The sequence below is a fragment of the Camponotus vicinus genome, unplaced genomic scaffold, assembly GCF_025532165.1.
Source record: "Camponotus vicinus isolate PSW18456_S1 unplaced genomic scaffold, iyCamVici1.0 SCAF_9, whole genome shotgun sequence".
Taxonomy (NCBI): domain Eukaryota; kingdom Metazoa; phylum Arthropoda; class Insecta; order Hymenoptera; family Formicidae; genus Camponotus; species Camponotus vicinus.
Genome location: NW_028141981.1, coordinates 4,544,449 through 4,616,537, shown reverse-complemented (window position 1 = coordinate 4,616,537; position 72,089 = coordinate 4,544,449). Strand labels below are relative to the sequence as shown.

The 72,089-nt window shown below is 31.5% G+C and overlaps 6 protein-coding genes across 15 annotated transcripts in view; 2 read left to right on the top strand and 4 right to left on the bottom strand.

Moving 5' to 3' along the window:
- The window catches only part of Sano (CABIT domain-containing protein serrano), a 129,067-nt gene extending 101,434 nt beyond the window's left edge, over positions 1-27,633 (bottom strand). For 5 of the 8 annotated variants that reach the window (XM_083107982.1, XM_083107980.1, XM_083107978.1 and 2 more), the window contains exon 1: positions 27,170-27,633. The gene's annotated coding sequence lies outside the window, so the exon portion shown is untranslated. Of the gene's footprint in view, positions 1-27,165 lie in introns of all 8 variants that reach the window. The other 3 variants (XM_083107983.1, XM_083107979.1, XM_083107985.1) reach the window with 1 other exon arrangement.
- A 16,493-nt stretch (positions 27,634-44,126) lies between these two features.
- On the top strand, positions 44,127-45,827 carry Rps11 (ribosomal protein S11). The gene is made up of 5 exons (XM_083107988.1): positions 44,127-44,220; positions 44,487-44,612; positions 45,009-45,214; positions 45,425-45,567; positions 45,762-45,827. Exons 1-4 carry the CDS (start codon positions 44,161-44,163, stop codon positions 45,546-45,548), a joined length of 516 nt encoding a protein of 171 aa, XP_082964114.1. The 5' UTR covers positions 44,127-44,160; the 3' UTR covers positions 45,549-45,567; positions 45,762-45,827.
- A 531-nt stretch (positions 45,828-46,358) lies between these two features.
- On the bottom strand, positions 46,359-48,656 carry LOC145976682 (lysM and putative peptidoglycan-binding domain-containing protein 3). Its single transcript, XM_083107987.1, has 3 exons — positions 48,368-48,656; positions 47,934-48,135; positions 46,359-47,847 (listed from the first exon to the last, which is right to left on the bottom strand). Exons 1-3 carry the CDS (start codon positions 48,415-48,417, stop codon positions 47,347-47,349), a joined length of 753 nt encoding a protein of 250 aa, XP_082964113.1. The 5' UTR covers positions 48,418-48,656; the 3' UTR covers positions 46,359-47,346.
- A 346-nt stretch (positions 48,657-49,002) lies between these two features.
- LOC145976724 (uncharacterized) lies at positions 49,003-53,027 on the top strand. 2 transcript variants are annotated; one of them, XM_083108053.1, is made up of 5 exons: positions 49,003-49,135; positions 50,155-50,603; positions 50,954-51,661; positions 51,748-52,000; positions 52,081-53,025. In XM_083108053.1, exons 2-5 carry the CDS (start codon positions 50,163-50,165, stop codon positions 52,197-52,199), a joined length of 1,521 nt encoding a protein of 506 aa, XP_082964179.1. In that variant the 5' UTR covers positions 49,003-49,135; positions 50,155-50,162; the 3' UTR covers positions 52,200-53,025. The 2 variants fall into 2 exon arrangements, with proteins under 2 accessions (XP_082964179.1, XP_082964181.1); XM_083108055.1 differs by lacking the exon at positions 49,003-49,135 and adding an exon at positions 49,402-49,542 and having other exon boundaries at positions 52,081-53,027.
- A 1,381-nt stretch (positions 53,028-54,408) lies between these two features.
- Positions 54,409-58,682, bottom strand: Tes (testin LIM domain protein). Its single transcript, XM_083108050.1, has 5 exons — positions 58,157-58,682; positions 57,841-58,042; positions 57,386-57,678; positions 55,284-56,810; positions 54,409-54,801 (listed from the first exon to the last, which is right to left on the bottom strand). Exons 1-5 carry the CDS (start codon positions 58,217-58,219, stop codon positions 54,448-54,450), a joined length of 2,439 nt encoding a protein of 812 aa, XP_082964176.1. The 5' UTR covers positions 58,220-58,682; the 3' UTR covers positions 54,409-54,447.
- Positions 58,683-58,823: 141 nt separating this feature from the next.
- On the bottom strand, positions 58,824-61,687 carry LOC145976723 (putative ATP-dependent RNA helicase DDX55 homolog). Of its 2 annotated transcripts, XM_083108051.1 has the most exons (7): positions 61,401-61,687; positions 61,182-61,289; positions 60,808-61,080; positions 60,369-60,727; positions 59,873-60,070; positions 59,090-59,783; positions 58,824-58,986 (listed from the first exon to the last, which is right to left on the bottom strand). In XM_083108051.1, exons 1-7 carry the CDS (start codon positions 61,497-61,499, stop codon positions 58,948-58,950), a joined length of 1,770 nt encoding a protein of 589 aa, XP_082964177.1. In that variant the 5' UTR covers positions 61,500-61,687; the 3' UTR covers positions 58,824-58,947. The 2 variants fall into 2 exon arrangements, with proteins under 2 accessions (XP_082964177.1, XP_082964178.1); XM_083108052.1 differs by lacking the exon at positions 61,401-61,687 and having other exon boundaries at positions 60,808-61,101.
- Between the last annotated feature and the right edge of the window lie 10,402 nt (positions 61,688-72,089).

Sequence of the window (72,089 nt, the reverse complement as noted above, 5' to 3'; positions counted from 1 at the left end):
AAGGATAGGAAGGGCGTGCGCAAGCGAGATCCGCGGAGAGAAAAGAAAGAGAAAGGAAAAGACTGCAACCTCACGAACGCCTACTCATTTCTATCTCGTCTTTTTCATCCTCGACGAAACAAATGACGTCCATAAGTCTATCGATCCCTTTAGATTACCCTTCTTAATTTCCCTTTTTCAGGTCACGCTAGAAATGCGGATACATTTAAGTAGACAGTTGCTCTTCTTGGACTCTCATCGTTTAAGTAAAAACAGCCACTTTATGCGGACAATATAAGTGCACTTGCACTATATATTTGCAGCTTTTAATAATATCATAATCTTTCTTATGCTTGTCGATACATACAAATTACTATAAATATAAGATAATATATTCATAGAAATTCTATAATATAATAGTATTCATAATTAATATTGCTATTTAAATATTCAGATTTATTATGGGGATGTTGACATTTTCTGACAAATATTTTTATCTGGATATAAATTTATCGATATTTTTTATACAAAGTTAACTAAAATTAGAATAAAAAGCTGCTAATTAAGATACACGAATGTGCTTTAAAGTATTATTTACGAATAAATGCATGTATATACGATAAATATTTACAGTACAGTTCGCACAGTTGTATGTATAATAGCGAAAGCAGTGGAGTAACCGCTAAGTTCATCACTGGTAATGCGCGAATCCAGTACGGTGAATAAGCATGCGTACCTCACTGACACATTAAGATCACGAATCAAGATAGAGGCTGTGCTCAACTCGAGTCATAAAAGATACTTTGCTCCACTCATTTGTTCCACATTAGTAAGTTGCATGAAGATCTCCTTGTCTCTCTTGCATTATTTTTTTCCATCGCAATATGTCTATTATATATATCCCTTTTTCATATAGTAAATTCTTAATAACTAATAAAAATTTTAAACAGAATGCAATTGAACAAATTATATCAATATTATGTTAAATAATTTAAATAATTAAAAAAAACCGATCCTAGAAATCTAAAAAAGATCAGTTTGATTGTATCTTAACAGAATAAAAAATTTATGCTAAAAGTTCGTCTGAAAAGTTTTAGTTAGTGAATGTTGCTTTGCATTTGATTTCAATCAGTTCGATTAAATCGAGCGCATCATTTATGAAAACAATAAAAGATTATACTCAAGTGTATACTGGAATTCTCTCGAAAGTTGAAATTTTATAAAATTCATGATGCACATTGATGCATTAATGCGGACTAATCGCCACGTTGGTCATACATACAGGCTCTCTCGACAATTATAAAAGCTACATGCGCATCGTACTCGGGGTGCATCGTTCGTTCCAGATTCAGCGAGTTAGGATCACCTACTTCCTTCTTTCTCCTCCGGCCGTGGAAAGAAACCGTATAATAGCGGCGAGCAAAATAAACACGGGAGAGAGACAGACCTCGAGCGAGTCGTGAGCGACTTTTACGAATGTCGTAACTCCCACGATTACTCAACTGTCGGGATACCGTATCGATAGACGATAATGCAAAGATTGCTGGTTTTAAATAATAAACGATATATAGGTACTGAACGACGTAACTCGCCATCCGAGCTGCTCATCTATGGGGCTTTACGTACGTTTTAAAGCGAAAATACTTGACATAAGTTACATAAGTCGGATCGTGGTGAGCGCAGCTTTTGCACGCGCGAGCTTGACTTTTTATTACCGCAAAGATTACCGCAAAACTTTGCCCGCTCATCTCGTTCTCGCGGTAGAAAGTTAATATTCCATACCCTTAGAAAACGGAAATTGCTCGCAAACGGCTTTAACGTAACGCCGGATTACGTAACGTCAACTTCTTAGTACTATTAGCTGAAATATCCCGCGCGTTTATTAAAGTGCTTGTGATTATAAATTCTTTATCTTTTCTATTATATCTCCTTTTAGTATAGCTCTTATAAGTTATTATATAAATATATTCATTCGTAAAATTTCATTTAAAGTGCACTCGCATCTGTCTCTCGATAAGAATGATATATAAAGAGATAAAAGCCATGAGTTTAGAAAATAATGTTTCAATAAGTATGACGTTAATTAACTCCTGAAAGAAATTTTGAATGTGAGTTAATTATAAGATACCGTATCGCGTGCTGCTCTGAAGAACCAACGAGAGCAATTACGTTATATCAGTATTACAGGGGGAAGTGCGTGACCTACTGCATATACGCCTTTCGAAGTAATTTAATGACAGAATTCCTCATCTTTGCTCATTTTCTTATACCTTGCGTTCTCAATTTTACAACCATACCAATAAATTCATTAATACATTTAAGCGCCATGCTAAATATTAAATTAATTTTTGTGCGTGTGTGTATGAAATTTTTTTTCTTTTAGTTAAAGAGATTAGGGAGGATTAGAAATATTATTTACACATTTTTAAGAATTCAAGAGGAAAAAATATGCAATAAATCTTTCAACTTATTTCACGAAGAATTTTGCTAAAAAATATTCTACAAAATATTTAAATTTAAAATTATTGGTATTACATATTTTCAATAAACGTTTGATTAATATTTTATTGGCGTGCAATATATTTTCTCTTTTACTCGAGTTTATGATATTATCATAAGTAAAATAAATAAAATAATCGCATAAATAAATATTTCATAAATAAAATAATTGCATAAATCAAAGTAAATATTTAAAAGTAGTATTAAAGGATTGACCGAGAAAGAGAGAGCTTTGATACATCCGAGAAACTGCCATACGGTCACGCATGCACGATCACGTGCATAAAAGAAGGTAAACGTGAATAGGAAAGTGTGACATCGCTGGAAGTGATTAAGAGTCGTTGATCACCAAGTAGTATCCTGTCTCGGACGCAGTCGACCGTAAAGGTAAACAGGAAAAGAATATCAGGCGATGCGATTCAATACAACTCGAGGGATGCATAAACGTGTAAGGAAAAGCATGGGAAAAAGTAATGCGTGATCACATGTATGATGGTATACGTGTAAATTACACGTATTTTCTCGGCAACGGGTCATTTTTTCAGAAGCTAAAAGATGCATACAAGTCATAAAGATAATAAAGATTAGTATTTAACATTCGTATATGTAATTATACACGTAAATTATGCATAATTCGATTTTGATAAATTAATTTGTAATAAGATTTTCATCATCTTGACGCGTATGTTGATAGATATATAAACACATGTGCTATTTTTCTTTCGTCATTACGGAAATTATGCTACATTAAAATTGATCTTGACGTAAGCAACACAATAGGTGCTTTCCATTTACATCAAAACTCAGATAAATCTCACTTCTGTCTTTCTTCAACATTCATGTTAAAGAAAGACAGAAGTGAGATTTATCTGAGTTTTGATGTAAATGGAAAGCACCTAATATCTCAATTTATCAATGAAGGTTATATCTAATTTCTTATTTATTTACACATTATTATATGCATGTGATAATGATAAATTAAACGCAATATTTTGTACATATACATATATAATCTCTTGTTAATATCCTATTTTCTTCCATCACTGGCAGATTTCATGAAAGTAAACAGATTCGAGAAAAACGGTACTCCATACTACGTAATTTTCATGTACACGATGATTGATTATTTACCGACTAAATATTTCCTCGAGCAAAGAATACTTTGCGTGATTAAACCGTTTAAATAGAATGTAACAAATATTTGCAAAACGAGATCCTCGCATAATTTGACAAGATATTCATAAGAATGCTCGTTACACGAATTTTAAAAATGCTAATCATAATTGAATATTGACTCGACGTAAAAATCAAATATATTTCTTGTGCAACCGAGAATAATGATATACGAGAGAGAAAGAATCGCTGTAATATTTGGCAATACATAAATATTGCGCATCACGAAAAATACGATGTCTTCAGGGTTATAAAACAAAGAACATATTGTATAAATAAATATACATATATATATGTATATATGGATAAATTGGAATGTATATTTATCCATTTAGTTATATCGAATTGCGCGTTTTAAAATTTCAAGGATATTGTATGCAAAATATAATCTCTCTCCCTATTGAATGCACGCGGATATAAATAACAATTGATATTTTCTGTTTGCGTCATAACATTTACGTGTTCGTCTCCGATGGATTGATTGATTAACACACGTCCAATCGATTGCTGACAGAGCCAACGTACGACGAATGCAACATCTTACCTTCGGCTGTCTAAAATACTAATCATTATTAGTTATTGCTTCGATCAGCGCAAACAACGGATTCTTCGCGATGAGCAACGAAAAAAAAGCAAGCCAAGTACGAGTCAAGGCGAAGGGAGAAAGGCAGATGATCTAACGCAACAAAAAAATGGCGCACGCGGCCCCTCATCTCTCCGTCGCAATTACATCAACGTTATATGCCTGATTGCGCGTTAAATTACTTAAGTAAGAAAAAAGAGTCGACCTCCTTTGCTTTTCACTCTTTCCCCATCCCAAAGAAAATTCTGTGGTTCACTGATCTCATCCGAAATAAAGATTAACGAACGAGCTTTATTTCTCTCTCTCCCTCTCTTTTTTTCTAGGATTCAGAAATCAGGTTAAATTAAACCGATTTACACAATGCATGCAATATAAATTTACAGTAAAATCAACTCTGTCTTATTAATAAAAAAATATATTTGCATGAATATCGAAATATGTCCAAGATAAAGTATATTTTTCATTAACTACAGATGCTTTAATAATTGATTCATCTTACTCGCAATTCGATTTTCATGTCATATACTTGATTTATGTATTTGATTCATGCTATGAGAATAAAGAAGTTCGTCGCATTTCATCGGGAAAAATGTCTAATTAATATCGGCGAACAAAATAGTAGATAGATGCGCGCGCGGAGACTCACGTGTTTATAAATAATTACAAGTACAAAATGAGTATCATCAATGTGTGTGTATGTGTGTGCTGTGCGACCGGGACCATTCGGCGTGTCTTGTAATTTTATTCGCGATATAGAATGCAATTGCGCCGATGACGCCAACACGATGAAGCGACCTTCAAGGATACGCATCGTTCTTTCTTCCATAGCTCGCGCTCCCTCCCTCCTCCCAGCATCCCTCGTTCCTCCTCTGCATCTCTATCTCGTTCTCCTAGCGCGGTACGCTATTGCTCGTGTAACAGTAACTCGCTTAAGCGTGTAATTTGTATCCGTTGGGATATAGATGATACGGCGATGAGGAGAACTTTATTTTTGCAATTAAGATGCCGCTGTTTGCACCACAGAAAGACAAAGAGAGAGAAAGAGAGAAGCGTTCGCGCTTGTAAATGCACGCTTCGCGAAGAAAAGTACCGTAACGAAGCGTCAAGGTTGCGGCTGATCGGATCGTGTTTGCATAATTCTATTTTGTTTGCAGTTAACGCGGAAAGTCTCTCCTTCTCTCGTGTTACGCTCGCGAATACGTATTGTTCTTTATATATCGCGAGTAACGATGACGTTGTTGAACGCGTACGCAAGGAATATACGAGCGATTGAAACACAAGATCTAACAAATATAAGAGTTCGCGTGTATCGATCGAATTGCTGGATAAAAATCTGTATAATGTTTACATTGAAATATTTTTCGACCAATTAAATCGCGGTGTCTCGAGTTATTTAGTGGTTATTTATCTCGGGAAGGGAACTCGGATCCCGAAAAAGGGACGAGGCGATCGATCGCGGCGCGTATAACGAGTTTAATTAATTTCAACGCTGGCGCTATGCATCAAGAGTAGTCAGCGGTAGCGCGTTGATCGGATTACTTCTTGGCCGCAATAAAATTAGCATAAATCTTACGTTACCGGTCGCATTTGACGCTAATTAAGCTTACAAAGTTGCTAAGTGCTTCGACTAATCCGAGATTTACTCGTTTTTCACGCGCGATTCGCGATATGTTTACCGGAAGGATAAGCAAGCATGATCAATCTCTCTTTCTCTCTCTTTTGTGTGAGATACGCGTTTAATTAATTTAAACGCTGTCACGTACTGTTTGCAAATCGTTATTATTATAAGTACACATCCGACGATTGTAATAAAATCTACATAAACCCTGTGCTAATTGCTACTGCGTTTCATCCAATTAAACGGTCGTAAACATATTCGCAGTTAGACTAATCCACCCTTTAGTTTCCTCTTCTTACCGCGAAACGAGCGTTCTGTGCGGACTTTTAACCTTTTGGAATATATATTTCGAGCTATCAGAGTCAATTCGGAGAGCTTTTACCATAATACGCAACGGTATGCGGGAAATGTTCAACGAGAGATTTTCCTACCTTTATTTTGCCATATTAAGTCGAGCAAACAGAACCAAAGCAAATTCTAGCCGCAGATTATATAAATGTAGAAAATTATTACTTTTAACATATCGAAAAATATTTGTTTTTTAAAATACATATCCTGCATTTCATATAGTAAATGAATCAATTGAAAGAGTACATGCATAAATATGATTTAGAGTCTTTTCGCACTTATTTTGAGCTTTAGCTTTTTATTTACGATTATAACGTCAATAGAAAACTATTAATACTATCTACGCTTTCATAATATACATATGAAACACGCCTGTCAAAATCGCACCGTCAAGACCGTTAATTACGAGACGTAATAAATCCACTCTCGGTATGATGCTTCCACGTTACTGCGAGCGAAGACTGAAATAGGCTGACCGGCGAAACTAGTTTTTACCGTAAATCCGCGATGCAGCGTAGTCGGAAAAGTTGTCGTCCGATGGCGAAAACAACCAAGTAGGCGACCTTCGGTGACAAAGAGACATTTCGGAGTAAGAAACTGGTTCCTCGATCGCAATCTTTTTTTTTTTTTTTTTACAAAAGTTCGAATCACACGGTTGTATTATGAAACATTTGATTCTTTTGTTTTATGTCATATCAAGCTTTTTTATTTCTTGCTGTTAACAGACAATCTGTAGATCATTTTTGTTCTTTCTAAAATTTATTAAAATAAATTTTAAAAAATTAGGAACTGTTAAGAAAATACCTACATGTTGTCAATAAAAATTCAATAAATTTCACATTTTTGCATTTTTGTATTATCTATCTAAATATATTGTATTATCTATCAAATAACAAATGCAAAACCTGTAAAATTAATTTTTTAAATTAATAATTGTATTAAATATCCCCATTTTTTAAATAATACGAATAATATAAAAAATTATTAAATTATTAATAAAAGTTACAATAAAATATTATGAAATACATTCATCTATTTTTTATTAAAATTGGCATTTTTATAATCCTCATAAAGTTAGATTTTTCATCTCATGGTAAATATAGTGAATCGTACAATTCACATCATCTAAATCTTTAACGAAGATTGTGTAGAAAGTAACACGAGTAAACGATAAATTGTAGATTAAATTCGCAGATATACATACATGTAATACTGTCGCCATCGCGTTAGTTCGCGAAGAGAGATCCGCGTCCGATACGCATCCCATCCCATAACCGTGCAAAGAACGGCGGACACATATAGATGCGCGGATATGTGTGGTTGCTCGATGATAAAAAGGCAGAAGGTAATCACGACCAAGCCCGAATATAGGCGAGTAAGGTCAGGGTGCGAATGCAGCTGAGAACGAGGAATGCCATTACGCATGTTTCGAAGTCGCCGTCGCGGTCGGGCCGCCCCTTTCTCGCCTGCCCTCCTCCTCGCCCTCCTACCTCGTCCACCCGCACCAAGCATGCACCGAGGAACGTGCGCGAAAAGATCGTCCATATATACGTATATTCGTACACGTGTGTTCGATCATCACAAAAAGTTGAAACATTTCTGCCATTCATCAGCGACTTTGGAAAAGATGCTATAGCGTTGTTTGTAAATATTATAGTAAATTACATATACAATATTATAAAAAATTTATAATAAATATTAAAATAATATAAATATAAATAGTTAAAATTTACATTTTACATTATATATAAATATAATATATTTTTATTACTTAATAAAATTTAGAAGAATTATATACAGAATATTTATACAGAAATGGAAGATTTTCTGTCAAAAAAAGCTCGAGATTATACTTGAGTAGGAAAACAAACGAAACGAAAGATTGATCGTGCATTGTGCATTATCATGAACAAATTAGAGAGATGCAGTTGCAATATCAGAAGTCATTGAAATTACACTGCTTTTAAAGAGTGTCTCGAGTTTCTCCGTTTTCAATCCAACGATCGCCGTTAGTCGATCATCGAGAGTATTTGACGATCGACGGATATCGCGACTGGATATCCCGTCACTGTATTACGTACATCCGGGGTTCGTCGAGCATTAAAAGCAGCCGAGGGTCCAATATGCTGGATATCGCGTTTCGACCGAAGAGTGCAACGGGCCGAGCTTGCGCTCGCTCGCGCGTTGTGCATCACAATGCGATGCAGGCAGCATAAAACAAGCTGCCATACATGGGGCGACCGTCAGCCAACTCCGGGTTATAGCAGGACCGGCCGGCTCTCGGCTTCAAACACCGGAGAAAGACGGAACGAGAACACGGGGCGAGAGGCGAGGAGGCAGGAGAAACGGAAAAGGACGTCAAGACAACGATCAAGAGTGTGTGAGAGAGAGAGAGAGAGAGAGAGAGAGAGAGAAGGGGGAGATAGCGAGAGAGGGACTTGTACAGCGTGTTATCTGCGCGCGCGTGTGCGCATGAGACTGTGTTGTTCATGGAGAGGCAGAGGCCCTCTCCTCCTCGAGATAAGTTTGAACTCTCTCGCTTCTTACGGGCAGTCGCGCATGAAAAGATCTCGCGTCAGAGGTCCTCGACACTTTCCTCTGTTAAAAACGCATCCTCGTAAAGTACGAAAACACCTCTACATATGACGTTGAGCGACCTGAGCGATGAGGTGAAATAGGATGTTGTTGGTATTTTATATCTAGCTTTAAGTGAGCAGTTTTCCAAGTTGCCATAATTGATCTTACGCAAACAAAATAATTGGTCTTACGTAAACAAAAAATTCTAAATTAAAATAAAAATAAAAAATTGGTTGAAATAAAAATAAAAAATTGGTTCAAATGATAACAATAATTAAAAAATTCTAAGAATTATTCTTAACAAAACAACAATATTTGTAAAATTTTCTATCTCTTTAAAAGTCTAGATTTCTGGAATTTCTCGATTCAATTCCATTTAATTCAATATGCATATATAAATTCCTTTGTAATAAAAAACATGACAATCTGAAACGAGTTTGTTGATAACACACACACATACACATTGAGCGGGACTCTGTGATCACGCGCGCGTCACATTGTAATCAATAATGTGCGATTAATTAAACTGGAAGCAAATATACTAACAAAATAGAGCGCTGCAAGATGTTCCTACTCGATTGTTAGCCGTCAATTAAGATCAATTAGACGTACGCGAACATATCCGACCGCAAAATCATCGCTTTATTCGCTCGAAAAATTGATTTCTCCTGTAAGCCGATTATAATCTCGAGGTACTCTGAAAAATTCCAAGAGATGAAGAGAGAGAAAAAGAAAGACAGAAAGAGAATGTTTAATAGCTGCACAGTAAGTCTTACGCGATTGTCCCGTTACATTCCCTATCGTCCATTAAATCGCAATTAATTAAATACGAAAATTATTCATCTCTCGGCCGAGCTCGGTCCGAGTGTAAAGCTCGCATCGTACGAAGGTATATGCAAACACATCTACACGTTGCCATTCACATGACAACGATCGCGAAAGAGAAGGTGCCGATGATTAATTCCAGGCGCAACGTTCTCCGTAACGTCGTCTCGCACGTCGTGTACCTCTAACACGCAGCGACGAAGATCGAATTCCTATCTAACCTTGTAAAGCGGCGGCTTACACGCCGTTACACATATCGCAGAAGGTGTCGAAGGCGCGCGGCAACACCTACACGAGACGTCAAACTGGACAGATTAGACAGATACATACGTTCATTGGCCTTAAAGAAACGAGTTATTTTTTATATCTCTTTCTATCTCTTTCTCTCGCAATTATCTAGTTTTTCATATCGCAGAAATCTTGGCAAGAGAAGTTTTCTCTTACAAATCAAAAGAGGCATATATGCATATCTCAATTAATGCAATTTCATTTTGTAAACAAACATCTTATGCTTATTAAGATTCATTTAATTGAAAATACCGTGATTTCATTCCTTTTTATTTGTACTGAAAGACTCGGGATTCTCTAACCTTGATCCTTCATACACCCCAGGCATGTTTCATATAATAATATAAACGATATACTAAGCGAATCGCGAAAGCGTTGCCACGACCTTGACACTTCGCGCGTGCGATGCACGGATGCATTTGCGGAATTTCCCGTTCATGCCTATTCGCATTCGGTTTTCGTGACGAGATATCCCAGAGGAAAAGGGCGGCGCATTAATTACATTACAAATTAATGCGACAACAGGTATATTATTCTGAATGTAAACGATGCGTACGAGTTATTAATGAACTATCTAATTGAGAAAACATTCAATTACCTATATTGCATATATTCCTATTAAATAATGAATTTTAGCAATACTATTTTAACGTTAAGTAATAATTTAGATAATATCTTTAGATAATTCCTTGTGTCCCTTGAAATTTAAATTGCAAAAGTAATATCTTGATGCGTAATGCCTTTATAAGCAATGCCTTAAGCAATTCAGCGGTTTCTTCGGCAACTATCTCGACGCTTTTCGACAAAATCGCCGACTCCTCTGTAGTATTCATTATAAATATACAATATATCCTTTTCTTATAATTTTGACGTTAACATTGACGGAAACGCAATAAAAACCTCCTCCTAAAAGTATATGACACGATATTACGAATGCACAAGAAAGAACCTCGGCGTTAATGGCCATAATTAGATGGAAGAGTCCACTTCGCGTATCAATGAGACGAGCATTGAACTTCGTGCAATTATCCCGATATCGTTCTCTCATTGAAGGTATAAATAGCCGTGTGTTCATTCGTGTGTCAGCGTGGCATTACGGAATTATGCATCGCAATCATGTTGGGAGAAAACGGCATCATTATCAACTACGAATTTCAAGCATAGAAACAACGTGACTCAGGATGCAAATATAGAGACGAGCATGGAAAATGCAAGCCTCTACGTGTGGGACAAGTATATGTCGTTTATGCATCGAAATTATACCTTGGTCAGATGACAAGTACCGATAACAATACGAGTATAAGAGATTTGACATTTGCTCGTGCGATATTTTCTTGACAACTCGCAAGACAAATGTACATAGTAGTTGTGACTTGATATATTTTTAAAACATAATAAAAATTACCGATGCATCCTGTATAGTAAATATTTTATATTAATTTTTTATATTAATCGCATTCGTTTAATTCGCTAGACGCTATGTCAAGATTTTTGTATTAAAATTGAATAATTTCTAAAACAAATATTTCTGTAGATTCATGATTATTGACTGAAATATGTTTAATTTAGTGGAAATTTATCGGAATAACGCTAGGGAGAACGATAAACCAAAGAATACTCGACTTATCCTTTAAGTATGAAGGAGCGCATTCGAAACGCCTTTGCAAAAGAGCACAAAGAAACATTTCGAAGGGAGAAGACGCTCACGTATCTGCCTCGTAAAAAGCAATCTCTTACGCGAAGCGTAGAGAAATCGCCTGTTCACTTTTCTACATTCTACGTATAAAATGATAAGCCAGCGATATATCGTCTACATAAGTTATATTCTCTCGCAACACACGTCTCCGCGTCTTTTTCTGCAATCCGCATGAAAGGGAGAGAAGAAGGAAGGAAGCGGAGAGAGAGACGAAGGGAGAGAAAGAGGAGGACGAACCTCTTCGGTAAAACGATGATCGGTCGTAGCAGCCTTGAAACCTGTCTCCTCAGGCTCGACAAGTGCACAATTAAGGGGTCCTCGATTTACACGGCGCCAGATCAGCAACGGAGAAATGCACATGTCGCGCGGTACAATCTTTTTATTAATGGACAGAGAGCCGCTTCGACGAAGGTCGCGCCCGCCAATGTTCTACATTAAACGACGATGAGCCCCGGACGCGGTGTAATAAGCGGAGAAAAACGCGTGACGTTTTAGTGATATTAAAGCTCCGGTACATAATAATATAAGGGTGATTTATTCCGAGAGGCTGTGTACGAACAATCTCTCAGATCACATGCAATCGAGATTACGTAATAACTTTAGAGCGCTAAAATTTTGAAACGCGACACAAAGAAGAGAAAGCCGTAGAGAAAAATATATTTCCAGGTATAACAATAAACTTGATTTATCGCGCGCATTCGTCTTTCACATCCGTATAATTTTGGACTTTTGTCCAAATTTCGTCCGTATAACTTTATAGCATTTGCATCCCTCTGCTTCCCCGACATGCAAAAATCTTGCGAAACGAGATGTGTATTTTTATCTGCGTTATTGTATCCGAGCGATCTCTTTTCGTATCTTATTATGTCCCGATAGTCCATTGGCCAATGCGTCTTAAACGTCGTCCACAGGAATGACAAAAGTCGGCCCCGATCCAGTTGAACACATACGCGGCCTTATTGTTATTTACGAGCCGCGATATATAAGGTATTAAATAACGCTACTTTCACTGTCGCCTACACGGTCGTTAAATTCCTGGCCGCTGTGGTTCGAAAAGTTTCGACCGATCGCGAACAACAAAGCGTCTCGCGCCCGATCTATCCGCCGAAATTAATGGCAGCGATCGATTGCGAAATTTTACGGGACCGCTAGACGATCGATCTGGCGTATCTCTTCCGCGAAATTGAGATATTTTACGCGTACGACGCAGTGCATTCACGCACGTGCGTTTACAGCATTTTGCACACGGTTATGAATAACTATGTCCAGCGTAGCAAAGAAGTAATAAATCGCGTCGACCGAATAGTGGTCGTAAATATTAGCCAACGAGATATCAAATAAGCCTGTACAATTAGATGTGAAACGAAGATATCGAGTAAGGCTCGCCGCTAAATGGCTAATTCCAAGCTTCCTTTATGTCGGCATCTTTAATAACGGCTAACGTGGAAAAAGGCACGTAGCGATAAAACCGATCGCGTACGAATAAGAATTGATATCTACTCCGCTTCCGCCTTCATAAATTTCATATCGATTCTCCATCGAAGCTCGCGCTCGATTATCTCGCGAATTAAGTTTCAGAGGCACGTGCGTAACAAAATCTTGTCTCGCATTCAATCTCCAATTGATTTTACTTAAGAGAATTTTTATTCAATTATATTAAAATATTTAATGTTGATGAATTGTGAAAAAAAAATAAAAAAATGAATTTAATCGTATCTTTATTAAATTATGACAATTAGTACATTGATGAGAAATTCTGGGAAGAGAAAAAGCAATGAGGATTCGCGCTGCAACGGCAAGCAGACCGACAATAAGTAACCTTGAATTTAGCAGAGCGGAAACTATGCCTATGCTCCCTCTCCGCCTCTCTAATTACTTTCTCCGCGGCCTAGTCTATCGCCAGGATCTGGGCGAATATGGACGCGAAACTATCCGGCGACTCCGTGAGCATACCGCGCATGACGTAATAGTAACCTACTTCCGCTCGGTGCTCATTCATGTGCTATAAAAGAAGTGGCGAAGGAGAAAAAGAAAAAAAAGGAAGAGATAGAGTCGATATCTTTCTCTATGATTTTTTTCTTCTATTTCCCTCTCTAAACATTTGTCTATGTATCGCAGTTATCGCTTGATCTCCTTCCTGGTTCTTGAATAATCAAAGACTGAGTTCATATTTCTCTAATATATGGAGGGAACTTTTTATCGAAAAAAACTGACAATTGAAAAAATTCATCCTATCAAATCACACGCAACTTTAATTTCAATGAATAATTTAATACATCGCTAAAATATGCATCTATATTAAATGTAAAATGGAATATTTTCACAAACGTGACTCAACTGCGTAAAGAGATGCGAAATTGCGTACCGTACGCGAGGACAAAGCGCGAAAGCAAGAGATTGCGCGAAATTGATCGTGAACTCTCCCCGGCTTTCGTTGGACCTTAAGTAATACCGATGATTATGCGCATATAAGAAGCATTCTCCACGGACAATTTCGAAGCGCAGTCCTACGTAAATTGCGAGAACGCGACCGCGCTGCATGCAGTGAAACGCTCGGCATGAAGGCACCCATGCGTGCGCGCGTGCATAAAGGTCGATATACATAGTTGCTCGCACGGTCCAGGGTACCCTGAGAAGCGCACGAAACGCGCGCTGGACCATTCGCGGCAGATCGCGTTTCTGTTCCGCACGTAACACAAACCTGCCTAACGATCGACGCTAATGATCTCCAACAGAGAGGAGGATGTTAAACTTAATATTGCGCGGGAGGAACGAGCTCACTTTCGTCGTCGAGTCACGAGACGACTTCGCGTGAAAGCTTTTGCATGTTGCATCGAGTGAGTCGTCGCTAAAATTGAAATTCTGTAGATTCAGGATGAGATACTCTCTTTAAGACTCTTGATCTTTAAAACTGCAGTCTCTCATTGTAACCGTAGTAAATTATAAAGTAGAAGCGAGTGAAGTAAATCGTATGAATTTCTTCTTGCGCAAGATACGTCAAATTAAATTTAGTTTTCTGAGTGTAATCACTCATTTAATTAATATATTATATTAATAAATTTTTTAATAATAAAATTTTTCGTTGAAAATGTAAAGATTGAATTAGACACTTAAGTATTTGTTAATTTCGAATAAAAAAAATAGTTTTGTTATTAAATACAAGTAATGACTAGTAAAAAACTAATTTCTTTCGACGTATTTCGCAAGAAAAAAATCGTGTGATTTCTCGTTTGTATAATTATAATGTAATTACATTGAGAAAAGAAACAGGAAAACTCAAAAATTAAAATTTTTATAAACATTTAAAATAGTTTTGAGATAATTCCATTACCTCCTCGATAATAAAATAAATTAGATACAGATATTTATGCATATATAGGGAAAAAATACATATTTGGATGCTTTATATTACTGCTCGATTAATCCGGAGATTTACTAAATGTTACGAGTCATGCCTAAATACGGATATTCTTAACACTTCGCAGAGACGCGTTTCAGGATATGATTTGGCAAGCGAACAATGGGAAATCACGTGGCGAACGTTGAACACAAATGTTCTACCTCGCCAATCGCTCTTGCAAAATGTGATTGACATTTCTTCGGCAAGTAGAGCGTGTTGCTCGCTTCGAGTCTAACGCGTCGCATCACATCGGTCGCTGTTCGCGCTGAGTCACATACACACACACACACACACACACATACACACATACACACATACACACATACACACATACATACACCGAATCCGCGCAAGAGACCAAGTCACGTTGCAGTCAACATATCGGAAGTTGAAAATAAACGAGCCATTTTTGCCATTTCATTGGAAGTCATTTCGTCGCGCGCGCTCGAGCGCGTAACGACGCCGATAACGCGATCTTCACGAATGTACGAGTGTCTTTTTTACCTCGGGGAGGAGTCCTCGTCTCGTCGTTCGCTTCCCCCCCGCAGGAGACGAGATGAGAATCTAATCAGATTTCTTCACTCGTGTGTGTGTGTGTGGGGCTGCGCTTCTCGGTACGAACGCGTCGAGAAAGATAGATTGGGATAATGACTGGACGACACAAGTAAAAGAATTCCGTGTCGAAGAATACAAAGTCTACGCTGTCATAAAAAGTCACCGCAAATTTATACAAAGGAAGAAATTGTAAAATTTTGAAGTAGCACGGAATAAAGAAGCTTCACTCTCTATCGCGCAGTCTGACGGGGAATATCTTCAGGCTAATTTATCTCTAGCTTATTCGTTTTTAAAAAAAATTTTTCGAAATATAGAAAATCATATTTTCCCCCTGTTTGTTTACACCGAAAGGTACACGACTTCACAGAAAATTATGATAATGAAAAAGGCGTGGTTGCGTGAAAGAGGGTGAATAATGTTCGCGATGCTCCAAGAGAGAGCTTCGCTCGTAACGATATGCTCAGCGAAGCGACTTAACGCACTGCTTCGCAATGTTGCAATGTGCGCTCGTTTACAGCTGTCAATCTCGCTCGCAGCAATGTTATTAAATCCATTTACGTGCGGTGTATAAACGTATACTCGGCAGACAAGATCCTTCACGGGTTCCTCCACCCGAGTCGGATGCGCGCGATCGAAACATCTTGATTATTGACCGCAGACACGATTCGCGCTTCTCGTGATCCGAGATGCCTAACACGCGGCGAATAATTAGCGTAATCAAAAGTTCGTTAGTAAAAACCATCGTTGGTAGCTGGCTGCTAACATTGGCTGCGTTCAGCAGAAAAAGCTGCTTTGCAACTGTTGTAAAATTCGTGAGCCTGATTGGTGTATGCTCTTAATTTTGACTGAATCTAAGAGCATACACCAATCAGATTCACGAATTTTACAACAGTTGCAAAGCAGCTTTTCCTGCTGAACGTAGCCATTATCAGCGGATATTTAAGTAAGATGCAAAAATTAAAATATACATATGCGCTGCCGCGCAATTGCCTCGTTATTGTTTAATGGCAGATTCACTGACGAGTTCCTGACGAGTTTCCTTAGCAAAAAGCGGATATAAACCGATTTAATATTTTGTCACATTTAACGTCGCAGAAATTAAACATATTATACTGATAATGTATCGATATAAATTGCGATAAAATTAATTAAAAAATGAGTTTCTGTCGTCTAGTTGCGCTTCTAAAACCTCGCCAAAATCTTTTAATATTAAATAATCTTAGTATTCGAATAGATCAACACACACTTTTAAACTTATTTTCTGCTTGTCAGAAAGATACAAATACCCATCTCACTCAAATCATTCTGTTTATGAATAAAGAAATCTATCGAATTTACGATACCATACGTACGTATAACATGTGTACATGTATGCATACCATCATAATATCAAAGAAAGAAATATTTAAAAACGAGAAGACGTTTTCGTGGATCATGACTGCTATGTCGAAATGATGGATAGTTCGATTGCATGTCCGACGCTTGAAACTCGTTCGATAAAGAGTTATTAATTACGCAAGAGACGCGTACTGAATTTAAGGACATCGTTCGAGGTTGGTAAAAAAATGTAATAAGAATCCCGACGACTAATTGTATGTGGCTTGTATGAAGCGTTTTCTTAGACTATATGATAGTCGAAAAACATAGTTTTATGCAAACTTGCGGACGTTATCTGATCCATTCATTTCGAACTATTCATCTGCGGCAGCTAGCAAAGGCTGATCCGAAAGGATGACAGTCTTTCGTATACAGACTCTGCTAAAAAGCGTTGCACAAATCATAATATAATACAATAAAGCGATATACAATCATTCGAATTGGTGACTGTAAAGTAATCGACCGAGGCGAAAGAAGGTGTTTCATAACGCGGTTAATTGCAGACGGTGCAAAAAAATGGCGATTATTAACTCGCTTTCCTATACGACAATGATTTATGATCTTGCACAAGGTATAAGGACTATTTTAATACGATATTACGCGAGCTTCGAAAAAAGTGATTGCGGCGAGAAACCGATTTTTCGATAATTACTTCACGGATGAAACCGATCGTAGATTGACCTTGAGTATTTTAAGGTAATTTACCTAGTGAACGTGTTGATACCGTAGTTGAGCTTCCGGCCAGACCGCGTGAAAGTGTGTCACATTCGTCACAATGTGAGAGATCTAACCGATTGCGTAAGATGCGTAAATTTCTATAACGGTATTCGTGTTATTTAAAGAGAGGACGTCCTAATTCGAATCTGTTTCCATGCATTTGATGGCCATTAGTATGCTATAATATTGTATATAATAGTATCTTTTTTTCTTTAAAAAAGGGTAATATTTCTTCTAAAAAATATAATATATCGTATTTATATTGTATGATATAAATACGTATTCCATTTTATTACATATACATATGTATGTGTATATATACATTTTATGCGTGGATCACATTCTATCGGTACCAATCGATACATTTATCTCTGACATACAAGACTTTTCGAGCAGTTTATCTTCGTCGTAGAACGTCAAGCGTGACAAATGTGATTCGCAGGAGTCCTTTGTTCGTCGCTTTTCCAAGAAGATCGCGCGTGGATCTAAAGGTTCCATCACCCCCGTGTCGCACAGATCAAGAAGATCCATTAGATTATTTCCGATCGGGATCCGACCAACCTTCCCTGCGGCTAAACCTTCGTCTCTCGTACATGTCCTTTTCTGCGCGCGAATAGAAAAGATCCACACGTTCCCTTCCCTTCGGGTTCTTCCTTCCCCAGGCATTCAGTCATAATCAACAAATCGTAGCCGCGGCAGATCTATTCGCTTCGATTGAAGCTAATTTGTAGCATAATATAAAAGGAGAAGATCCCTGCTAACCCACACCCTTCGTGGCAAATTGGTTCCTTTAGTTTCTAAGAAATGGAAGGTTACGTCTTTGAGGGCAAACCGGATCGCGTATATACATATATATGTATATCGTATACGTATTATAGTATATGAGAGCTAGCTAGATTAAGCCGACCGTTTCTCTGAACCACCAGCGACTAAATTAGTAGATTATGTATTGTTTTTCAACCTCAATTCTTTTTTGATATCGTAGATTAGAGGCGTGAACGCCAAAATAAAAATCGAACAGAATCGTAGAATGTATAATAACGGGAAATAGGAATTCTGATCCCATTAGAAATATGACGCTAGATTAGATAGATTTCAACTAGAAATTTGCGTTACTTGAAAAAAAAAATATTTCCGATATTCCATTTATATTTATTATCAAAAGTTCTCTATTTCTTGAAAATAATTGTCTAAAAATAAATACAGATGGATATCTATTATTTTCTGTCTCTTGAAGGTTGAAAATAACTTTCTAAAAATAGATACAGATGGATATTCGTTGAAAGAAATATATCTGACGATAGTGCGGAGAATAAAAAAGAACAAAGGGACATTCCTCGCGAGGGGCTGTAATGGTCCGTTAACGTAAATAAATGTATATTGCATTATGCGCGACTATAGCGTATACGTATGAATTAATTTCACCGTGGAATAATAATAGCCGGTTGCACTTAGTAATCATGCGCATGCGGGTAGCTAAAAGTACGAACATATGCCGCGCGATTCGCCGTGTGCTCTTATGCGCTCGTCGTGAAACGTGGGTATTATTCGCGAAGGTCGTCCCACGAAGGCTGCACTGTGTCAAACAGATAGAATTGCCCGACGAACGACGTGAAAATGAAATGAGGGCAATGCGAGCGAGACGCGCGTGCGTAGCCTCGTGTTCCTTCGAACCGAGAAAGAATGCATCCATTGTCTTTCCACGGGATCCTCAACCGACGAACTCTGCGACCGCACGTGCAACATCCGTGAAGGTAACGTATGTGGCTCTTGGAAACTTAATTTAATTTAATTTTTCATGAGATACACTTCCATCGCATTCTCAAATAAAATGGAAAATAATTAAATTATAACAGTCACGAAAAAATTAGAGCTAATATCCGCCAATTCGAAATTTTTCCCAACGATCCTGTCGACGAGAACCATGTCAAGGTAAATTTTCTTTTCCCAGAAGCTCTTATACGTAGACTTGCCTAGAGGGATGGTTTGAAAGAAGAGAAAGAAGAAGGTCGCATACGCATAAAGACGCATGTGCGGCCGCGTGTAGAGAAAAGGGGGCGACCGTACGCATTTAAAGTACACGCGGCGCGTTTCTCAGTAACAAAGCAGCGAAAAAATGCCGGGGGAGGAGGGAAGGGACTGTTTCCCGGGGCATATAACGACCATAATAGGAAGGTAGAGGAATCTTATCCCCAGAACCGAGTTACGTTTGTCCGCTGTTGCGCCGGATGGTTTCAACCACCGCGTCTGGGTGATCCGCGGGATCTGGGTGAGATCGAGCGAGAGTAAGAAAGAGACGCCAAGATCGCGAAGAAGATAGACGGAACGAGAAGGAATAAGGTACATAATGAGAGAGGCGAGAAGACGAAGAAAAAGAGATAGAGACGAGCAGAACTCGGTGCTCTCTCTGCTTCTTCGTTCCGCGCGCCAACCTCTCGAAGAGGTAAGAAAAGAGGCGAGTAATACAAAACGTACGTCGGACTACCCGTGCATCGAGGAAACGGAACAAACTGGAGGAGCTCGTGCGTGTCGAGCGACTTCGAAATGGAAAAGCGAGCATTCGATAACATCCTATCTCGCGTTCAACTAAAGCGCATCGAAAATATCCGAGATTTTTATAATATATATTAATAACTGATATATTCAGAGAGCTTATCTCTCGTTATAATCAAAAAGTAATTTGAGCATAGTGATACTAATGATAATAATAATAAGGGGTATGAAAATGCAATCTATTAACGAGAGGACTTCTGCATGAATCGATATTTTCCGGTTATTTTCGATGAAGAGAATAACTGGTTTGCACATGGATATTAATTTAAAAATTTAGCTTGATTTACTCATTAAAAAGTTGATTTGATGTTATATAAATTAGATTTAATATTATATTTTTTTCCTTAGAAATTATATTGCATTTATCGCATGCAAATGTCAAATAATATTTATATTATTTTTGAGTACTTCGAGATTCTAATTATATGTTGATAAATACAATTATGATAATAAATACATATATGTATACTTATAAAAGAGATTAAATTTATACTTATAAAAGGGATTAAATTTATGATCTATGGATTAAAACTTGCACGATATATGTTTAAATTTCGCAAGAATTTTTATTCTCGATGGAGTTTCTATTGTAAATTAAAACAGAACTATCACCAGTAGCTATCGCAGATAGTCTCTTGGATTTATTACGCGAAGACAGGCCATCGTACCTGCAGCTGACACTTATGGTCACACGGATATGCCTATTCTCTCTCGCGCGCGCGCGCGGCATGGCAGGTGCACTCTCCGGAGTAATATCTAATCCGCGTTAACGACGACCGAGTTTCAGCACAGTTAAAGTCTTAAGCGACTTTCGACCTGGTTATTAAATCTCACATCCTGCGTAACGATTTCTCTCGTTGTAGCAAACGCATCGCGCTCTCGTGCGAGGAACGACAACGTACGATATTAATTTGTAATGAAATGTCGTATCATTCATTCACAGAAATACCCATTATCGTAAAATAAAATAGAAATTAAAGTAATTTGTTCCAAGAGTACTGATCATATTATATTATTTAGTCATATATATTTGCAGAGAACAAAATTTTCTTTAATTTTTCTTCAATTTTGGAAACAATCGTTATTCTTTAAAGGACTAAGTATATTTTAACGGTTATTATTCACCATTAAATTATTTTTCAATAACTACATTTTTCGAAAATTATCACGAAATGATTTTAAATTTCCGTATTAAACCGAAGATTTAAGCGATCGGATATTACTGATAAATGTTAGGCGAACATTATTAGCGAGCTTAAGAGAACACGTTTAATGGATGGATCGGAGATGCGTTTATTAAAGGAGGCGAGAGGTATTTATTAAAAAGAAGCGAATCTCCATGAATTGGCACCGTTGGTTGATGGAAACTATGAGAGCTGAAAACCTAAAGAAGATACGCGATGTCATTTATTAGAGAAAATGCTAACTGGAATCGACCACGCCCGGTGGCTAATCACTATCTCGAGTACATCCCGGAATATTAATTAGAAACGTGATTAATAATAAGGGAGGAGTTCCGAGGGCTGGTTAAATGCGGATAAAAGTAACGCCGGGCAACGCGCGACTAGGCGCCACAGTTATCGTAATTATTGTAATTGGCCTTTACGAAGGCCATAGAAACTCCTCTCCTTATTCCCTTCCTCGAGAGCACCGGACCGAAGAGGCGACTCGATCTTCCGGTTCTACGATCGAAAGTAAATGCAGAAGCGACAGGCAGACAGGCAAGTAAACAAGCGGACCTCCCGCTGATCTGCTGTTTCGATAATTTAAGTTCAGAAGAAAAAAGATTCTCTTTAATATTTTAATAGTATATTCCTCCCTTAAACATGACTTCTTATAATATCCCTTTTAAACGGATCTTTGGAAGCATCTGAGAAATGTGCGTAAATCCAGATATCAATCGAATAAAAATATCGATAAACATTGTTAAAAAAACACAAAAATTACACTCCGATTTAAATAATATCGACGAATTTCTAGAACGCGACTCTAAAATTACACGATGTACGATATATTGATGATATTAATAAATACATTCATTCTCGATAATTTATCAGATTCCCTCCAAGGACGAGGGAAAATTGTGCAAATTGTATCGAAATGTTTTCTCTTTCTATATCGTAGCTTAAAAACTCTTTCTACTTACATAAAACTATAATATTATATGTGATTGTTTATTTTATATTCTTATTTTTAAAAGAATATCTATATCTTAAAAGAGTATCTATCGTACAGAGATATAATAGAAAAGACATCGTAATCTATCATATCTTTCATCACGTTCACCGATAATGGTTCGATACGATGGAATTAGGACCGTGCTCGGATAAGCCGCGCGCAAACAATAGTGCACTTCCGCAAATTACGTTTTATTCGAGCGCATTCTCGCTGCCGCGGGCTGACGTTGCAACTGAAGTTGAAATGAAAACCGGTCAAGAGCATCGCGTTCGCGAGAGCCTTCGTTTTAATCCTTCGGCTATTTGCAATTTTTTTTTCTTAAAGGACTTTCTGGATTTAATAATTCTCAAGAACAAATAAACATTCGTATAATGGGTTATTGAAAAACGAAAGAGAATTTCGCTGATGATCTCTAATAATCAGGTCATAGATTGAAATGCAAAACAGCAGCAAATACGAAACATTAGTTTTGATCTACTTTATGATAAAGATATATATTTGCTTCTTTAATAAATATGTATATAAAATACATATTTAATAAAATGTATTACGATAAAACATGTATAACATGTTATACATGTTTTATCGTAATAAAATCGTAGCAAAAGTATATTTATTTAATGATCTAAAAAATCGAATGACAAGTTCTCGCGTTTAACTATATTTAGATTACTTTTCTTTATTATTACTCATGTTCATTAATTGATTAAAAATCAAGATGATTTCCTTTTTTAAGATTCTCTTAACTTAAACATGAAATTTTACGATCTAACCATAAGTTATTAATTAATAACTATAAGTTCATATACATTAATATGTACATGATATTGAGAAAAAAAAGTTTCGTAGGAATTGCAGTAGCATTTAGATAACCGTGATGTATAACATTATATTCTCACGTGAATTTTCTTACAAATCGCAGTTATGGCACTCGATAATTATACGTCGTTTGGCTCGAAGGTGAGAGCAAAGTCTAATTATGATAGCTTCTCTACAAAGTTCAATCTTATCATACAATATATCGACAATGTTCAAATATCATCGATTCTCTGTGGGACAGCGTAAAAAGATGGTTCTAAGCATGCTCTCGTTATCGGTTATGTGTTTTTATCATTACAACCGCTATGCACTAAAATCAGATGCAATCAAATGCACAGATCTACACTTTGCGTGCATACGATGCAAGTATCAAGCAACCATCAAAGTCTTAAATTTGTTGTCATTATCTAAAAGTGACCGATTAATATTTACTTTTAAGCTATAAACTAATTTCTTATCAGAAAAATATAGTTAATTCTCGTAAACTCTTTGGTTATCTTTTTTACAAAACGGAGAATACAAATTATATTATATTTTCTTAAATTAAATCAGATTATATACATTAAATTAAATAGAATTTTTTTAGTCATAAATTTAAAAAAATATAAACCTATATATATATATATATATATATATATATATATATATATATATGATATATATACACATATATAGGTTTATATTTTTAAATTTATGACTTTAAAAAAATTCTATTTAATTTATATATAAATATATATGTTTATATAATCTTTTAAATTTATATTATGATTAAAAAAAATATATATAAATTATATGATTTGACCGTCATTTAATTTGCTTTCTCCTTTTTGCGATTAAAATTCACATTATATATAAAAGTAAAATATTGCTATTAATTATATCAAATTTAGCTGAAACTTATAACTTCGTTTTTCAAAAATGAGATCTTGTCGATTGCCAAGGCGTAATGCATTTCCATACCTATCTCATCTTCGAGAAGCCGACCTCAATTCAAATAGGTATCCGAGATCACTCTCGCCGGATACATTAATTTGTCAAGAAAAATAACACGTGTGTAGAAAAATACCGTACGATAACGGAACATTCGAGGATAGCGAGGATCGAAGTCGTCACGTTCGTTCACGCGGTCGTGGGAGAAGAGCAAACGTCTCACCGTTGGTCAGCAGTCATAATCGACATGCTCGTGTAATTTCACTCCTGACACGGCCTCGTTAGCATGCTCTCGTTTGCGAGGACCACGCGCGAGCTCTCGGTGATGCCGGGGAATCCGCGTACTCTCCCTAACAATGTTTGTTATAGCAGACGTACGTCGAGGAATGTGCGCATTATATCATTACGCACTATTACCCATTACATACCTCGTTACATCGTATATATCGTATATTATCCTAGATACGCCGGAGGAAAAAGTGAGGATCCTCTCCTTCCTCATCTCGCTCCCGCATTATGTCTCTCCGTCTCTCTCTCTCGCTCCGTATGCCACTGATGAGACCCTCGGACCATTACCATGCACGTCCGCGCGGCGCATGCATCTCGCGCGCGCGAGCGCGCACACGCGTTCGTAACATCGCCGTACGTGCACATCGTAATACTTGGCGCGGGCTATCTAATTGTATAGTAAATAACCTTCGTAAATTACGCATATAATGCTTAATGCCGCGCGCGCGCGCGCGTCATGCGGCCGCGCATCGCATTGTGCTGCGCGCCTCTATCGCGTTATGACATTCAATTGCGACGTGTCAAGCAATCACGGCCGCCTTACAGACTCCGACACTTTATGGCGCGCGGTGATATTGCACGTGGAGAAGCGTGGTCACCCGCCGAGAAGGATAAAGGGAGAGGAAGAAAAATGAAAAAAAAAACAAGAAGAAGAAGGGAAAGAGTCTCGAGGCGACGCGTCGCCGTCGTCCCGATAAATTGAGTTTATTCGCGCGAGAATAACTACGAATTAATGAACGTTATCGTCGCGATGGCGACGTCGATAGCCTATAATTGTTTTATATTTATATCGTGTCGGGGGACGCGCGCGTCGTGCTTTGACCGGCGACGGATAATTAACGAGAGAGATAAAACTGCCGGGGATCTTTTTTTCGCTGTGCGCTAATAGCCGCTCTGTTCCGAGTTCCCCATCCGGTAAAGGGGGGAAAAAAATTCGCGTTTTTATTTATCTCGTAATTAGCGGTAACGTAAACCTGCACGTTTGATTGATACTTCCGGCGCGCGTATAATTTATTTATGAGACTGCAAATATATATAAAACGCTAAGCGAGATGAAAGAATCCACCTTGATATAAGATAAAAAACAATTACGGTACACTTAACTATTTAATTATTAATTTGATTTACAATTCACAGAACAAAATCTAACCTTTTAAATAGTATGATAAGCAAAATTACCAATATAATAAGTTATATATTAAATTATACGAGAGAGAGATGCTTTATTTACGTCACGTAAATCACTCTCCTCTTCTCTCTTTTTAAAAATTGCAAATATTTTCTTTCAATAAAATGCAAGTTTCGCGAGATAGGGATTCGCCACGCGACGTATTCATTTACCTTGGATCCGACCTCCATGACACACAGTGAGCAGAGAAGACAATGTCTGGTCGGTCGTACTTTCTCTATAACCGGATAATCGCTGAACAATGTCATAACGGGCTTTATATCGCATGCGATTGCGTAAGTGTACGAAACCTTCCCAGTAACATTGACTTTTTCAAGTTTAATTGGCGCTTGTGCACCGATTACTAATTACCGCTACCGTGGTGAACGTGACACACATTCGATTTTAGCCTCGATGCAGCTGATTTGCACACTGTATTCGCACCTCAAGTTCGCGTATTCAAAAGTACGTCGAGAGAGTAAAAGAAAAAATATATATATATATATTCCTAATTTAATAAATACCTATTAAATCCGTTATAGAGCGCATACACAAAACTCATTGTCAGTAAATTTAATAGAAAATTATACTGGATATATAATAAAACATGTGTATATTCTATTATATATTATAATATATCCAGTAACATTATATGTATTTTTTTAACATTAAATATATATATGTATGTATGTATGTAAATGTTAAAAAATCCTATGTAATTTTTGCTTCACATAGAAAATATATTTTTTTTATGTATTAATGTATTAATTATCCACATGAAAATATTTTAATAAAAAATTATTTTAGATATATATTTTTTTATATATAATTTTGTTATAAATAATTAATACATTAATATATTTTTTATATGTAGAATAAAATGTATTAAATTAGATAGGTAAATATTTATATGAAATAAGTGATGAAAAATCGACTTCTTATTTTGCGAACGCGATAAATGTTTATCTTATGTTAATAAATGTATGTAAATAAAAATTAGAATTTATAAAATTTTAAAATAAATTATTTAAAAAAATATACTAAAGTTGTTTTATATAATAGGCATTCTCTATACACTGAAGCCATCGTATATATTAAAGCACTCTAATTTTTACGAAGAAGCGCATTATTATTCTACATTTTCCAAATTTAAGTAATTCTTAGCAAATTTTGCTTTTACTTTACACGATTATAAAAAGTCGATTCGAAGCTCGAAGCATTGAATATACGCAACTGTATGTAAAATTGAATTAATTCTTAAAAAACCTAGGTTATATACGCAATTGAGTTTACAATTTAAAATTCTCTATTATAAACACTAATTTGTTATCATTATTTCACCGCACGTAACATCGTTTTTACGTGTCCATCAAAATAAATCTATAACAATTTCAAAAAAAATACAACCGCCTACGTGACTCCGAAAGCGCAGGTTTACCACCATTACATTATGATACATGCGTATATTCGATACGCGAGCTTGGTGTTGCGATTACGATCGCGTCAAAAAAAAAAAACACGATTATACATTATATTGCGCGTATATGCGCAAAATTGTACAGTGTTAAGGATTGCACGTAAAAAAGCTACGTACTTACTTGGCGATGCTGGATTATCCGATGTCGGCGTCGGTGGTTGTCGACGGTGGTGGATGACGGTCGTCGTGAGGCACGGCCGCTTGTAAAGGTTAATTTTTGTGCTCCTTCTCCACTGGTAACAACTCCACACTGTGGCACTCTCTCTACCTCTCTTCCTCTCTCTGTTATCGTGTACGTGTATCTCGCGAGTACCGGAGAAGAGAGGACCCGGGAAAGAGACCGGGAGATCGGGGTACACCCGATCTCGGACGGATCGCGCGACGAAACGAATACGACGATATCGCGACGAGAGGAAAGCGAGGTGAAAAGAATAGAGAGAGAGAAAGAAGGACAGGCGGAAAGGGACGCGCGTGTAAAACAGGAAGAGAAAAGGAGAGTGACGGACGCGGGGACTGAGTGGCCCTGCTCTAACACAGATCACTGACCAACTTCACTTCGAGACTGACGCGATACTGACTCAGGGGAGCGCGACACAACCGGCTTCGCGACGTTCGGCCGTTTCCGCCGCTCTTCGGGGGCGCTCGGCTCTTCGCTCGCCTCCCCACCACCTGCGCATAGGAAATATACGCAAAGGTATATTAATATTACACGTATATACAACGCGCGCGTACGTGCGTACGTACGTATCGCGCTTGTGTGCGAATGTATACATATTGAAATAATGGTCAAGATAACGTGTATGTATAAAGGTACGCCCACACAATTTGGATCTCCGATGATAATGAAGAATTCGCCTATACCTTACGCGACCACGTCGATACGTAGTATCGCGGAGATATTTTTTTCGTATAAAATTCTTATCTATATATTAGAAAATTGTATATTTATTTAAGCAATATTTGTACTTGATTTTTCTTTAATGAACAATTTTAGAATGTTATCCTTCTTGTATATATATTTTTTTAATTATATATTTCGATATGTAGTTAAGAAAAAAAATCAAAATATGACATTTTTCTTTTTAGAATAAAATATAATTTTATTTATAAAGAGAAAACAATTTTTTCAAGAACTTTAAACGTTGTTTATTGTACTAAATTTTATAAGAGTGCCTTGAATAATTTATATTTATTATAATTAATTTATAATAATAATAATAATAATATATTAATAATATAATTTAATATAATTTATATATATATATATATATATATATATATATATATTGTACGCAACATGAAATCGGTGATTACGAAACGCCAGATTTATGAATTTGATAATGATAAATTGTGAGCGGGCGCATTATATTACGAGCATTACGGAATTATACAGCATTACAAGCTGTTCCGACGTTAAGTACGATATTCAAGGATATAATAGAATGCGAAGAACATGGAGAAACCCAAGTTAATGTTCGTAAAACTGCTATAAAATAAGGATTAAACGCGCTCGACAAAAATATGATGTATATAAAGTGTGATCTCTATCCCCTTGTATTCTTACAATTTCATATCTCCCTATTATGAAGATCTTATGTGTGTGGGGGGAGAGGGGGTTAGCTATTATTTAATAATTCTACAAATACTTTAGATTATTTTGCAACAAGCAAAGAACGTCAAAGTATCTTTGAAGGACAAACGACCTTTACTAACTTTGACAGAGTATACATACATGTATACATTGCCTGGCAAAATAATTTATTCGTACAAAGGCAAGGGTATTATATTTCACAAAAATATATTATACATTTAAAATATATTGAAACTATTGTTTTGTTTACTTTTGAGGTTTCATAATTTTTCGCGACGATGAGCGGAACTGTTATTCCGATCGATCAACGATCAAACCGATTCGATTGTTCACGAGATAGAAATCCAGAGGAGCACGTGATTACCGTTTACAGAAACATTCACACGAAACGGAATGTCCCGGCGTAGAATCAGGCCGAGCGTTTTCTACTGAGGTGATCCGTGCGATCGTGAGATAATTATGGAAATGAATTTCGATCGTTATGGAGGCGTAGAGATCTCGACTCTTCCGTGACATGACCCGGCCTCGACAACGATGATCCCGCCCAGCACCATAATTTTCCTCACAATTTTCGTGCCTGCGTGTAAACATCCAACGGTACGTTACTACGAAGCACGGTGTAACATATACATATGATATCGCTATAATCACAGACGCAAAGTACTCTTTTACATCCGTAATTGCGAATTCGCGCGACATCACTGAAAAGATGACCTTATAAAGGGTATCTCCGCGAATCCAAATAATATTCCATTTTTCTATTTCTTTTTTCCGTTTTATCTAAATCTTAGTCGATAAAATTTTTCTGTATACTTCCTAAAGACCTCTTTTTACAGTATCGCGATTAATAATAGTATAAGCTCCTATAACGATCCCAGATTCTAAGTTTGAAGAAGCTATTCTAACAGTTTCGCATGACGTACGTCATGAATGGAACGAGTTATCAGTCAAATAGTAACGTCAGTATACGAGATTCTTAACACTCGACTCTCCCTTAAATTAGTCTCGCAGCAGTGCTATTCAGAGATATGAAAGGATCGCGAGGTGACGGAAGCCAAAGAGACGTTTGTATAGGCGATGTCTCTCGCTGCGGCAACGTTTTACAGAAAGAAAGGAGGAGAAAGAATAACGCGCGCGGGGGAGGATAAAAGGGTACGTGTGAGAGAAATTGGACAAGGACACGAGCGAGGGGACCGATTCTAAGCGCGCATTAACCCCTCTTGTAGAGAGCGTACACGGCTCGTATTTAACGGTGCGCGCCCGACGCGGCCACGATTCATGCATAATTTATCTGAAAGCACGGAGAAAAATAGTTTTTTGACCTCCAGGGGGCCACAGGCCGGGAAAGGCGTTCGTCAGCCACGCACTGCGGCTGCCACCGCTATTGTCAGCATAGAAAGTGGCTGCCCTCGCTTGCGTTATGCGAGGGTGTGTTAAACTGGTCCAGCAGAATTGCAGTTCGATTGGCTAAGGTTGCTGTTAAGACCCGGTTCCCGGTGTTAATGGCATTGCCAAGTTTGCTCGACGATCAAACATGTAAGTAAATGCGATTCGTCAAAATATTCTGTTAAAATATGTGGCGAAAAAATTGTTAATATTTAGAGACATATTATCAATCATTATAAAATTGCGATGATTATAAAAAATTTAATAAGAGAAATAGATTTGTCATCATTCATGAGAAAACTCATGAGTGACGATGTTGAGAAAATGAAATCTTTCGATGTCAAAATGATTTTCACTGATTCAATTTTTTTATTTCTTAGGAATATTATAATACGCGATTTTTCCAATTTAGTTATACGCATATACGCGCTGTTTTAAACGTTTATAAGATGTATCGTCACGGTTTTAAGCGGTTCCGCGTAACTCGGTAGCATCCTCGATAGGATCTTCTCAAGCCGTGTTATCACCTGCCATAGGAACTTGGTACCGCTCGCTTCAATGGCTTCTTAACGCAATACAACGCTATGGAGAAACCTGTTTGTCATGTATCTCGCTCTCGAGATATATTTTACAGCATTCTGTTGCTTATGTGCAATGTCTGGTACCCAAAGGAAATCATATTTCTTGCTCTCTTTCGCTTACGTTGCGCGTCGACAATGAGACTTCCTGTCCCATCGTATAAAATATACACAGTTTGAAATCATCGCGAAAAATCGGTCTGATGCGTAGCAACTAGCGTATCGTCGTGTATCATCTATTTTTTTAATTAGCGATATTAAAGCGTGCGACAAAACGTTTCTTGAACATTCATTCATGGCCCAATTATATATATACTATAAAACTTTTTCTTTCATTTCGCTCTTTATAAAAATAATTGCTATTATCTTTCGGAATCATTAATTAAAATACCTTGATTAAAAGATTAATATGTAGAAGCATGCCTTTAAGAATTTTCATTGAGATAAGGAATATAGAAATATATAGTCATGGCATGAAATATATAGTCCACAATATTTTGAACTAAAATATTATTATGCCTTGTCTTAAAGTTTTCACGTTTTGAGCACATTTCTAATCAAGAGAGGAAGAAAAAGGAAAGAGAGGAAAATTTATACTTCTCGCCAATAATATTATATGCAATAATGATTAATAGAACATGCGTAAGCTTTAGCTTATAATTAATAGCGTTTCTAGCAAGCATTGACATTACCATATACTCGTTGTCACTGACATTCTCACTGCTCGTACATAGCCGGTATCCATTCCCGCATAATTTTAACCACAAGATATACGGATATATATTACCTCGAGGTTAAAGTACCCGCATCCGAGTCATAGACAATATTACCTGGACGAAATTATTCCGGTGATTCGCCGATAATTTCGGAAAGAGAAAAAGAAGAGATGTATGCGCGAATCTACAAACGATTCATTTTCGTATCGTTAGCCTGTGACAGTTTTGAATTCTTCGCGATTCAAATCGCATACAATGTACAATAATAATTAATGACGGATTTATATCTTATTTATTTATGTGAATTCTTGAGGCAAAGTTCGCGAGCATCATTCATTCATGGGATAATTCTTCATTATTGTCTATTAATTTATGGATACATTTGAATTGATATCATCAGAATTTCAAGAATTAGCTTTAATAATAACAACACAGAATTAAGAAAAAAAGTATTGATATGATATCGACTAGCGTATCGCAAAAAAAAATCAGATTATCGTCGTCCTATCGATTTTATTCTCTCTTTCCTCTTCCTCTTCTTTTATCTATAAGTAGATATCATGTCGTTGCTATTCTTGACGCATCTGTTGCTATTAATTACAGGCTTCGACAGAAATCAAGCTCCGGAAGCGAGCATTCCCGTTCTCTCCGCCTTTAATATCCCTTTGCAAGGGCACAATACAGTCGAGTCATCGATTCACGGAAGAACTTTTCGTCATCGTTGTCAAGTGTGGACAATATCGTCGAAAATTAAATTTCCTGCGTGATACGGAGACGCACGATGCTTCGAAGGAAGTGAAAGAAGCGGATTCCCTCGCGAAAAGAGAGCATCTCGTACAAAACGACGTGGTGTAGCCCGCGTGTCACGTTTGCACGTATAGCTCGTAATTCCGCTTGCGGAAGACGTACCGCCTCCTCCGTGACGTAAGACCGGTTACACGGACGAGCACGAAAAAGATGAGCGATCGTGTAACGGAGCGTATGATGAGTCTGCGGACGCATTTTTCCCGCGGCGAGCCGCCGGTCTCCGGTAGCCTCGGAAACGAAATGAGAGCACGTACGTGTCGATAATAATTATTTCTTGTTACTTGACCGCGAACGGTGGGGTGCTTTACGTACGTTACGCTATATCGACGCAAAAGCGTATTTTCCTTAGAATCCATTACTCGATCTACGTAATATCCATTATTTTGGTCTTAATTGAAATGGGATGAAGTAATAAAGGCCGTTAGAGCTAGAATTACCTTGCGCGAGATCAGAGGTTCAAATTTTAAATTAATCGACCGAAAACTATCAATTTTATAAATTTAATAATTAACCTTTCAGCTTTTTAAAACAAGAGAGCATAACATTAATAATAGTATTAATGAAATTGATCACATAAATCGTGTTCGGCGCAAAAGTGCTCGCTTCGTTTCCACGATAGCATGTTGACAGTTCAGCGCGTTTTAAAATGAGAGTTGTCGCGTTATGTAGTGTAACCATAAAGATTTCTGCAGTTATGCGAGGCATTAATTATCGCGAAGATTGATTGAACACGTCAACTATCAAAGACGACGACGGCAGTGATGGCCGACCGTACAGATGAATCCGGAGTGGTTGATGTATCCCTTTCACATTTAGATATTAGAAACGAAATATCGATCGTTAAAGTTAAAAGGCGTTTATTTATTTCACAGTTCAAGGCATGTCAAAATTCCTCGATAGCGCAGTACAGAGATTTATTTAATTAGATATGCTCTTAAGTGCCTCATAAAAACCTGCTTTCCTTAACGATTGATCCGCGACGAATTTTTTTTTTTATATTTTATAGACACTATAACTTATATATAACTATAATCAACTGTGTCTCTCTCTTTCTTATCATAGCGTGGAGAATAAAAAAGACGAGTTTTTTAATTTTAGAGAAATTATCTTCGAATTTTCACGACTGCATAAAATCCCTGACTCACGCTTATCGTGATCGCTGTTAAATAAAATAAACACAATCTCACGTACACATGAGAGATGAATAACTTCAGCGCGATGCTCAATGAGCAATGAAAGTTCAATCACAGTTAATTACAGGTGATCTTGAGAACGAGATGTTTCTTCCTGCGCTCGCAGATCATCCATTGGTAAGTGACGGCAATGACGGATTCGCGTTACGACCTCGTGGATCTTTAATTACCGTGCGCGATATTAGTTATCGCGAGACATGAATCATTGCTATCAATGAAATAGAACGGGCCGTGCACTTAACGATTGTTGAAAAATCGTAAGAATGTTAATAACTTCTTGCTATTACTTAACCGCGCGCCTTATAAAGGCGAAATTAGTTCCTAATCGAAAGTGTTTGTTAATCATACGCGCGATCCTCAACGTCAAGACTTGAACGTTAGATTAATTAGCTATGATAGGCACGACTTTGCGTAATGTTAGAATGCTTTTCTCAAGCGTCAAAGAGAACTAGACGATCTAATCTATATCTGTATTTTAAATCAAATAAAAAAAATAAAACATAATTTTTATAACTTGTTCAAAGAGTATATAATGAGAACAAAAATCTATTAATTGATAAAGAAAGTTTATATATTTAAATGAAAAAACTAAGAGAAAAAAAATCTTATCTATAAACGTACTGACAAAAATTTACTATTTTTCTAGTTTAACAAATGATTATAAATAATTATAGATATAATATATTAGTTTAGAAGATGTATATTGGTTTCGATATCCATATATTTTTGCTAAATGTTTTATATTAAATTCACCTTTATTTCAAAAATGAATTATGGTTGTATAAGAAAGATAAAAAAGGCGAAAAAATCTATTATTCAATTCTTTCGACTCTTTTTTTCTTTTCTTATTATTATTCTTATTATTTTTATTATACTTTTTTATCTAGTTTCTCTTATTCTCAATAAAAAGCTAATCATTTTTCGCGAATGTATCGAATATTCTGTCAAAAAAATAGATTTCCTTTTTACAAGCATATTAACAAAACATGGCGTATCACGTTTATATTTTAAAAGAATGTAACGGTGAAAGAATAGATTTAATTGAAGAATATTATACCTAATTATACGTCAAAAAATTTAATGTTTTTTATAACGAGTATTTATCACGACAACCGTTCTGTTGACACTTACGCGGCGAGAATCAAGAAAGTAGCAGCGCAAGCTATATGTCGTCGTATTATTCTTTCGACACATAATCGGGAGAAGTATCAAAAAATTAGACTATATTCGTTATAATTATTTATATATATAAAAATTATCAGTATGTGCGATTAATTAATAATAGCGATAAGACTACTGTTTATCTCACGGCGGCAATTATCAAAATATATATATTTCGTATAATATACATATTTATTTAAAATACGAATTGAATTAAATAGGAATTATATAAATTATTTTATTACGATAATTACTGCGGAAATATTATATCTGTAAATGTTTAAAATCGAATATATTTTATATCTCAAGATATAAATTTTTTGCCTATCTAAATATGATATGCCATATATGATCGTTATATTAAAGGAGAGAATAATATATAAATCGTCAAATCTCTCGAGTAATTGTAACAAAGAAAAATATGTGATATCTCAATTAATTAATAATAATAATAAGTATATCTCACAAAATTTAAATTTGCATACTTTACATAATTTATTCAATCAAGGTCTATCATACGAGTCAAAAAAATGACGACATATTTTCATATATATTACATTCTGTAAAATTTAATTCTAACTCATAAAGATATTCTTTATTTATAATATAAAATAGTATATAATATATAATAGTTATAATTAATTATAATATAGTATGCAAATTAAATAAGTGTAATAATAATCCAAAATAATAAAAGCACATATTACTTATTAACAACAAATATAAATTAATAACATATAATGCATATTTTTTAATCTGTTATCGTTGTTTCATAAAATATATTCCTGATACATTTTTTAGAGATATAGAATTTTGCAAATCACTTGTTATTTTCTCTAGAGAATTGTTTTGATTTATATACGAACAATAAATATTGATGCACTTATTTCGTTATCGCGCAAGTAATGAAATCTTAATTGAAGCAAAAACGCAGCGGCAAAGTAATGCGTGTTCTTCGTGGGAAAGGATGGCAAAAGAATCTTAACGGACGCGGATTATATCTGAAGAAGGACGTTGTTAGTAACAATTAAATCGCGTACGCACGGATGTGGTTTATAACCGAATATTGTCGGACTTTATAGATCCTGAGAGTATATAGTCTCCGCGAGATCTCTTGTAGAAAATGCCCCTTGGGCGCTGTTGACTCGTTCACGCAATTACTCCAATAATAATCGCACAATAATTGCTCTTAAGAATCTCGTGGCTTAATCTGACAGTGACCGGTGTGCACTTGCGAGATACAGCTACGATAATTTAGTTTGCGTTTCGCCATACAGCTACTATACAAACTAGATCGTTTTCGATATTTTTTAATTTTTATTGCGAAGTGACGTACGATTTTGTATACTCGTTCTTCTATCGATCACTATCTTTCACGATTATTATCAATATTATCTATTATTATCAATACTAATCACAAAAATACTTATTACAAAATATACACGATAAACGACATTGCTGAATCATATAGATAAAAAAAAGAGTGTATATAAGCTCTTTTGCTTTTATTTTAAATATAAGTGTCATAAAAATATAAATATTAATAGTAAGATATAGATAAATTAATATGAATGCATTTGTTTGTTTAATGTATCTCTTGATTTAAAATTTAGGCACAACTGCTTACTTTCTCCTTAAACATAAAATAAAAAAGGCACAGATACGGAGTCACAAATACAGAGATATTGTTTTTTGTTGAATTTCACATTTATCATGAAAATTAAATATGAAAGAATATATATATAATAATATATCCACAAATATATATAAAACATTACGTTAGCAATCTTACTTGTACGTAGCTATATGGCGATGCCTGCGCGTTTTACATAGATAATATGACAAAAACTTGTATGCGGTATAGGCAGCAATATTTTCGCACTTGTCACGTCGAAAGATCGTAAAAGCTGAAATTATCTACGCCTGGCGCGGGCAACCGCAGAACAATACAACCGCAATGTATTGCTCTTCAGCCAGCCAGGGTTATTTCGTTACAAGTCACTCGTATTCTTTCCTGCAGACGCAATTTGAATCTGATTATTTGCAAGAGCAGATTTATATACTGCGTCAATGCAATAAACGTAAATAGGAGCGTTTTATCGATTTAACTTTACGAAAACAATTTTCTATTGACGTATAATAATATGATTACGAAATAATTTTCGATGAATTGTTATAAATTAAAGTTACGTATTATCATGCTCTTTTTCTCTATTCTCTATTTTTTTTCTTTTTTTTCTATATTGAAGGTTTTACTCTTATCTTTGTATTTTTTTTAAGTCTATTAAAAATATTATCAAATATTATCGAATAATTAATATAAATATATTTCTTAATAATTATATAAAATTTTTATGAATGAAAATTTATAATAAATTTTGTGTAAAAAATTCATTTTTCAACAGCAACAAGCACCAAAAATACAAAACGAGATTCCAATTTATTTAATCAACATGTTGACTTCAAGATTCTTTTCGGCATTACATACAAAATAATGTCATTAATTCAAAATTTAATTGTCTCTGCGTAGTAATTATTTAAATCAATTTAAACCAATTTTACATATGCCGTTTAGAAATCAATTATTTTGATATAATAATTACTTGAAATGACTTTATGTTTCAATTTTTAATCAAAAATTTAATCAAATTTTTATTAAAAAAGGAATTTTAAAAAGTATTAAAAAATAATTTTTTAAAGTAGATTTTTTTAATTATTAAATGAGGAACTAAATATAGTTTTGCACAGCTTTATTAGCACATTTTTTCAAAAAAATTAATAATTTAACTTTAATAAATTACATAAATTACATTACGAATTATTTACATAAACAATGTATTTGTTTATTCACATAAACAAATATAGTAGACAGAAGAAAAGATGAAAAAAGATAGAAAAGAAGATGAAAAAAAACGTTATACATGCGAAACTTATAACATTCATCGAAGATACTTAAAAAAATTTAAATCAGTCATCGTTTGTGTCAACAAAACAAAACTCTAGAGTTATATTATTGAATACAAACAACTACTACTATATCCTTAATAGAAAAGAGCCATAATTTCTGATAATTTAATTAACAAATTTTTAAAAGAAACATAAATTGTGCTTACTTCATATACTTCTGCACGGTAAGCAAAGAATATAAAGATTATAAATAACAAAATTCCTTAATACATAATATATATTATGCTAATAAAATATCTCATATTTAATAATATATAGTATAATAATGTGCTTTATTTACTTTTTTAAGAAATTTGTGTTTCCACAATCAAGTACAAGCAAGCATTTATTAAATCAATAAAACTGTAATAATTACAATATTTCTTTCTAAGGCGAAATTAAGTTCAATTATTCTAATAATAATAAATGTTATCAAGATATCTACTCTGTCTCAATTTCTTTTTGTTTGCTATCAATAAATGTGTTTTTCAATCTCATCGAGCTATTTTAATATATTTTAACGTATTTCTATAGATTTTAATAGCAGAAATCAATTATTAGATAATTATTAATAGTTAAATAATTATATTATAATTATTTAATTTTAATAACATATATGCAAACCTCAAAAAAATTATTTAATCGAAATAAATTAACTTTTTTTACTATTAAATTTCAACTTATTTTTACGTAATTATTAATCACAAATTTCAAGCGATCATGTATATATTTTAGATAACTGCAAATGGAGCGTGTGCAAATGTGCATTTACTTTATTTCTATTACCTGTCCCTATTGTAAATCTGTATCAAGAAACACTGTAGTGTAAGTTATTCGTATAATTGCCAACGAATTATATAAAAGTTATGATTAAATAAATAAATTTTTATTAAAATTGACAGAAATATATGTGTGTGTGATTATCCGTTTTATATATTATCTGGTTTATATATTTTTAGGCATTATCCGAATCAACATCTTCTACATATGAAATGCGAAATCTGTTGTTTAAGTCTTCGAATTACGGCATCGTCAAATGAAGAAGAAGCTTTAATACAGTTCAGAAGAACTGTTACGCAACTTTTAGATTGTACATGAAAGAAAAAATGAAAAGAAACACAATGCATGGAAATATTTCATTTTCAAAAAAAATTAATTTGTTTTAGAGTTTATATTGAAATATATGATGGATTGTACTTCAAATATATTATATATATGTATATATAATTTATTTATATTTTATAATGTGCATATATATTTGCATTTTATAATGTGCATATGCAATATTTTTAACATAAGTGCGTCACACTTTTTAACTTGTATGACTAATTAATAGCATATTTTTAAACAAACAATCTTTCCCAATTGGCATGGAACAATTACAGAACATTCTACAACTTTCCTGAAAATATTGGGATATTTTAGGAATATATTTGAAAATATCTGGTATTTTTCTATGCCAATTGTGGATTATATGTACTCATTTTGAGAGCTAGAAAGAAGAATATGATTTTCTAATCATGTGTAAGTTTTATTTCCACTTCATTTTAGTTTGAGATCAGCGAACGCGATTGATTCTGTGTATGCAGAAATTGATTCTCGAATGACTATATTGGAATACAATTGTATACTATATTTAATGCGACGATTTGCGACGGACACTTTTGCGAGAACTTCTCGTGCAAGATTGACTTTGTAACGATAACAATCCCGAGAAATAGATGATTCAATTGCGACTTTTCATTTTCACCGCGACATGATTAATTTGCGATTCGAAAAAACAATGCTGTAATTTTTGAAATATCGAAATGAGCCAATTCTAAATTTGAAAATAAATACAAAAAGTGCAACAGCATAAATCAAATAGTGCTATTATTTAACATAGAAGTTAAATTTGAAAAATTGTAAATATTGTGATACCAAACAAATTAATTACTATACTATTGTGATCGTGTGTAATTAATTACTGAACGACAATATATACCTGCACTACCTGCACTATAATCGTGCAGCATTGCATTATGCTTCTATAAAAAAATATATTAAATATAGTTTTGCACAAAATAAATAAAATAAAAAAATAAATATAAAATAAATAAAAAAATAAATATATGTTTTTAAATGTAGATTTTTAATTATTAAACAGGAATTTAAACAAGGAATTTAATATAGTTTTGATCTCTATTAGCATGTTTTTTCTTCAAAAAAATTAATAATTTAATTTTAATATAAATTGTACAATTATATTAAAGAATTATTTACATTAATTATGTAATATCTTTAATAAAATTTAAAAAATAAAAGTAAATTAAACAAATATAGAAGACAGGAAAGAAGAAAAGATGAAAAAAAGAATACATGCGAAACTTATCATAACACTCGTCGAAGATAGTTAAAAAACTTAAATTAGTCATCGTTTGTGTCAGCAAAACAAAACTCTAGAGTTATATTATTAGAAACAAACAATCACTACTGTAGTCCTTAATAGAAAAGAGTTACAATTTCGGATAATATAATCAATAAATTTTTAAACGAAACATAGATTGTGTGTGCTTACTTCATATACTTCTACACGGTAAGCAAAGAATATTATAAATAACAAAATTCTTTAACTTACATAATATATATTATGCTATTGTGCTATAAAATATCTCATATTTAATAATATATAGTACAATGATAAGCTTTAATTACTTTTCTAAGAAATTTGTGTTTCCAATCAAGTACAAGTAAGCATTTATTGAATCAATAAAACTGTAATTACAATATTTCTTTCTAAGGCGAAATTAAGTTCAATTATTCTAATAATAATAAATGTTATCAAGATATCTACTCTGTCTTAATTTCTTTTTGTTTGCTATCGATAAATGTGTATTTCAATCTCATCGAGCTATTATAATATATTTTAACGTACTTCTACAGATTTTAATAGGAGAAATTGATTGTTAGATAATTATTAATAGCTAAATAATTAAATTATAATTATTTATAGTAATTATTTAATTTTATTAACATATATCCAAACGTCAAAAAATTATTTAATCGCAATAAATTAACTTTTTTTACTATTAAATTAAAACTTATTTTTGAGTAATTAATAATCATAAATTTCAAGCGATCATCTATATATATTTTAGATAACTGTGCAAATGGAGTATCTGCAAATGTACTCTATTAATATTAAATGCCCCTATTGTGTAAATTTGAACGGATCAATACTGTAGTGTAAGTTATTCGTATAATTGCCAATGAATTAAATAAAAGTTATGATTAAATAAATAAATTTTTATTAAATTCGACAGAAATATGTGATCGATTTTGTATATTATCTGGTTCATATATTTTTAGACATTATCCGTATATAGATCTCCTAAGTATGAAATGCAAAATCTGTTATTTAAGTCTTCAAATTGAGGCATCGTCAAATAAAGCTGAAGCTTTAATACAGCTCAGAAGAACTGTAGAGAAACTTTTAGATTGTACAAAGTAGAAGAAATTGAAAGAAACACATTGCATAGAAAAGTTTCATTTCCAAAAAAATTTAATTTGTTTTAGAATTTATATTGAAATATATGATGAATTGTATTTCAAATATATTATATATATGTATATATAATTTATTTATATATGTTTGCATTTTATAATGTGTATACGTTGACAATATTTTTAACATAAGTGCGTCATACCTTTTAACTTGTATGATTAATTAATAGCATATTTTTAAACAAGCAGTTTATCCCAATTGGCATGGGACAATCGCAGAACATACATGCGAAACTTATCATAACATTCGGAGATAGTTAAAAAAATTTAAATCAGTCATCGTTTGTGTGAGCAAAACAAAGCTCTACAGTTATATTATTGGAAACAAATAGTCACTGCTATAGTCCTTAATAGAAAAGAGCTACAATTTCGAAAAAAATTTGTTTCCCCAATCCGGAGAGTAAGCATTTATTGAAACAATAAAACTGTAATATTTAAATTAATTATTCGATATTTCTTTCTAAGGTAAAATAAATTCATTTATTCTAATAATAATAGATTTTATCGCGCGAGATACATCTTTTCGATCTCAATTTTTTTGTTTATTATAAAAAAATGTGTTTTTCAATCTCATCGAGTTATTACAATATTTTAATACTTTTATAGATATGTAGGAGAGATTCGAGATCAATATTTAATACACTATAGTAGCAGAGATTAATTGTTACATAATTATTAACTGTTAAACAATTATATGTCACATAATTATATTTTATTAAGGTAGATATGTGCAAGCAACAGAAAAATTTAACCACAGTAAATTAACTTTATTTGCTATTAAATTTCAACTTATTTTCGTGTAATTAATAATCACAAATTTTAAGCGATCATGTATATATATTTTAGATCCTGTGCAAATAGACTGCGACATGAAAAAATATTACGTTTTATTTATTGAGTGTCCCTATTGTAGATATAAATCAGACAAGAATGTAACGTAAGTTGTCCGTATAATTGCCAACGAAATATATAAGAGTTATGGTTAAATAAATTGTTACTAATAAAATCGACAGAAATACATTCTATCCGTATTTGTATATTATTTGGTTCATACATTTTCAGACATTATTTCTTTGAAGATAAACCAGATCAATCTTTCCTACATATGGATTGCGATATTTGTCTCTTAAGTCTTAAAATAATGGCATCGTCAAAGGCAGCAGAAGCTCAATTACAGCTCGAAAGAACTATAGATAAACTTTTAGAGTGTACAAAACGGAAGAAAAAATGAAAAAACACAATACGTGGAAAGTTTTCATTTCCAAGAAAATTTAATTTGTTTTAAAATTTATATTAAAATATATTATAGCTTGTACTTCAAATATATTATATATATATACAAATATATATATTTGTTATATATTTATATAATACATATTTTATACACACACACACACACACACACACATATACATATACAGGGTATCCCATTTTAATGTCCCACCCCAAATAACTTTCTTATTTTTAATTTTAGAAAAAGATGTTTCAGACAAAAGTTGTATGGTTTCAAGGGGGACATAAGGTGGTGTCATTAGTTTGACCTTGAATAGTTGCTTCAAGGTCACGTGAAGGTCACCGTCAATTTTTTAAACGGAACCTCCTATTTTTTATTGCATATTCTTGTAGCTTATCTCGAGGGCTTTCCAAAACACTATAATAAAATATTTTTCCCTCAAGTACTTTTTGAGTTATAAGGCTTGAAATCATTTGTTAATTTTACATAAATCGTAAAATATCTTGTAAAATATTCATTTTTCCATTATCTTACCTTAATACTTTTATGTACAACATAATGAGAGGAATCAATTGGTGTAAAAAAAACATAGTTATTTTTAAGAAAAAATATGTAATTGTTAATTGCAAATTACATATTTTTTCTTCGAAACAACTATGTGTTTCCTTTACACCAATTGATTCCTCTCATTATTTTGTACATAAAAGTATTAAGATAAGATAATCGAAAAATGAATATTTTACAAGATATTTTACGATTTATGTAAAATTAACAAATGATTTCAAGCCTTATAACTCAAAAAGTACTTGAGGGAAAAATATTTTATTATAGTGTTTTGGAAAGCCCTCGAGATAAGCTACAAGAATATGCAATAAAAAATAGGAGGTTCCGTTTAAAAAATTGACGGTGACCTTCACGTGACCTTGAAGCAACTATTCAAGGTCAAACTAATGACACCACCTTATGTCCCCCTTGAAACCATACAACTTTTGTCTGAAACATCTTTTTCTAAAATTAAAAATAAGAAAGTTATTTGGGGTGGGACATTAAAATGGGACACCCTGTATAATGTATTTATATATTTGTATTTTATAATTTGTATTTTTATGTATATTCGTTGACAATATTTTTAACATAGACGCGTCATGCTTTTTAACTTGTGTGACTAATTAATAGGATATTTTTAAACATGCAATCTTCTCTAATTGGGACAATCACAGAACCTGTAGCATTTTTGAAGGTATTGAGATATTTCATATATTAAAATATTCCTGACATTTTCCAATGCCAATTGGATTATATGTACTTACTTTGAGAGCTGAAGAAAATACAAAGAAGAATATGATTTCCCAATCGTGGAAGTTTCATTTCCATTCTACTTCAGTGAAGAATGAGATAAGCGGAGGTGATTCCGTGCAGAAATTGATTCTCGATTCTGAATAACTAAATTGATTATATAACTATATATATGTATAATGTTATATGACGATTTGCGACGAACACTTTTGCGATAACTTCTTGTGCAAGATTCACTTTGCAACAATAACAATCCCGAAAAATAGATGATTTAATTGTAACTTCTCATCTTCACCATGACGCGATTAACTTATTCGAAAAGCAATATTGCAATTTTTGAAGTATCGACATGTGAGCCAATCGTAGTATCTAGATTCGAAAATAAGTGCAAAAAGTGCAACTATATAAATCAAATAGCGTTATTATTTAACATAAAAGTCAAATTCGAAAAATTGTAGGGTATTATAAGTATAAATACTATGATTCTGAACAAATTAATTACTATGATACTATAATCGACATAATTAATTATTAAACGACAATATATACCTGCACCATTTGCACTATAATCGTGCACTATTGCATATTCTAACGAAAAATATACATTTCTTCTGTTGGTTGCACTGCGGTCGTGGTGTCGCTGAAGTCGAGATCCGTTTATATGCCGCGCCATTTCCGGTTTACATCGGTCTTTCACTCTCAGAGCAAGATGGCTGATCAGGTATGTGTGCGATATTCTAACGATCAATAAATGGAATTTTTTGTGTTTTACGGTGTTGCTTTGTGAAAACGTGCTACGTTCTTGCGACAATTAGCCTTAGGTGTAAACGCATGCAAAAAGCAAGGTCGTAGGTTAAAGTGTGATAGAGAGGTTACAGTCGCGAACGTAACACGTGGTTAGGTCATACACGCGTGTGTCGATATTTCTCTTGAAATTCCAATATCGAAAGAAATGCATAATTTGTATATGTATGTTTTTGTTTGCAGAGCGAGCGTGCGTTTCAAAAACAACCCACGATCTTTCTTAATCGTAAGAAAGGTCTAGGCCCGAAGCGTAGGAAGCCTATGAGATACAGTCGCAATGTGGGGCTCGGTTTCAAGACACCTCGCGAAGTGAGTATAAATTTCTTTTAATTCACAGTACTACACCTCAGTAATTTACTTGCAATATTTTTCTTTCTTTGTATATTGTAATAATCTTCATAAAAATGAATACATTTGTAGAATAAGTTTTTATTGTTATTTTAACTTTTATAAAAGATGTATCAAAGTGCATATTGAAAATTATCTTGTAATTAATTATTGTAATTAATAATCTAATTTATAGCCTTAATATTACTATTATTGCAAATATAATTAAAATATCTAATATGATGATAAATTACGACGGTCTTCTGAAAATTAATTGAAGAAAATTTTATATTCTCACATACTGAATAATTATGTATTTAATTCTTTTAATGATAAAAGATGTACAAAGTGTTTCATATATTGGTTTAATCTTTACAGGCACTTGAAGGAACTTATATCGATAAGAAATGCCCATTTACAGGCAATGTATCGATAAGAGGACGTATCCTGACTGGTGTTGTACAAAAGATGAAAATGCAACGTACTATAGTTATACGCAGGGATTATTTACATTACATTAGAAAGTACAACCGTTTCGAGAAGCGTCATCGTAATATGAGTGTCCATCTTAGTCCTTGCTTCAGGTATAATAAAAAAATTTACATTTTTTCAAGGAATATTAAACTTTTTTTTTACTGCAACTTTTATTCTTATATGATGATATATCACGATGGTCTACTGACAAATAACAATACAATTTGAAGAATTATCATGGATCTGACAAAATAATAATAAAAAAAGATTTAACAATTAATTAAAATTAAAAATTACAAATTTTATAAATTAAATTTCAGAGATGTAGAAATTGGTGATGTAGTCACCATTGGTGAATGCAGACCTTTGAGCAAGACAGTTAGATTTAATGTATTAAAGGTTTCAAAAGGAACAGGATCAAAGAAGAGTTTCAAGAAATTTTAAACCTCTCTTTCCAATAATGGTTCGTGGTTATTCTATCTTTTTAGTTTATAATATTTACATTAAAAACTTAAATGATGATAATAACGACGGTCTTCTGAATATATTTTGAAGTATATATTCTCACACATACTGAATATTTTTGCATCTATTTTTAAAGCAAAATTTAAAACATACAAAATGTCTTTTATAATATTGTTACTTTAATTATTACAGAATACATTGCCAGATGTAAGGTGAAAAAAACTGTAATGATACAACCAAATACAGTTAAAAAAATTATACACGTGTATTTTTGTAATTCATATTCAAACCCTATTTAAATGAGAAAGATAAAATTTCTATAAAGATGTTGCTTGTAACGTAACTTACATTATTTTTCAACATTATTACATATATAATTTTTCATTATTTAAATGTGGCTTTTTTAAAATGTATTTTTATATATTTTATAAAAAAAGTAAATATTTTTCTCAATAGATGTTATATTTGTTTATATATTTTCTAGAAATAGAAAAATTGACATATTTATAGAGATTATCAATTATATAAGTAATATTACAATTACTAACTTCAATTATAAGAATTTTGACAATTAAAAAAGTTAATTTTTCTAATTATACTTGAATGTATAAAATAATGTTACAAGTGTTTTTATCAATTATATTTATACTACACACACATATGTAGGAGTGTGTAGTATAAATATAATCGATAAAAAAAATTATGAATAATATGAAATAATGACATACCACTTAATTTTTAAAAATATATTTTAGCAATCTTGAACATAAGAAGCATTTAACATTCTTGAAAAATGTTTTCATACATAATATTTCGCAAATATTATTGTCATTATTATTGTAATAGCATATAAATTATCTTTAAGGACAATATGAAGTTTGTTAAAATTAAGATACAGAAATGATATTATAACTTAATACAAATATTAAAATTGATGCCTCACATAAATATATATAGTAATACATATTTAATATATTATATTTTTTGAATTAATTATAATATACGCCATCAAGTAATCTGAATATTTTGAATCATATTAGAAATATGAAAAATCCATTTTATTTTAGATTAACAAGAGGCAGTCCAGAATTATGAAGGTCAGTGAGTGCTTTATATACTTATAAATTATATTTCTTATATTATTCTCTATCAATATGTAAGACCTAATCAAATTTATTAAATTAATTATTGTGTTAAAAGTTTATCACAAGTATGCTTGATATAAAATAAGTTAACATTTTTTCCTAGGCAAAAAATAATTTAGTTATTTTATTAAATTATATTAGAATTTATTATCTAACTTTATTGATAGTGACAGTTATGTCTTTGATTTTATATTTAATATACAAGCATGGTTCAAATATAAATGAGATTTTATGTATAAAATTTTTACAAGAAAGATTTTGTTTACATTTGAACCATTCTATACTAGTTATATTTTCTATAAAATATCTCACTCTGTATAAAATACTATTCCAAAATTAAACTTTTTGTTATAATATAAAATAGAATGAGAAAGTATATTTTAAATGTAAAAAGATTAATATATATATATACAATATTATATGTACAGTTTTAATTATATACTAATAAAATCTTAATAGAGAGAGGTCTGTAAACAAAATTTTTAATGCATATATTAAATTATTATATATGTGATAAATATCATCTTGTTTAGTTCCAAAATTTACAGAAATTATATCTACATAGAAAAAATATATTCTCTCTTCTATTTTATACTTATTATATTTATACATACTTTTTTTTAAATAAAATATCAATTACTGATAGTCATATTTGCTTTTGCTGAATATTCAGTTATATAAAGTATGTATATAATAGGTCCTGCAAAACTTAACAGTAATGAAAACACAAGAAGTTGCATCCAAGACAACCCCCAATTGTCTCCAGAACATTTATATATATCTGTTTCATAAGATTCTACTATTTCAGTACTTTCTGTATCATTAAGCAATCGATCATGTTCTGTGTGTGGAACTTCAGAAGAATTGGCATTATTATAGGATGATAAAGGTTCACATACCGAATTTAATATAATTGCATTAATTTCTGTCTTTGAGGATTCTGTAGTCGATATAATATCTATTAATTGTTCTTCTTTTGCAGGTAATTTTTCTTGGCTTTGTGTAGATGTAATGATATTTTCATCTTGGCTTTCAGTTAAAATAGAAAATGGTTGTACAGGAACCTTAATATAAGGCTTTGCATATATCTCATTCTCTTTGTCAATTTTATTAATTCGTTTCAATTCAGATATCTAAAATTATGCAACAATATATAAAAATTAGAACAAATTTGTAAATATTTTTGTTATATTTTTATGGACCAAATTTTTTTACATACTGTACATCTATATCGGAGAGCCAATGCCTGCAAAGTATCTTCAGGTTTTATCTGTATATTGATCACTTCAATTTTACGGCGTGATGATACGGATTTAATAATTTGTAAAGAGATATTTTCCTCATCTGTGCTACTTTCATCATCCGAATGTAAAAATACATAATGTGGAGAACTTTCCCTTCCACGCTGATAGATCAGCTGCCTGAAAATTTATTTTATTAGAAATAAACTTTTCATGATATATATTACACTTAATTTAATAAAATATATAACATTAAAAAATTGGTACTCTTAAAGATTACTGACTATTAATTATATCTCTCTACCAATTAATTACTATACTATACTACATATATTATTACAAAAATTAATTATTGCACATACGATAATTATTTGTAATATTGATTAAATTTGCAGGAAACCTTAAAAATTACCTAGCATTTTTCTGCTCGTCGAACATTGAATTTATTAATTTTTGTGGCATAATGTGATGATGCTTAACATAATTTCACTCTTTCGATGAAAATGCTTATCTACGTATCGCATTTGCATACAAATTTTTAAAAAATATGTTAGGACAGTTAGCATTATGACAGATAGACGCGCGGATGTTCATTGAACTCAACTTAACTAACATGAGGACCATACATGCATACATGTCCTGTCACAGAATTTCTGTGAGTCCTGTGTCCTATACTAATCAAATGTTTAATGCGTATTCACAAATGTGTTATTGGGTCGAATGAGTGTGTTCTATTTGACGTTATAAATATTTTGAATTGTTTGATTGAGGGATTCACTGAACAAGGACGAAAGAAGCAAAAATTCTTTGCTTTGATTGGTTGATTAAAAGCTTCATAATTTCTGGAGCGTCAAATGAAGCGCATTCTTATGGCTTGTACATAGAACGCGTCACATGTCAAGCGTGCTATAAAGCGATGTTAGCCAATCGATTTATAGCTTGTCCCTAAGAGCGAAAGCTTGATTGGCTATTACATCCTTTTTTTTGACGCGTTGATACGTTCTATGTGCAGAGTTTCAACACGTTGAAATGTCCATGCTATCTTGAATGTTTGTTTTTCATGAACAAGAGTACCGGCCAATAGCCGATGCTGGCCGTTACGTCGTTACCGCATAGGATTTTGCCGCGCAAATATACACAATCGCATTAGTCGTGACAGCTGCAGATAAGTATCTGAGAGGTAATTATACGCATATATATTGCTTATAATTATATTTTGCAAAGATATCATTCACGATCTATGTGGAGAGATTAATTTGGCTTCATCTTCATTAATTGTTACGCATGTATAGGTGTTGGTATAGATGTTCATATTAGCTGCGCATTTTGTACGTACTTGTAATTTTCTTTTTATTTCTTTCTCTCTCTCTCTTTATATGTATACAGAGAGAAATCTGAGAATGGCCATGGCAGCCTTTTGCTTGTTACCGTTTCATGAGATTGCTTGATACGCCCCTCGCACCCATTTCAAAGTTGGAACTATTTCGCACATCCATTTTCTTGTACTGTCGATAATGTCTATGTGGAATGAAGTCGATGCCGTGTTTTTCAATACGAAAATTAATGCTTCGGTTGAAACTAAACCAGGTTTCTCTCTGCTATATATATATCTTTTTTAAATTCTATATATTGTTTGATACATATGTGAGTAAAATTACCATGTGTATCGACAAAACATGCGCTCGAAATTTTCATTGAAATGTCTTACACATTATTGCGAAATATTTTGATATTTTTATTTATTCTTATACAATCTTTTTCAACCCTATAAATTTGTAATATTAGATATGATAGAGATTTAATAAATTAAATGTATGTATATATACAACATTAAAACTTTATAATCTCAGTTTATTATATTTAGCATTAAATATTAGATATCTTAATTTGTTTTTAGACAATTAGATATTTTTGTTTATTTCAAGATGACAAGTTTACCCTATGTGAATGTGAAATGATGCTATGTCATTTTTAGCATTTTAGATGGTTATTAAATCACTTATTTTGTGTGTATATTGTGTTTATATATGCATGTATGTATGTATATATATACATATTCATATATAAATATGGAACAATGTATCTTATAAAATCTGGTTAAATTATTTTTATTTTGCTTTGTACTTTCTTTTATTTGTATTATTGTTTTTCATATTTATTTTCTTATTATATTTAACAATAAATATACATTTGTTTTAGATTAAAAAATGACAGATTCTGATCATGAAGAAGGAGACATGGATAAATTAGAGTTATCATCAGATTCTACAGATATAATAACAAAGAAGAGATTACGAGAGGAAGATTCTGAAGATGAAACAAAAAATTTATGTACTAAAAAACAACGAAATTCCTCTGGTGAACAGTCAGAAATATTAAAAATAGAAAACCCCAAGATTAATTCAGATAAAAATAATACTGATGAATATAATATAAAAGAGGAAAAGCATACAATATGTTCAAAAAGCGAACAAAATGTACATGAGAAATTTCTACCTGAATCAGACATGAAGGAGGATAAAGAAAAACAAGATAATAAATTAATCAAAGAGGAAAATGGGAATGACAGTCCTTTTGATAAAGATAATTCCATGGATGAAATTATACATGATTTTATGAATGAAACTGTAGAAGACATAAAAATCAAGGTAATAACTGGCATCAATTGAAATAATTTTATGTAATTTTATTTTATTCATATATCTATAGAATTTTTTACATATAATTCTTTTTATCTATAGAATGTTATTTTTATTATATTTATATTTACTCTTGATTATACTTTTTCTTCCACTTTTTGAAATTGTATTAAATGGTTAATGTTTTAACATTAAAATAAAATTAAAAATGATATATATATATTAAACAGTTTTAATAGTAAAGATTGATAGTTTTTTTTATATTTATTATTGATCGTTCGTTTTTTAATACTAAAAAAAAAGAATAATCTACACAAAAAACCTGCTATAGAAATGTGATATCTATTTCTAACGATCAGGAAGAAGAAAAAGAAAGTAATGAAGAAATTAATGAAGCAGATGAAGCAAAAGAAGAAAGTGAGAAAGATGGAATAAAAAGAAAACGTATTGCGAAAAATCGAATTGTAGATACAGAAGTAGTAGATGGATTAGAGCTTTCAGTAGAATGCGCGAGTGATAAAGAAGAACCAAGTTCCGAGAGTGAAGATGAAAAAGAAATAAAGCCACGCCCGAAGACGATAATTGTTAAAGCTGAACCAAATGAATCAGAATTGGAATGTAGTATGTCAGAGACAGAAAAGTCTGATTCACAAGAAGTCAGTAACACATTGGAGATTAAATCAGAGAAAAAGGTAAAGAAAAGAGGAGCCCGAACAAGTTTCAGTAAATTGAAGACTTCTGAGTCTGATGAGAGTCAAAATAATTCGGATGAAGATTACAGTCCACGAACTAAAAAGATGAAAAAATCTCCATTAACTAAGAAAACAAAACGCTCTGTGGAATCAAAGAGAGGACGAAGTGTAAAGAAATATTCTTACAAGAAGAATATTGAACATATATCTGATGATGATAGTGTGACTTCAACAGAGAAAATTAATAAAGCAAAAAAAACTAAAAATGGAACGGAAGAAGACTTGTCAGAAAAAGATTCTTCGGCAAGTGAAAATAATAATAATTCTGAAGATGAGAAAGAATTGAAGAATAAACGGACGAGACGTAGTAGTGCTGTAAATAACAATTTTTTATAAATAAATTAATGTGCATTATGTTATAAATATATGTATGTATATCATGTGACATTAAACTATTTTAGGAACCAGATAACAATAGCCAAATACAAAAATTGAAAAAATATATAAAAGTTGCTGGTATAAAAGTAAAATCTTATTATGAGCTTTGGGCTGATTGTAAGAATAATTCTGCAAGAATTAAGCGCCTAAAGGAATTATTGGAAAAAAATGGTATTAGTGGGAGGCCAACATTGGAAAAATGTAAACGAGCAAAAAAAAAGAAAGAGAAAATGCAAGAAGTGTCCGAATTAGATATATCCAACATTATATCTGAAGGTTAATATCCAAGTTTTATATGAGAATTTATTTTATAATATTACAGCTACATTATAGAGATGTTAAATTTATGTTCCTAGGGCGTGTTACGCGCGCAAGAAGAAATATGAACAACAAATCAACACCTCCAGATACACCGCAACGATATCGAGAAACTCGCAAACGTATTCAAAGCATCATTGATAGTGATTCAGAGTAAAGCATAAAGGAGGCTGAGAAGAGACTCACAATAAACGATGTAAATACATAAACATGTGCATAATCGCGTACCAGCATATTGTGTACGTATATATAAAACGTTTTTTTTTTTCCATACAACACAGAACATTGTGGCAATATTGCAATGTTGCTGCAATGTTACAACAATATTAATAATATTGCTGCAATATTCTATGCTGTAGGGGTTAATAGTCATATATTTTCGTACATCTCATAGTTATTATTTTTTATAATTTCTCTTTTTCAATGAATTATACATAATATTAATTGGAAAACGAAAAAAAATTCATTTTTATTTTATCGACTCGCTATTTCTATTCGTAATTAAAGTAAATTATTAAATATATCATTAAATATAATTATTATATTTATATAAAGTTCTAGAACATACATTTGGTATAAAAATAAAAAAATTTAGTGTGCAGGAATGTAAAAAAAGAACTATAAATGAAACAAACAAAAAAATTAATAGCGCCGAATTGATAAATATATTTTGCTTAAATGAATAGATTCATAGTATAAAATAAAATACATATATATAGTTTTAAAATACTAAAAGCAAATCTATAAATGCATTGAATATATATAAATAACCAGTATGTGACATAATTTTTTTTATCAAGCTTATATATACAGTTTAAGTTAATGTTAAAAAATAATAATTATTGAAGTTTCTCTAATATAGAATCAATATTTAAAATATTTCAGATATCACAATCCTATATTTCTATTTTTCTATCTTCAAAGATATAATTATATAAATCTAATAAAAAACACTCTGCTATATAATTTAGCAAAATACTATTTTATAAGATACTCTTATATATAGGGTTGAAGCGTGTCATTTTATTACATAAATTAACATATTTTTTTTACATACAAATTAAAATAACAATTTACTAAAATTTATTTGATAATAGATTATTGTAATATTTAGATAAACAACGAAAATTTTTGGCAATCTGTTACAGCAGTTTTTTATATGTAGCAATCATTTCAACAATCTGCTATAATGATTTTTCACATATAATGAATATATGATGAAAGTAATTACAAAATGTAAAAAAATTAAAATATTGTAAAAATATTGTTTATTTTCAAAATTAAAACAAATTTATAAAAAAATTATAACAGATTTACAACAAAACTGTAAAATGTATAAATCAAAGCCTTTATTATTTTATTTTGTGTCACATATGTAATATTATAAATATACATACATACATACATACATACATCTACATATATATATATATATATATATATATATATATATATATATATATATATATATATATATGTATATGTATATGTATATGTACAGAGAGTATATCATACAATATTAATATGTACGTCATAAATGTTCATTATAATGTGTGTATATTTGAATTATTTCTTATACTATATTTTTTTCATTAATCAGAATCTTAATCGGAATTCTAATAATTACTAGAATTTGAATAATGGTGTAGTGCATTGAAAAAGGATCGATAAACATATTTTTCCAATCAATTGTAAAAATAGATCTGTGCAGTCTAATATCTTGTTCCATTTTATTTTTTTTTTGTATAAGTTTGATACAACATCTACTTCAATTTTTATATATAATTAAAGAAAAATTTATAATTATAAAACTGGTAAAATAAGAAAATGAGACATGTAGAAATAGAAAATCAGAAATTATTAATATATCATTGATATGGTTTTTGCAGACATATGTGATAATCCTATTCTATTGGAATTAAATAATGTTCTTGTTCTTATTCTTTTTCAAAAGGACAACAGGAGTAGTGAATCTAGTTAAGTTATATTATACCCACATTAGTACAGTATATCACTCTTAATCAGGTTTAATAACATCTGAAGTTCTAAAACTGGCCAAGTATAGCTATTTTTCTGAAAAATGGATTGACTATGATTGGCCAGCCTTAAAATTACTAATGTTATTAAATCCGATTAAGAATGACGTATATGACGTATTAATTTTCATTGATCCCTGTTAAACAAACTTACCTATGATCGGCATATAGATAAGGTTCCTCCATTATTATAAGCTCTATGAATAAATGATTAAGAATTGATTGCAAATTTCACATTAACATTTAACACATTGTATATTTTTTAGATTTTTAAAATAATTTTATACATGAATATATTTTATTCTGATGCTGAAAAAATAACATATCAAAAATAGTAAATAGATCTTTTTATTTATATATACATATCTTTTATCGATTGAGGAACTTTGCAATACATTCTTTACTGCAGAATAATTTATCTTCTTTTATCGCCATTCTACCGTTTAGTAAGTTCTTTTTACAACAATAGCAGGAAAAGCAGACTTCAGTTGCATGAAAGTTCAAATTTTTTATAGCTACACCCTGTTGATCAGCAGCAATCACCATATTGCAGGCAGCACATGTTTTTGCATATGATTTTTGATAACAAGGAAGACATAATGGCCGATCATTTTCAGTAATATATTGTTGCCCAGCTAATGGCATATCACAATCCCAACAACAGAAATGTTTCACATGATAATTGTGTCCTTCTGCAACTGTATATTCTCGTACAAAAATTAACTGTAACAAATAGAAGTAAAAGAGAAAAAAGATTAATTGAATTTTCACTTTAATCATTTTAAACACAACGTTTTTATATATATTTTTAAAAATATAATATACTTCTTTAAACTGCAAATTTTTTGTAAAATCTTTACAAAATGTTGAGACATTTTTTTGTAAGCATGTCAAGACATCCATAGCTTTTGAATTAGTTAATAAGCAGTCAGAAATAAAAGAGCTTTTTTAATAGCAAACTTTAAAAGAACAAATAAATATATAATATTTTTCAATTAATTTTAATTAATTTCAGACTTTATGATAGAATCTTAATTAGAATTTTAACCTCATAAAAATATAAAATTATAAAAATATATATGACATTGAGGATTAAGAAATTATCTCTTAATACATTTTTATTAAGTTGACACGAATGTCTTCAAAAAATTTGTAATTAAAAAATATGCATTTATTAAAGAACATTGTGTATTACACACACTTACCTCATCACATGCAAAACATCGGACAATTCCCAAGAATGCAGCCAAATCTCTTCCACAATATAACTTATTCTTATAGTAAAAGTATACCAGGTCTACCAATAATTCGTTGCACACCGAGCAAACAAAACAACCAGGATGCCAGGATGCATTGTTAGCCTTCTCTGCAGTTACAATCACATCACCGACACGTATATCTTCATGGCACTTTTCACACTTATGTACTTTTGTTGAATCAATTTTTAAATCCTCTACATTATTTTTTAGATGATCTATATGCTGTGTGTTTGATTGTTCGTTGAAGTCTCCAACAATATGAGGAAATATTTGCTTTTGCAATTGTTCGGAATATATGACAGTTGGTTGCAAACTCGAACTATTCAACTCTGCTTGTAACGGACTAGCACTAACAGGACATTGCGAATTAGTTTGCAATGTTGAATTTAGTATGGGAAGAGTAGGGTTCACAGAGGTGTATTCATTCAATAAGGGATCCATAGTGTTTTCTCTTATGGTTTTAGATTCTTCTATCACCGAAGAATTATTTTTCGCCGGTTTGTGATTTGTTTTAAGAGGTAAAGCAATCGATTCAATTATTTGAGATGAAGGTTTATATATCTTTCTCTCTGCTTCTAAAGGAGTGTTTACAATATTATTAACTTCTGTCTTTTCCAACAAAGTTCCTGTAGGATTTTTCATAGCAGTTATAATAGCTGTTCTTTCTACATCTTTATTAATATTCGCAGGATTATTATTATTTTCCTTGGATCCGCCGCTATATAATACATCACTCGTGTCTAATAATCGAGATGATTTAGGAACAGCATGCATCGCCGAATTTTCTATGGCATTGTACTTATCGGCAAGCTTTTCTCGTATAAACATCAGGCTTTTCTCATCCAATGTACTTCCGATAATATCGCTAGCATGTATTGCACTGGGTGGAAGAAGAGCGTCCGCCAACATCGATTCCGCCATAGAAACTGCTTCACTGTTAATAGTTTCTAAGTGCGCACTGCACGGCATGATATTATTCAGAGTTTCTCTATACCCCTCTAAAGTACTTTTCAATGCATTCCCTCCGTAAGATATGTAATTTCCAGAAGTATGCATTTCACGAGCAGGTACGATTTCTTGTTCAGCAAGATGGGCGGGTAGTGAAGAATTAATTATTTTACTGTCTACAGCTCTTTCGTTTGACATTGTATTACTTGCATGTTGAGAATGCTCATTAATCAATTTCCCTCCAGTTAGTTGCGATTTTGCAATATTGTTATTGGCAGATACATTAATTAGTGAAAAGTTATATTCTTCAGCATTGGATATCTTATTGTCATTTATAGTATTCGGTTTATTTTGAACTTCATATGGATGCTTTGCATATGGGTTTTTCACGGCAAAGCTACTTGGTATACGTAATTGAACACCAGTAGAAGGTACATAAGATTTATGCTGTGGACTGAGATGTTGCATATCAGTTGCATTGATAGGTGTCATAAGAGAACGATCGAATGGGCGAGCACCCAACATCTAAAAACATTATTTATATTATTATAAATCTTCCATGAAATTGTAATACATAGTATACATAAAAATTCTATATACATGTACAATGGATAAAATATTACAAGATTTTGTATGCTACATTTTTATACATAATTTAACTTTGAAAAGAAAAATTTACAAATAATACTCATTTCATAACATTTCTAGTTACTATTGTGCTTTAATTGATATATAAAATTTAAAAAACATTATTAAATTTTTTAAATTAAGAGTAATAACTCAATAACAGTATTTTTATATGTAGAATAAAACGACGCGGTAGCACTATCTAGGAATCAATCTATTAATATGTGGTATGATATAATAAAGTTAAAAATCATACAAATATTGTTAAAAATCATACAAATATTGAAAGTTTTAAAAGAAAATGCATATCATTGTATGAATTAAAAATCTTGTGCATTATATCATAATAAAATATGCTAGCAATAGATACTTAAATATTTGTTTTAAGTAAATAAAATATATATATATTTATGATTTTAAAAATAAATTGCAACTCATATTAATAATATTAATAATATATTCACGTGACTTACCTTTATTACTTTGCCTTGCCCTACATACTTTTTTATATTCTCTAAATATTTTTCAAATTGTTTCTGTTCTTGTTCACTAAGTTCATCACAAACTTTGTGATCAATATCATGAAGTGGTAATTGTTTCTGTAATAACTGTTTCCGCAAAGCAGCACCAACAGATCCTTTAATTGGTAATTTCTCTACAGGTAAAGCTTTCATATAATCCGCAGCAAGTTCTTCAGTTGTATCTGGCGGTATCCACTCAAATGTAGTTTCAACTTCATTTTGCTTTTTGTTATTTACTTGTAAACCTAAAAATGAAATTTAGAAGTAGCTAATTATATATATATATAAAATTATTATTTCTTATCTTATTAAATCTTTTCTCATACATATATATGTGTGTGTGTGTGTGTGTGTGTGTGTGTGTGTGTGTAAGAAAAGAATAATCTATAAATATTACAACTACTTACGCATTGTCTTCTTTTTAAATTTTCCACTTGGTCCAAACAGCAGATCAAATTGTGGAAATTCATCATCATCGACATCATGATCATCCCGGCCACATTTGCAATTTTTGCAAATTTTTCGCCAAAAATGCAAATCAAGACCAGGACATGCAGACTTACAATTCATGCATGATGCACCAGCACCAGCTTCATGTGCTAAACGCGGCTAAGTAACAAAGACATAATAGACATCAATTAAATTTCAATCTTATAATTTTGTATACGTAATATTTCTTTTTTTCAAGTTCTTTGCAAGTCTCATGAAAAAATTACAACATACCTTCCGTTTACGATTTTCCAGTTCCAACAACCACTTTGGGCGATTTGCCGTTTCTTCTTCCATTTTCCAGCATAAATCTAAAACTTTCCACTTTAAAAGATTATTCGTACATGCGTCAACTCAAAAATGAGCTTATCTCGTGCACGTTCACTTGACACACGAATGAGTCATCCGAGAGAGGCAGTCAACTTAGAGCACCAATACTTGGAATTTCTCAAGCAGCTCCATTCTTCGCTACTCTGTCGAGACACGTATGCACACATTCGCATATGCGCTTGTATGAGAGATCATTTCACTCCCCTCTACAGCGCTATCCTGGCCCTGCTATGCGATAAGCAACGATTCACGTAGAAAGGGAACGCTTTTAAAGAGTGGAGAATGGAGCAAAGGTGGGGAGAAGGAAAGAAGGGAGTAAGCAAGGTCGTGGGCCTTGTAGAAACGAATCTTATGTTTGATTAAGTGCGTAAATTTTACAATGTCGCAAGCAGGAACATGAATTTTCTCTGCGAGATTCTTATATCTCCTGCAAATAAATATTTACATTTGTCAAACAAACACGACTTTATATTTTATTATTAATGTGAAATATTCTACATGATATATCTATAAATATATTCGCAGGAATTCAATGGAAAGGATCCGTAAAAAAAATATAATACTATGTACATTTACATTACCAATTTAGTATGTAATGTATTTTGAAAAAATTTATACAATAAAAAAATATCAAGAAAATGAAAATTTAAAAAGGGATGTTGCGCACATATGTCATATATTCATAACTAATATTTTTAGACTCCAAACGCCGCATCAAACTCTTCTTGCGAGATCTACAATTATATGTACAAGCATTACATAAAATAATAAAAATGCGAAAATTACAGAAGAAAAAAATTAATTTTTATAAATAAAAAAAAAGGATTAATACATTACCTTCTTTTTCTTGAATTTTTTAATTAACGCTATATCTTTCGCCAATTCTTCGAGATCTTCCTCTTTAATATGTTTCCTCTTTTTTTTACTGGAAGCTGTTGAAACCTCCTGTTTTAATTTCTTTTTTTCTTTTCGTTTATTTCGTTTCTCTTGCCTTTCGAGTTTTCTCTTCTTGCTTTCTGACCAGGATTCAGTTTGTTTCCGTTTACGTTTATGATTAGTTGACCAAATGCCTGTGTTTTGATATTTAGTTAATTTTTCTATTCTGTGCAATTCGCGTTGTTTGTTCGCATAAGGTATCGCGTTTATATCAATTTCAGGGCTAATGAAAAACGACACATCCTTTCCTTTAAGTTCAGGCATTTTTGGCATTTTCAATAATCCAAAACCCATAGCCAACTTTCCCATATCAATATCTTTTAATTGAAGAATTAAATTGCATTCATGTTTACTATAAGATTGTATGTATGAAACAAATGCGCGATTTGCTTTATCGAACATAAGTCGGTCTTTTTGTTGGAGATGCCTCATACATTGCAAGCATTCTTCGATGATATTGACATTTGATTTTGTTTTTATTTGTTGCAGTTCTACTTTTTGATTTCTTTTAACAAAATCTACATATGCATCTTCTGTCTCTAGAAGAAATAGCAATGCATTTCCTTCGTTGCCAATCCTAGCAGTTCTACCACATCTATATGGAATATAAACTAATTTTACAAAATATATCTCTTTAAAAAAAGATATTAATACTTATTACTACTTTCTATATAACATTGTTACCTGTGTACAAAACTACTGGCAGTAGATGGAGGATCATATTGTAATACCCAGTTTATTTCAGATATATCAATCCCACGAGCCATTACATCTGTACATATCAAAATACCATTTTCAGCTTGTCGAAATTGATCAAATATTTTATATCTCTTGCTTTTCATTTTACCATGTAGAGCTAGCACATTTATTGATGGTAACAACCTGTAAATACATGTATATATTACATGCACCATATATATATATATATATATATATATATATATATATATATATATATGTGTGTGTGTGTGTGTGTGTGTGTGTGTGTGTGTGTGTGTGTGTGTGTATTTTATATTTAACCATTAAAATTTTTAATATCAACAAATTAACTAAAAAAACATTATTTGACTGAAAAAGAAGACTATGCAAAAATATTACATTAGCAATTAAATGAAACATTTTGTATACAAATTTTAACAGCAAATAATACTTTAATATTTTTAATTAAAGTATGCCTTACACTTGTATAACTCGACTGAAGTAATCCACACATGCACAAGTAGATAAAAATATCATATATTTTGTTTTAAACCCTACTGAGCGTATAAAATCTATCATTATTGATAATTTGTGCTCAGGTTGAACAATTGTGTAACTGTTGTTCAAATTTACAGGCGTTGAAATATTAGACTTCTCTTTTACAACTACCAATGCTGGATTTCTCAGACCTGCTCTAATTAATTGTTGTAATTCTTTCGTCTGTGTTGCAGAAAATAATCCTGTTCTTCTAAGACGTGGCAAATAACTTAAAATGCTGTCTAAAGTTGCTGAGAATCCTAAATCTAGCAATCTATCTGCTTCGTCTAAAACAAGAAATTCCTAGAAATAATAGTATATTTGATTAATCCAAAAATTCTGATTACATAGAAATTTTGTTGCAAGAAATATAATTTCATTACCAAAGATTTTATGCACAAATTCAAATTAATGGAACTACAATTGGATAAAATATCTTCTAATCTGCCAGGTGTAGCAACGATAATATTCACTCCTTTCTTCAAATTTTCTGCATCTTCTTTAAGTGTCACACCTCCAACTAATAATACTTGCTTCAATGATGGAATTTTTTCTAAGAATTTTTCTAAAATTTCACTAATCTGTGTAGCCAGCTCTCTTGTAGGACTAATTATTATTGCTCCTACTTCCATAGTTTTCCATTTATCTGGTCGTTTCTATGTTTTAACATATAAAAACTTTTTAATGCTTTAATTCTTTATCAAGGTAAAGATAAATTTATTTTTGAAATAAATTTGTGTAATAAATGAAAAATTACTTGTAATATTTCCAACAGAGGAACAAGAAAAGAAAGTGTTTTTCCACTACCTGTAACTGCTTCTGCTGCAACATCTTTACCACTCAATAATAATGGTATACAAGCTGCCTGCAATTAATATAATAAATATTATATTATTATTTTATACACCACCTTGTAATATTTAATATTTTAATATTTCTAATATATTACATACACAAATATACATTATGTGGTTACCTGAACTGGTGTCATATCGAGAAATCTTAATTGTTTAAGTGTTTTTAATACAGGATCGCTTAATCGCACATCTAATTCTTCCCATTTTTCTGTTTTCATTATAAATCTTTATATTTCTATTTTGTATGTATCTCATTAAAATAACTTGATATATAGGTTTGTTCTTTTTAGCAAAAGACGTTGCTGTTCTTTTTAGCAGTGCAGTGCACAGATCATATAGGTACAGTGCTGTTTAGTGCAACAGTTCACTGCACTACCTGCCCTAGGTCAGAGAGAAGACTGAGAGATGTCATGACCCGCTTTTAGCTGATCCCTGGAAACGATACTCCCTCTGTGGACATTAAAAACGTGGACATGAACTACAAAGCCAATGTCCATGAATGTTCTCAGAGGGTAACATATATGTCTCTCTGATAATATAAATAATATAAATAAAATTATAAATAATTTAATTAATAATAATTTATTATATAAAAATATTAGTATGTTTTCTCTTTTCACGCTATTATTTATTTATTTATTTATGTGTCTTCTTTTTCTTCTCTCAACATCATTTATTTATTTATTTATTTATTTATTTATTTATTTAGCTCGCTCTAAGTCAGTCTTTTAAAATGCAAAATTAAATATTATAAAATTTGACTTCGGAAAAGCGCGGTAAAACAATCGAATAAATTCAAATCAATAGCAAAAGGTTCCGTGATACATCAATCGTTTAATAATTAATTTAAAATAAAATATATCTCTATAATTTAAAATTCCGCGTGTATATGTAGTACGTAAAATATTTCGGCAGAGAATTATCAATAATATCATATTTGGCCTTGGGGACGTATAGCAAGCACGCTACATATACGTGTCACGACTTTGTCATCATTCGCACGGTGACACTCGAATAATAAAGTAGTAGTGTGCGAAACGCTTCGTATATTATCAAATTCTTTTTCCAACCCGATCGTGACTAATATTGCAACATAATTTGTTATAATTATTATAATCAAGTATCTTTTGATTAAATTTTTCTAAAAAGCAAGTATAAATTAATTATTAATTAAACAATAGTTATATCACGATTTTTCATTACTTTAATTTTTGATCTTACGAGATTTGTATTTTATACATATACTATATATACATACATCAACAGTACTAGTGCTATTCGCTCTGCTTATTACTGCTATATTATTAATTTTAATCTCGTATAAATGTTGCTCTTATGATATAACAAAGTGCGAATTTCATATGATTATTCCGCGATCGAGAATAGCATGCAAAATGTCCCACGTATTAGACTATGGTAATTAATCGTATTCTACTAATTGTAATTAATCGTATTTACGCGGATGAGTGCCACCAGAAAATAGTGAAGAATATATACAAGAGAGAAAAAAAAAGATCTGGAAAAGCATTGGGCAACGTACGGAACACACACACACACATATGCGGTAAGTAATTTTATTATTTATCATATTTATATATTATTTTCACACATAATAAACATTGTTTGTTCTTTTTTCATTATCTGGATAGTGATTCATTCTAAATTATCATGCAATATAACGTATATATAATATATAAGACACATATAATATATATATAACATACATTCCACATTTTAATTTCAAATATTTAAAATTATAAAATAAAATAAAATATTTTTATACGAGATACATGAAAACTATGGATATATTAACATTTAATAGAGAGATACATTATAATATATTAATATTTAATTATAATAATATTAACATTTAATAGATACGTTATAAAATATTTTTTATAATATATTTATTTAGATATTTTATATATAAGAATTAGATTTTTTATTCATTACACTTTTTAAAAGTTATACTCAAAAAACATTTTTTTAATAATTGTACAATTGATAATATTAAATATCTGTAATATCTGTAATATCTGTAAATATCAACGGATAAAAATATAAATAGGGCGTAATAATTAGTTTCTCAAAATCATTTATTTTGGACACTTTGCTTTATATAAAAGGGATCTGTAAAAGTACTGTTTGTTTGCATGCTTAATTTGTGCTTGGCGTTTATATTTATAACAAATAATCAGAGGAAGTTCTCGAAATTGTAATTAAAATTACTGCGAGTCATTTTTCTCTTTCTCTCTTTTCCTTTCTTAAAAAAAGAAAATTATTTAGATGTCTTATTTATATAATAATCATAACATATATGCAGATATTATACAAAAAAAATATTAACTTGACTAAATATGCTTATTTCGTTATTGTTTTCAATCTGACAGTCAAATCGCAAAGTCGAGATTAATATAAAGATTCGTGATACATCAATCGTATAGTAAATTAATCAATAATTTAAAATAGTTCTCTAAATTAATTTAATATTTCGCGCGTATGCTATATATAAAATATTTTTGCAACAAATTAATAATAATACCGCGTCCGATCTTTGCAACATATAACGCATTAATATTTATAGGTTTAAGTTATATTATCATTCGCGAAATGAATTCGAACAAAATAGTGATGCGAAAAGCTTCATCAAATTCCTTTTCTAAACGCAATTGATTTGAGAAGTATATTAAGAAATAATTTGATATTTAATTATTACTTAATTTTATATATGCTAAATAATACGCAAAATTGTGTCGCGACGATAGATCTTAAAATGCATATTTAGCGATGTGTACAATTTAATCAAAAATCAAAGTGATAGAAATCTAAGATAATAAATAATCATTTCGTTGAAATCTTTACGGACAATAATTATTATTTTAATGCTAGAGTCACAAATATATTTCATCCGTGTTACTTTATCGTTCTACTTGACAATATAAATATAATTTGGATTATGAGAGAACACGAAGTAAAACAATCGAATTATAGATGCAAATAATTAGCATAACGGCTCCGTGATAAATCGTTTAATAAATAATCAATTTTACTCAATAAATTAAAATACTTGCATAATTTAATATTCCGCATTAATGCAAATTTTATAATATATAAAATATTTTGGCAACGAATTATCGATAATACGGTGTTCGACTTTGGCAATATAAAATATAAACAGTAGCGCGCTACATTACGGCTTTGTCATCATTCGCACGGTGACTCTCGAGTAATAAAGTAGTGATGAGAAACGCTTCGTATATTGTAATTTTTGTACTAAACACGATTACGATTAATATCGAAACATAATTTGCTATAAATATTAATAAGTATTAATTAATTAAAAATTAATTAACGACATAAAACTGTATCGCAACGATAAATCTTTATCGAATCGCATTCATTCACTAGTGCGAATAAAAATTGAAACAGGGGATACATAAAAGGACATAAGAGAATTAATTATGTTATGACCTTTCAATCATATTGATGCTTATTATAATGATATTTCCTTAACAATATTAGAATTAAATATATTTCGACCAATGCTTTAAATATTCTCAATCCTTGTTAATTAAACAATATACAATTTAATCGAGAATCGATAAAATGATAGGAATACAAAATATTAAATAATCACTTCGATCATTGTGATCTTTACGGACAATAATTATTATTTTAATACTTAGAGTCAAATATATTTCACCCATATTACTTTATCGTACTACTTGACAATCTAAATATAATTTGAGAGGGGGGATTGTGAGAGAACACGAAGTAAAACAATCGAATTATAGATGCAAATAATTAGCATAACGAAAGACTTCATGATGAATAGTTTAATAAATAATCAATTAATCTTAATCAATAAATTAAAATACTTCTATAATTTAATATTCCTCGCGCAAATATTTTATATTACAGAAAATATTTCGGTAACGAATTCTCGACACACGGCGTTCGACTTTGGCAATATAAAATATAAACAGTAGTGCCTTATACGTTACCGCTTTGTCATCATTCGCACGGTGACTCTCGAGTAATAAGGTAGTGGTGAGAAACGATTCGTATATTGTACATAAACATGTACGAAACATAATTTGCTATAAATATTAATAAATATTAATTAATTAAAAATTAATTAACGACATGAAACTGTATCGAGAATCGATTAAATGATAGAAATCCAAAATGTTAAATAATCGCTTCGATCGTTGCGATCTTTCCAGACAATAATTATTATTTCAATACCTAGAGTCACAAATATATTTCATCCGTGTTACTTTATCGTTCTACTTGAAAATCTAAAAATAATTTGGATTATGAGAGAACACAAAAAGTAAAACAATCGAATTATAGATGCAAATAATTAGCATAACGAAAGGCTCCGTGATAAATTTTTTAATAAATAATCAATTTTAATCAATAAATTAAAATATTTCATTAATTTAATATTCCGTTAGTGTATATTTTATAATATATAAAATATTTCGGCAACGAATTATCGATAACACGGTTCGACTTTGGCAATATAAAATATAAACAGTAGCGCGCTGTGTTATGGTTTTGTTATCATTCGCGCGGTGACTCTCGAGTAGTAAGGTAGTGGTGAGAAACGCTTCGTATATTGTAATTTTTGTACTAAACACGATTACGATTAATATCGAAACATAATTTGCTATAAATATTAATAAGTATTAATTAATTAAAAATTAATTAACGACATAAAACTGTATCGCAACGATAAATCTTTATCGAATCGCATTCATTCACTAGTGCGAATAAAAATTGAAACAGGGGATACATAAAAGGGCATAAGAGAATTAATTATGTTATGACCTTTCAATCATATTGATGCTTATTATAATGATATTTCCTTAACAATATTAGAATTAAATATATTTCGACCAATGCTTTAAATATTCTCAATCCTTGTTAATTAAACAATATACAATTTAATCGAGAATCGATAAAATGATAGGAATACAAAATATTAAATAATCACTTCGATCATTGTGATCTTTACGGACAATAATTATTATTTTAATACTTAGAGTCAAATATATTTCACCCATATTACTTTATCGTACTACTTGACAATCTAAATATAATTTGAGAGGGGGGATTGTGAGAGAACACGAAGTAAAACAATCGAATTATAGATGCAAATAATTAGCATAACGAAAGACTTCATGATGAATAGTTTAATAAATAATCAATTAATCTTAATCAATAAATTAAAATACTTCTATAATTTAATATTCCTCGCGCAAATATTTTATATTACAGAAAATATTTCGGTAACGAATTCTCGATACACGGCGTTCGACTTTGGCAATATAAAATATAAACAGTAGTGCCTTATACGTTACCGCTTTGTCATCATTCGCACGGTGACTCTCGAGTAATAAGGTAGTGGTGAGAAACGATTCGTATATTGTACATAAACATGTACGAAACATAATTTGCTATAAATATTAATAAATATTAATTAATTAAAAATTAATTAACGACATGAAACTGTATCGAGAATCGATTAAATGATAGAAATCCAAAATGTTAAATAATCGCTTCGATCGTTGCGATCTTTCCAGACAATAATTATTATTTCAATACCTAGAGTCACAAATATATTTCATCCGTGTTACTTTATCGTTCTACTTGAAAATCTAAAAATAATTTGGATTATGAGAGAACACAAAAAGTAAAACAATCGAATTATAGATGCAAATAATTAGCATAACGAAAGGCTCCGTGATAAATTTTTTAATAAATAATCAATTTTAATCAATAAATTAAAATATTTCATTAATTTAATATTCCGTTAATGTATATTTTATAATATATAAAATATTTCGGCAACGAATTATCGATAACACGGTTCGACTTTGGCAATATAAAATATTAACAGTAGCGCGCTGTGTTATGGTTTTGTTATCATTCGCGCGGTGACTCTCGAGTAGTAAGGTAGTGGTGAGAAACGCTTCGTATATTGTAATTTTTGTACTAAACACGATTACGATTAATATCGAAACATAATTTGCTATAAATATTAATAAGTATTAATTAATTAAAAATTAATTAACGACATAAAACTGTATCGCAACGATAAATCTTTATCGAATCGCATTCATTCACTAGTGCGAATAAAAATTGAAACAGGGGATACATAAAAGGGCATAAGAGAATTAATTATGTTATGACCTTTCAATCATATTGATGCTTATTATAATGATATTTCCTTAACAATATTAGAATTAAATATATTTCGACCAATGCTTTAAATATTCTCAATCCTTGTTAATTAAACAATATACAATTTAATCGAGAATCGATAAAATGATAGGAATACAAAATATTAAATAATCACTTCGATCATTGTGATCTTTACGGACAATAATTATTATTTTAATACTTAGAGTCAAATATATTTCACCCATATTACTTTATCGTACTACTTGACAATCTAAATATAATTTGAGAGGGGGGATTGTGAGAGAACACGAAGTAAAACAATCGAATTATAGATGCAAATAATTAGCATAACGAAAGACTTCATGATGAATAGTTTAATAAATAATCAATTAATCTTAATCAATAAATTAAAATACTTCTATAATTTAATATTCCTCGCGCAAATATTTTATATTACAGAAAATATTTCGGTAACGAATTCTCGATACACGGCGTTCGACTTTGGCAATATAAAATATAAACAGTAGTGCCTTATACGTTACCGCTTTGTCATCATTCGCACGGTGACTCTCGAGTAATAAGGTAGTGGTGAGAAACGATTCGTATATTGTACATAAACATGTACGAAACATAATTTGCTATAAATATTAATAAATATTAATTAATTAAAAATGAATTAACGACATGAAACTGTATCGAGAATCGATTAAATGATAGAAATCCAAAATGTTAAATAATCGCTTCGATCGTTGCGATCTTTCCAGACAATAATTATTATTTCAATACCTAGAGTCACAAATATATTTCATCCGTGTTACTTTATCGTTCTACTTGAAAATCTAAAAATAATTTGGATTATGAGAGAACACAAAAAGTAAAACAATCGAATTATAGATGCAAATAATTAGCATAACGAAAGGCTCCGTGATAAATTTTTTAATAAATAATCAATTTTAATCAATAAATTAAAATATTTCATTAATTTAATATTCCGTTAGTGTATATTTTATAATATATAAAATATTTCGGCAACGAATTATCGATAACACGGTTCGACTTTGGCAATATAAAATATAAACAGTAGCGCGCTGTGTTATGGTTTTGTTATCATTCGCGCGGTGACTCTCGAGTAGTAAGGTAGTGGTGAGAAACGCTTCGTATATTGTAATTTTTTTTACTAAATACGATTACGACTAGTATCGAAACATAATTTGCTATAAATATTAATAAAAATTAATTAATTAAGAAATAATTAACAATATGAAACTGTATCGTAACGATAAATCTTTATCGAATCGCAATCATTCATTACTGCGAATAAAAACTGAAACAGGGGATACGTAAAAGGACATAGATTTAATTATGTTATGATCTTTCGATCCTTAATGCTTATTATAATATTTCTTTTACTATATTAGAATTAAATATATTTCGACCAATACTTTAAATATTCTCAATCCTTGTTAATTAAACAATATACAATTTAATCGAGAATCGATAAAATGATAGGAATACAAAATATTAAATAATCACTTCGATCATTGTGATCTTTACGGACAATAATTATTATTTTAATACTTAGAGTCAAATATATTTTACCCATATTACTTTATCGTACTACTTGACAATCTAAATATAATTTGAGAGGGGGGATTGTGAGAGAACACGAAGTAAAACAATCGAATTATAGATGCAAATAATTAGCATAACGAAAGACTTCATGATGAATAGTTTAATAAATAATCAATTAATCTTAATCAATAAATTAAAATGCTTCTATAATTTAATATTCCTCGCGCAAATATTTTATATTACAGAAAATATTTCGGTAACGAATTCTCGATACACGGCGTTCGACTTTGGCAATATAAAATATAAACAGTAGTGCCTTATACGTTACCGCTTTGTCATCATTCGCACGGTGACTCTCGAGTAATAAGGTAGTGGTGAGAAACGATTCGTATATTGTACATAAACATGTACGAAACATAATTTGCTATAAATATTAATAAATATTAATTAATTAAAAATTAATTAACGACATGAAACTGTATCGAGAATCGATTAAATGATAGAAATCCAAAATGTTAAATAATCGCTTCGATCGTTGCGATCTTTCCAGACAATAATTATTATTTCAATACCTAGAGTCACAAATATATTTCATCCGTGTTACTTTATCGTTCTACTTGAAAATCTAAAAATAATTTGGATTATGAGAGAACACAAAAAGTAAAACAATCGAATTATAGATGCAAATAATTAGCATAACGAAAGGCTCCGTGATAAATTTTTTAATAAATAATCAATTTTAATCAATAAATTAAAATATTTCATTAATTTAATATTCCGTTAGTGTATATTTTATAATATATAAAATATTTCGGCAATGAATTATCGATAACACGGTTCGACTTTGGCAATATAAAATATAAACAGTAGCGCGCTGTGTTATGGTTTTGTTATCATTCGCGCGGTGACTCTCGAGTAGTAAGGTAGTGGTGAGAAACGCTTCGTATATTGTAATTTTTGTACTAAACACGATTACGATTAATATCGAAACATAATTTGCTATAAATATTAATAAGTATTAATTAATTAAAAATTAATTAACGACATAAAACTGTATCGCAACGATAAATCTTTATCGAATCGCATTCATTCACTAGTGCGAATAAAAATTGAAACAGGGGATACATAAAAGGACATAAGAGAATTAATTATGTTATGACCTTTCAATCATATTGATGCTTATTATAATGATATTTCCTTAACAATATTAGAATTAAATATATTTCGACCAATGCTTTAAATATTCTCAATCCTTGTTAATTAAACAATATACAATTTAATCGAGAATCGATAAAATGATAGGAATACAAAATATTAAATAATCACTTCGATCATTGTGATCTTTACGGACAATAATTATTATTTTAATACTTAGAGTCAAATATATTTCACCCATATTACTTTATCGTACTACTTGACAATCTAAATATAATTTGAGAGGGGGGATTGTGAGAGAACACGAAGTAAAACAATCGAATTATAGATGCAAATAATTAGCATAACGAAAGACTTCATGATGAATAGTTTAATAAATAATCAATTAATCTTAATCAATAAATTAAAATACTTCTATAATTTAATATTCCTCGCGCAAATATTTTATATTACAGAAAATATTTCGGTAACGAATTCTCGATACACGGCGTTCGACTTTGGCAATATAAAATATAAACAGTAGTGCCTTATACGTTACCGCTTTGTCATCATTCGCACGGTGACTCTCGAGTAATAAGGTAGTGATGAGAAACGTTTCGTATATTGTACATAAACATGTACGATACATAATTTGCTATAAATATTAATAAATATTAATTAATTAAAAATTAATTAACGACATGAAACTGTATCGAGAATCGATTAAATGATAGAAATCCAAAATGTTAAATAATCGCTTCGATCGTTGCGATCTTTCCAGACAATAATTATTATTTCAATACCTAGAGTCACAAATATATTTCATCCGTGTTACTTTATCGTTCTACTTGAAAATCTAAAAATAATTTGGATTATGAGAGAACACAAAAAGTAAAACAATCGAATTATAGATGCAAATAATTAGCATAACGAAAGGCTCCGTGATAAATTTTTTAATAAATAATCAATTTTAATCAATAAATTAAAATATTTCATTAATTTAATATTCCGTTAGTGTATATTTTATAATATATAAAATATTTCGGCAACGAATTATCGATAACACGGTTCGACTTTGGCAATATAAAATATAAACAGTAGCGCGCTGTGTTATGGTTTTGTTATCATTCGCGCGGTGACTCTCGAGTAGTAAGGTAGTGGTGAGAAACGCTTCGTATATTGTAATTTTTTTTACTAAATACGATTACGACTAGTATCGAAACATAATTTGCTATAAATATTAATAAAAATTAATTAATTAAGAAATAATTAACAATATGAAACTGTATCGTAACGATAAATCTTTATCGAATCGCAATCATTCATTACTGCGAATAAAAACTGAAACAGGGGATACGTAAAAGGACATAGATTTAATTATGTTATGATCTTTCGATCCTTAATGCTTATTATAATATTTCTTTTACTATATTAGAATTAAATATATTTCGACCAATACTTTAAATATTCTCAATCCTTGTTAATTAAACAATATACAATTTAATCGAGAATCGATAAAATGATAGGAATACAAAATATTAAATAATCACTTCGATCATTGTGATCTTTACGGACAATAATTATTATTTTAATACTTAGAGTCAAATATATTTTACCCATATTACTTTATCGTACTACTTGACAATCTAAATATAATTTGAGAGGGGGGATTGTGAGAGAACACGAAGTAAAACAATCGAATTATAGATGCAAATAATTAGCATAACGAAAGACTTCATGATGAATAGTTTAATAAATAATCAATTAATCTTAATCAATAAATTAAAATGCTTCTATAATTTAATATTCCTCGCGCAAATATTTTATATTACAGAAAATATTTCGGTAACGAATTCTCGATACACGGCGTTCGACTTTGGCAATATAAAATATAAACAGTAGTGCCTTAT

Coding starts and splice junctions, on each gene's coding strand:
- LOC145976723 (XM_083108051.1), bottom strand. CDS start 61,499: ATGAAAACAGAAAAATGGGAAGAATTAGATGTGCGATTAAGCGATCCT. Junction 61,081..61,181: donor CTCTGTTGGAAATATTACAA/GTAATTTTTCAT, acceptor GTTAAAACATAG/AAACGACCAGATAAATGGAA. Junction 60,071..60,368: donor TTCAGTCGAGTTATACAAGT/GTAAGGCATACT, acceptor ATGTATTTACAG/GTTGTTACCATCAATAAATG.
- Tes (XM_083108050.1), bottom strand. CDS start 58,219: ATGGAAGAAGAAACGGCAAATCGCCCAAAGTGGTTGTTGGAACTGGAA. Junction 58,043..58,156: donor TGGAAAATCGTAAACGGAAG/GTATGTTGTAAT, acceptor TTTGTTACTTAG/CCGCGTTTAGCACATGAAGC. Junction 57,679..57,840: donor ATTTAAAAAGAAGACAATGC/GTAAGTAGTTGT, acceptor TTTCATTTTTAG/GTTTACAAGTAAATAACAAA.
- LOC145976724 (XM_083108055.1), top strand. CDS start 50,163: ATGACAGATTCTGATCATGAAGAAGGAGACATGGATAAATTAGAGTTA. Junction 51,662..51,747: donor GGACGAGACGTAGTAGTGCT/GTAAATAACAAT, acceptor AAACTATTTTAG/GAACCAGATAACAATAGCCA. Junction 52,001..52,080: donor ATCCAACATTATATCTGAAG/GTTAATATCCAA, acceptor TTATGTTCCTAG/GGCGTGTTACGCGCGCAAGA.
- LOC145976682 (XM_083107987.1), bottom strand. CDS start 48,417: ATGCCACAAAAATTAATAAATTCAATGTTCGACGAGCAGAAAAATGCT. Junction 48,136..48,367: donor GACGAGCAGAAAAATGCTAG/GTAATTTTTAAG, acceptor ATAAATTTTCAG/GCAGCTGATCTATCAGCGTG. Junction 47,848..47,933: donor CTCTCCGATATAGATGTACA/GTATGTAAAAAA, acceptor GCATAATTTTAG/ATATCTGAATTGAAACGAAT.
- Rps11 (XM_083107988.1), top strand. CDS start 44,161: ATGCCGCGCCATTTCCGGTTTACATCGGTCTTTCACTCTCAGAGCAAG. Junction 44,613..45,008: donor GTTTCAAGACACCTCGCGAA/GTGAGTATAAAT, acceptor TAATCTTTACAG/GCACTTGAAGGAACTTATAT. Junction 45,215..45,424: donor CATCTTAGTCCTTGCTTCAG/GTATAATAAAAA, acceptor ATTAAATTTCAG/AGATGTAGAAATTGGTGATG.